This window comes from Quercus lobata, chromosome 4 (genome assembly GCF_001633185.2).
Source record: "Quercus lobata isolate SW786 chromosome 4, ValleyOak3.0 Primary Assembly, whole genome shotgun sequence".
NCBI classification, from domain to species: domain Eukaryota; kingdom Viridiplantae; phylum Streptophyta; class Magnoliopsida; order Fagales; family Fagaceae; genus Quercus; species Quercus lobata.
Genome location: NC_044907.1, coordinates 77,444,459 through 77,497,967, shown reverse-complemented (window position 1 = coordinate 77,497,967; position 53,509 = coordinate 77,444,459). Strand labels below are relative to the sequence as shown.

Below are 53,509 nucleotides of genomic sequence, written 5' to 3'. Positions count from 1 at the left end.
AAGGAAGGGACGGCTATTCTACGACCTAGGAGAGGAGGAAGAGAAATATTGATGTTGCCCTATTTTAAAATGGATTGATGAATTAATCTTTTGCATTTACAAGGTAGAACAATTGGTGGTGGACCTGGTGGTTAACTTTGTTTAAATATTGATGTTGCCAATGGATTGATGAATTAATCTGGAATAAAAAGTCTTCTAAAAAAATTTCCCATATAATATTTTATATTTGAGTCAAGACTGAATATTGTTATGGATAAGAGCATGTTTTAAAAAACTCTAGTGCAATCCTGCATAATGGAACCCGACGTGAGCAAGCATTCACGCCAAGAATCACTGCATCAAGCATGGAGAAAGCCCAGAAGCGCACGGTACACATTCAAAGTCACCTTCCAATTAAGAAATCATATGTTAGTGTTATGCAAATACACACAAACAAAAAGTCTCTCACTTTGCTGATACAACAGTAGCAGCATAGAGTTTCCTTGCTCTCCTGCCTAGGGCCCATGGCAAACACCATGGACCTCTGGCTTCCATAGCACCAAAGCCCACTGACTGTAAGCTGGAATCGTACAAGATGCTTAGAGACTTCATTTCCTTAATGAATGCCAGTGAAGAGCTGCCATTAGATAAATCACCTATTCTCCTACATCATACATGGGATTATTAGTCTCAAAGACCTGCAATATATAAACAAAATTAACTATATAGATGTAAATACTCACAAGTCTGTCAAAGAAGTTAAATTGGAAAATGACGATGGTATAGGGCCTTCAAAAGAGTTTCCTTGAAGCCTCCTACAAATACATTTAGGGGTAGCTGGTAGTAAACTATGGAGATATACACTTGCTGTTGAAAATAAACTTGAGTACTACATTTTTTATCCTATTTTAACAGTGTTCAACAGACTGTACTGAAAGCCTAGTTTGTACTGTGATCAAGAAAAAATAAAGAGAAATTTTCTAATAATATCATCTTACAAGGTTTGAAGTTTTGACCAATTCCCTATGAAGCTAGGTATCCGGCCAGTGAGCCCAGTGTTTGATCCCAACCTGTGACAAATAGAAATATTTGCTCAAAAGGAAACAAGATAGCGGATTTTATTTTTATTTTTTGTCAATACATTTAATTTATCTTACATTACATTCAGGTTCTTTAGGTTAGCAAATGTTGGTGGGATCTCACCACTGACTCCAGAACTATCAGTTTACCTGTCAAGGTGAAAACTAAATAAAAATAAAAAATAAAAATATCTGTTTTTTTTCCTTAGAGAATTCAGCCAGGTGCACTCATATGAACCTAAAATGTAGGGTCATATATGTTGGCAGCCCATCAAAATAAATGTAACACCAAGGTTTACTGCAATATGCTATTCTGGACCAAGTGAAAAAGAGTGGCCTTCCACGTTTCACCATCACCTTCATATTGTTGTACACCTGCAAAAGGAGGATGTGGAATTTATTGGTTACGCTTGGAAGACATAGAATGGAGCCAAAGTTGCAGCTAAATAGCATGGTAAGATTCAAAACCAAATTTAGTTTGATGCAATACCATGTGAATATCTACTTCATTGGTATCAGAGCCATAGGGTTCTTTCCCGTTAATTATAACCCCATAGAATTCGGTTAGACAGAAGTTTATGTTTGCCCTTGATGGTATCTCTTTGGCTATTTTTTGGCAGCAACATTTTTCCATTGGGAACCAACCATGACAAGGATTCCAATGGGACTAGCCTTGCTTGATTTGGATGTGTGCGCGAAAAGATATGACAATTTTTCTATTCAGAACAAGTAATAAATTTTTTGTGAAATTTTTGGAACAGTATAGAATGTTTTAGCAAATTTAAGGCCTAAAGATGGGCTTTTTGAAAAACTAAAATTAATTTTGATTTTAATGTTTTAAATTTGTGAGCTCCTGCTAGTTGATATCTCTCATTTTTTATGAATTATTGATTCAGGATATTTGATCCACCATAGCAGGAAAAAAATGAAAAAATCAAATGAAAGAACCCTTTCATTTTTCAAAGTTTCGGAGGGGAAAGACTTTTCCATTCTTCTTGTATAGACCATAGCCTTACTTAGCCGAAAGCATTTAAACTCTAAAGCATCTATTCAAATTTCTATGTGGCGTCTGAACTCTGCTTTTAGTTTAATCTACTAAAACACTATCATAACAAAAAGATATGGACCTTATGTTGATACTAAAATTGAGTCTTACAGTGATATTCACATATTTAACTCACTTGTTTATGCCTAGTATTTTCAATTTTCAATAATACAGCTTTGTCTAAACACATCCTTAATCACAAATGTCGAGTAATACCTTAATAATTATTTTATATGGGTTTTTTATCTCACTTTCATTCTAAAACCCACCCCCTAACCACACTTTTTGTGGGTAAATTTCAAGGTTTGTTGATATGTTTTTTGTTGGAAATAGTAGAATTATGGTTAAATTTATTATTATGACATTCATATCTTGTTCATGTAGTAAACAAAAAATTGCTTTTCAGCACTTTGGGATTTAAGGGACTAAAGCTCTCTGAATTCACTATTTTCTTTTTTTGCCACTCAAAGAAATGATTCTTTTGTACAACACATAATATTTAAAAGTTATTTCTTAATATATCCAAAGCCTACATGACCAGGCTACCTAATGCAGTCTATCAGTTTTCATATCACTACACTATTTTATTGTTTATGACTAAAAATTTATAAATTATTCCATATATTTAATTTATTACATATTTGATATTCATTTTTCATAAGAGTAATGTTATAATTACAAACAATTTTACAAACTATTGATATTGTCAGTTTTTTATTAGTTTTAATTTATGTGAAGCTCTTTCTTGGAGACTTGAATTCCAGCCCTTACCCTCCACACCTCACAAGTACTTATACTTATGGAATGACCATCGTACCAAGGGTGTGCGGTGATATTAGTGTGAATAGTTGAAATTTAAAGTTACAAAAAGCAATTTTAAATTCCAACCATTAAATATGAGAAATAAGTAAAAGTAAAAAAAATTAAAAAAAAAAAAAAATTTGTTAAGAGTGATTGGGAGTCAAGGTTTTCGGTGTTGTTAGACTTATTGGAATAGGAATTTTGCAAATGAGTACAAATGGTATATACCTTCTATATGGCCATAAGTTTACTTACAATATCAAGAGTAAAATGAATCTATGATATCACACAAATTTAGAGTCCTAAATTGGATCTCTATCTCTCAGTATTCAACTATTGTCCGTTGAAAGTCCTATTCCATTCCTCTTCCTCCTGATTTGCCACATTAAACACAATGGAACTATATTCCATATACCTTATTTCTGAAAGAGTTGGACATTTGTAATTGAAACACTCCTCTCACTCTTTTAGGCATCACACCAGTTTATTTACCAAAAACCACAATACAAAATTATATCACTCCATCACAAATGGAATATTCATAAGCAGGTGAACAACATAAACACCATTTTGGTTGCAAATATTACACTAATTTACAATAAACAATACCTTATTTAGAATAAAGCATAACGCATTTTGGCAGTCTTGGAGAATTGAATCTTAAATTTCTATTCCCACATTAGCGCCTTAGCCAACTATTTAGGGTCCGTTTGGATACAGCTGAAAACTGAAAACTGAAACTGAAAATTGAAAAACACTGTAGCGAAATAATTTTTAAATGTGTGAATAGTATCGTGGGACCCATTTTTAATGAAAAAGTTGCTGAAAAGTGAAATTTGTGGGTCCGTGAACAGTACACGATGTGCTGTGATTGGTCAAAAAAAAGAAAGTCGTTGGTTTTTTTGGCTGTGTTATCTGAACAGTTGCATGATAATGAAAAAAAAAAAAAAAAAAAAAAAAAAAAAAAAAAAAACGCAGACGCTGGATTGGGCGAAAACGCCCAATCCAAACGCACTCTTAACCCATGCAATTTTTTTGGGAACCTTGATTTGAAATACAATGTGCCAGATAATTAAATTATACACTTTTTGGTGATTCTCAACAAATTGTAAAACCAAGTTTTGAATGGTGTAACTAAAGTTTCTAAACTGCTTGGTTTTCTTTTATAAAAGGAGGAACTAGTTCTTGATTTGTTGCATTATCAATTAGTCAAATTGAACTAAATTCTTAATATTTTGAAACACCCAAAGTGGTTTACATTCTAGTCTAGTGAAACTGAATAAAGACCCTATCTAGTTCAATTTTGAGTTTATTTGTTTTTAAGGATTGATTTAAAACTAACAAAACTATATATCCTCCATTTACAATACATCCCCTAAGCTTAATCGTGACTCTAGGTTATTATTTTCTAGTCTTTGCAGAGTAAATTAAAGCATTGATTAACCATTAAAAATTGAAAAGATAGCTTCATCACAGAGAGTGTAGCTCTATGCTGTTTCTCAGGTTGACTAACATGTACATAGCTTGGAAATTTAATTGCCGCAGTGAGAGCTTTAAATTCCATCTTTCAAGAATGGAAGATATCACCAATTCCAGGTCAATGGAATATAAGTGGGGAGCCATGTACTAGTGCTGCAATTGACAACACCAGCTTTATAAACATGGATTACAATCCCTTTATCAAATGTGAATGTTCATACAAAAATGGCACCGTATGCCATATCCTTGAACTGTAAGTTTTTGCTCAATGCAATTCGTGTGCTTACACTTGTCTCTGGGGTTTTTAATGTAAATATGCTCATTGTATTGAAAATAATAGTGCTCTCCATTTTCACCTTTTCATATTTCTCTGAGTTGTCAATACAAAAATAGCCTTAAAAGTGCTCTCAATGATGCAAATTGATGCACCATTAAGACAGACCTTGTTTTGGTCTTTTACCTTGACGGAATGATCTCTTTCTTACTAGCTATGGAAACCAACAAACCAACATTACTTTAGCTAGTCCTCCTTTCAATACACACACACACATTTTTACTTATGTTGATGTAATTATTGCAATAATTTGGGAAATTTTATAGGTTAAGAGTTATTATACAAAGATAATAAGTGAAAAAAAAAAAAAAAAAGATATAAATATTACTTTTTCTTTTTAGAAAATAGATCCATTCGAGCAGTTTGAATCTAAAAGTAACTCAAAATAAACATAAAAAGGGGTGAGGCTATATCAATATTTATGGGTGGCATCTCATCATAATTTTTCTCACATATATATATACACACACACACTGTAGTTGGGAAAAATATATTAGAGTGGGTGAAATATAAATAAAAAATTGCCCTTATCTCCTCCCATCACACTAAGTTTTCTATCATGTCTTGCCATTCCGCATGGCAATGTTTGGTGGTTGTAGTTGTTACATAGAGCAAATGTTATGCTCTATGTAACATTGGTGAGGTGTCCCTATTCTTGACTCTTCTAGAAGATATCATTGGTGAGGTGTCCCTGCTAGATATCACCATTAGAATATTCCTTGTGATATTTGTAAATTTTTCTCTTATATATATGGAATGGATTGGCTAAGATACAAAAATAAAAGATCCTCCTTTTCTTTTTGCTCTCTTCTTCTTTTTATTTACAGTATTAACAGTGATAATATATTTAAGAATAATCACTTCACACAGTGTGCATGCCCACTCCTTTCTTTGGGCTGTGCCAGGTGCAGGGATTAAACCATAAGAGCAAATCTAACTCAGATTCAACTTGCAGACCTATGCTAATGCTCGGAGGTCTTTAGAGTTGGTAGTGATTCACAATTTAGCTTAGGTAGTCCTTTAACTAGTTATACTGTTAGGCCTTGTTCTTCCTGAACTAGATTCTAGGCTTTCAGGTTTGCTGGTTATGATCTTTCTCTTTACAATGCTTGCTTAATATATCAAGGATTGTTGTGATATTACCATTTTACACCTTTGTGTAGTTCACTAGTATCAATGGAGATGTACTATGAGGTTGGACTCAAATTTTAAGATTTTCTTGATACAAGTGTGTATTAATTTTCTTGAAATATGTTTTTAATTCCTTGTTTCAACTTGGTTAGCATTTGTAAAGTACCTTTGGCAATTTATTATGTCCACTGACTCCATTTTCGATTATTTTGGTTCCAAAGGATTCCTTTTCCCTAGTAATTGGCATGCAGACTCTGAATGTATGTGGTTACAGAGGTTAAATTAATAGAGTTGTAAAGGACTAAGAAATGAGGAGATGTGGATTTTTAAACCGAGAGGATTCAAGAGCTTGAATTTAGCATGTTTGATTCAGTGTTGTGCACTGTTGTCCTTGTAATTTTCCTAGTTATAGGGATTTATTTTCATCTTTGGATAAAGTAAGATTTGGCTGGACCATAGCTAAATTTTGTCTTTCATGTTCAGTGAATTACTTTGTTTTTGATGCTAATGTAAGTACCACATGTTGGCAATTTTTTTTTCTACAGTGGAGCTCCATACAAACCACTCTCTCTTTCTTGTTATTTTTTTTTAAAATTTCTTTTGTTAAATTATTGTCTTTTATCTAACTTGCCAATTATAGTCTTGAGTTTTTCAACCTCATCAATGTCAAGGTGGTCTTTGATGTGTAGAAGCTTAAATTGAAAATGAAGAAAGTCCAAATTAGAATTATAATCTTCTTCTACATTTTCTTTTTAATTCATTAGTTTCTTCAAAACCAACGACTTTCTTGTTTTTGACCAAAATTTAGTATAATGCCAAAGTTCAAAACCTTCATTTAGAATTACTTGAAAATCATGCATATTTGAATCATTAAAACCTTTTGTCTCATGATTCTTGGTGTTTGAATTTTCATGACAGGAAGGTTTATGAATTGGACGTTGTTGGTGTACTGCCAGATGAGCTATGGACTTTGACTTTCCTCACCAATCTGTATGGTTTCTTATTTGTATTTTGGTGTTCTTGAGCTGAACTGTATAATGGTGCACAATATCAACCCATTGAAATATTTGCTACTCCTATTTTTTGGAAAGTATATATACATGTTGCCCTTTGCTTTATGTGCTATTATGGAAATTGGGTTTCCTTTATTTTTTACAGGGATCTGCGCCAAAATTTCTTAACTGGTCCCATCCCTGCATCCATTGGCAACCTAACTGGCTTGCAATACCTGTAGGCCCATCTAAACTTTGATTTCAAAGTTCCTATTCAAAGTACATATCTATTTTCAGCCATACATATTTATTTCTATTTCTGGTGTTATTTATAACTTCTTCTTTTTTTTTTACTAGGAGCTTTGGCATTAACGCATTATCAGGAAAGCTTCCAAAGGAACTTGGGAAGCTTACTAATCTATTATCGCTGTAAGTTGTTTTCATCAGTAACTCTGTTACATGTCTAAACTGGCAATTTGATGTTTTTGTAGTACAACAATGGTGATAGCACCTTTTTATTTTTTATTTTTTTTTTCTCTAGTTCTGCTTAGTTGTGTTGTTATCTTCTTTAATTTGGAAAATCTTTAATGCTATTGGCAATTTCGTATTCCCGCAATGACATCCTTCAATCTTGGTCACTTAGTTTGACAATATTTATTACTCTTGAATGAAACATGCGAGCCATACTATGATTGGGTATCAAAGTAAACGATTTGTGTGAAGAATCATATTTGACACATACCATGTTTTCTAATTGCCATTGCTAGGTTTTGTTGAGTTCTTGTCACCTTCTACCTGGTTCATGTACTGAAAATTAATAATCTGAACCTAAGAGAATGTAATTCTTCAAATAATATTATTGATTTACTTGCCAATTTTGTAGGGCATTCGGGTTTAACAACTTTTCTGGTCCTCTGCCATCTGAGCTTGGGAATTTAACCAAATTGCAACAATTGTAAGCTGTAAAACATTGTTGACTTTCTATTCAATTATTAGTGTGAACTTCTGTATCTTGATAGACTGCATTTGGTAGCCTGGATATGTAGGCTTTGGATATATTCTAAAATAACTTTTAAATACAGTGTGTTGTACAAAATAATCATTTCTTTGAGAGCAAAAAAAGAAAAAGAAAAGAAAAGAGAGCTTTAGTCCCTTAAATCCCAAGGTGCTGAAAAGCAATTTTTTGTTTAGTACATGAACAAGATTATGAATGTCATAATAATCATTTAACCATAATTCTACTATAGGCCAACAAAAAACATATCAACAAACCCCTCATTTACCCACAAAAAGTGTATGTTGGGGTGGGTTTTAGAAAAAAATAAAAAACCCTATAAGGTATATAACTTTTAAGTTGATTAAGGATATGTATCACAAAGCTGTAACTAATGTGAAAACAAGTGGAGGCATCACAAGTGAGTTTCCTATGATACTATCACTGTAAGTTTGCATCAAGTATCAACATAAGGTCCATATCTTTTTGTTGATGATAGTGTTTTAGTAGATTAAACTAAAAGCAGAGTTCATGTCAAGTTAGAAATTTGAATAGATGCTTTAGAGTTTAAATGCTTTCGGCTAAGTAAGGCTATGACTGAAACAATATACATGGAATGTCAATTTATTAAAGGTGTAAATAAAGATGAAAGGGTTGCATGATTTGATTTTCAAGAGATACCAAAGAGCAAGAGCTTTTGATATCCTGAATCAATAATTCATAAAAAATGAGAGATATCAAGGAGCAGGAGCTCACAATTTTTAAAACATTAAAATCAAAATTAATTTTTTTTTCAAAAAGCCCCAATTATGCCTTAAATTTGCTAAAACATTCTATACTGTTCCAAAAATTTCACAAAAAATTTATTAGACCATCTGAATAGAAAAATTGTCATATCTTTTCGCGCACACATCCAAATCAAGCAAGGCTAGTCCCATTGGAATCCTTGTCATGTCAAGAGTCTAATGGAAAAATGTTGCTGCCAAAAAATAGCCAAAGAGATACCATCAAGGGCAAACATAAACTTCTGTCTAAGTCTGTTGTGAAAACATGGTGGAAAAGACCTCTTAAAGCCATCTATGGGGTTATAATTAACGGGAAAGAACCCTATGGCTCTGATACCAATGAAGTAGATATTCACATGGTATTGCATCAAACTAAATTTGGTTTTGAATCTTACCATGCTATTTAGCTGAAACCCAATGAGATAGTATGAACTTTGGCTCCATTCTATGTCTTCCAAGCGTAACCAATAAATTCCACATCCTCCTTTTGCTTGTTAGTGTGTATGTACAACAATATGAAATCCCAAGGCAGTTGTTTGATGGAACCCTAGAACAAGCAGAGCACTCTAGAGAGAAGGGAAAAGTAGGCTAGGGGTTTTTTCCTGTGGGTGGCTGGCTATGACTGAGGAAGGCCACTCTTTTTCACTTGGTCCAGAATAGCATATTGCAGTAAACCTTGGTGTTACATTTATTTTGATGGGCTGCCAACATATATGACCCTACATTTTAGGTTCATATGAGTGCACCTGCCTTATTGTTTTTTACACTCATCAATCATGATTGATGATTATTGCAGTTTTAATTCTCTAAGGAATGAGTATCATATTGCAACAGATATTTTCATTTTTTATTTTTATAGTAGTTTTCACCTTGACAGGTATGCTGATAGTTCTGGAGTCAGTGGTGAGATCCCACCAACATTTGCTAACATAAAGAACCTGAATGTAATGTAAGATAAATTAAATGTATTGACAAAAAATAAAAATAAAATCCGCTATCTTGTTTCCTTTTGAGCAAATATTTCTATTTGTCACAGGTTGGGATCAAACACTGGGCTCACTGGCCGGATACCTAGCTTCATAGGGAATTGGTCAAAACTTCAAACCTTGTAAGATGATATTATTAGAAAATTTCTCTTTATTTTTTCTTGATCACAGTACAAACTAGGCTTTCAGTATAGTCTGTTGAACACTGTTAAAATAGGATAAAAAATGTAGTACTCAAGTTTATTTTCAACAGCAAGTGTATATCTCCATAGTTTACTATCAGCTACCCCTAAATGTATTTGTAGGAGGCTTCAAGGAAACTCTTTTGAAGGCCCTATACCATCATCATTTTCCAATTTAACTTCTTTGACAGACTTGTGAGTATTTACATCTATATAGTTAATTTTGTTTATATATTGCAGGTCTTTGAGACTAATAATCCCATGTATGATGTAGGAGAATAGGTGATTTATCTAATGGCAGCTCTTCACTGGCATTCATTAAGGAAATGAAGTCTAAGCATCTTGTACGATTCCAGCTTACAGTCCAATGTTTTTAGTATTTAAATGTTGTGGGGTGTCTTGTATTCTGAAAAATTTCTTTCAAAGGGGCCTTAGCTGGAAGCCAGAGGTCCATGGTGTTTGCCATGGGCCCTAGGCTGGAGAGCAAGGAAACTCCATGCTGCTACTGTTGTATCAGAAAGTGAGAGACTTTTTGTTTGTGTGTATTTGCATAACACTAACATATAATTTCTTAATTTCCTTTAATTTTTCTTGCTTTAACTGAATCACATGTCCTGCAGGATTCTAAGGAATAACAATATTTCTGACTCAATTCCAGTTACCATTGGAGAATACCAATCCTTATGGCAGCTGTAAGTTGTACCTGTTGATGGATGATTCTTTGGGTAAAGTAGGGGGTAGCAATGTGCTAAGTAGAATATGTGTGTCTTCGTAGCACTCAAACCTGGAATTGGTCTTCTGGTTAATGGGTTAAACAACCTCAACCTGAAATGAACACATCTATGTGGATTATTTATACTAGAATCTGTAAAGTAAATCTAAATGAAATGATATAGTTTCTTGGTTACTTGCTTTCGATTTTCTAGGAAAGAAACTTGGTATAGCATGTATTTTTCTATAATTGAGTTTTGGGATCACTTCATTGTAAATCCAAATTTGGTTCTTTTTTTTTTCCTAGACCCCGCAAAAGTGGGGAGCTTTGTGTGCTAGGTACAACCCCCCCCCACCCCTCTCCCCCCTTTTTTTCTTCTCTTTTAAAGATTTTCCCTTTCTTGGGTCTGGTATACTGAGTGTGAGTTTAATTTCCTTAAAGATTTTTTGGGTTTTCAAAATTTGTTGTTACTTTCTATCATCTGTTATTTAGACAACCATGTGATTTTAGTTTCTTTGTCTTTCCTTGTCTAAGGGATTTGAGCTTCAACAACATAACTGGACAGATTCCAGACTCGCTTTTCAGCATGAATTCACTCTCTCACCTGTAAAGTACTAACTGTACTAACTGCTTAATTATATTATATTGCACCTGACATGTATGTCTAGTGAATCATGTGTATTGTTGCCTCATGCTTAGGTTTCTTGGAAACAATAAATTAAATGGTACCCTACCAGCATCAAAAAGTCCGACTCTTCAAAATATGTAAGTACAATTGATAATGTGTACCTCGCATCATTCTTTTGAATCTTTGGTTTGTTTGTATCTGTTTAAAAATAAAATTTGAAATTCCGTCTTTCGCTTGTACATATATCTGCTTTCTGGTGTTTGAAATAATAACCTGCTCTATGCAGAATGCATACAATTGTTTGAGGAAACTTATAATGAAACTCCCAGGCATTTGAAAGCTCTTAACTTGAATGCCCCCAAATGGATTTTGCATCCATGATCTCTTTTGTATTAATCAAGGGGGAAGTTGAATCCCCACTGCTTCCTTGAAAGAGAGATGTCCTTAACATAATTTCTTAATCACCATCATGCTATGCTCATAGGATAAATAATTTTATGAAATTGTCAGTATAATCCAATGGTATGACTTAGTCTAAAGAATCTTCCTATTCATGATTCCATAGAAGCTTTTAATTCGTCTTTTATAGTCATGAATCGTATTTTAATTCTATAAGTTTATTTAACAATTTCAATTTAGTTATCAAATTTCGGATATTGCAATTGTCATAGTTACTCCCTGTCCTATTCTTTTTGTTTATCTTTATAAACAGAACTTTTTAAGCAAACAAGTTTTTACTTCAGGTCTAAAAACAAAATCATAAGTTTCCAAAATTATTTTAGAAAGTTTTTCAATTTTTTTAGGGGAGACAACCTTTTAAGTTTTAAGGGAAATTTTGCAAAGTTATCAAAGGATGAAAAGGAGTACATTTATCATGAAAGATGACTTATAAACTAGGATGCATAGACACGGACATAGATATAGGTACGATACGGCGACACGAGCAATTTTTGAAAAATTATAACATGATATGGTAGATTGGACACAGTTACAACATAGGTATGACATAGATACGACATGGGTACGACACCCAAATGAAGTGTCCATGCATCCTAGCTTATAAATGTAGACGTTTACCAAAATTATTTGCGTATAATAATATTCTCTCTTTTGTCTTATATTTATTTTTCGTAAGTGATCCTCGTTAAAACTCAAACCACACACCCCAAAAGTAAATTAAAGGGGGAAATTGAAATAGAATAAGGATGTGGTTTTCAAGTTAGAAATTGCAAGGTAAAATTGAAAATTTGTTTAACAGAGATCTTTAACCTCCAAAGTGGCGTTTCTCAATTAGTTTTAGAAACGTGGATTGAAGTTTATTTGGGAGTTGCTTTTCCTTGAATTTGTTGGTACACACCCTTCATCTTAATCTTGAAGCTTTTCTATTGGTCTATTTGAATTGTTTGCCTTGCAAAAATATAGATATCAATGAAGATTGTAACATTAGCTTGTGTTGCTTCATCGGGGAAATATGAAGAAATGAAGGATTTTAGATTTGAATTAGTGCATTGTCTAGCTTATAATCAAAAGATTAGATGGATGGGTCAACTAATATCTTATACTAACGATGGTGTTTATGTTAATTTACTGCAATATGGACTCATCATTCTTGCAATTTGCTTGCAGAGATTTGTCCTACAATTATTTAGTTGGGAGCTTTCCTTCTTGGATCAACGAAAAAAATCTTCAACTGTATGTTTTCTATTATTTGTTCCTTTGTTTTCTAGGTATATTTAGTAATTTTCTAGTTTACACATGGTTGATATTCAATGTACTTTCTGAACTTAATGACCTTCTACCTCTAGATCAACATTTTTTCTTTTCTTTTTAAATCGTGTAAAAACTTTCATTTCCTATATGGTTCTGTATTGCATGTATGCCTAACCATTAGAAACTAACATTGAGCTGTCATGGGATACAATATGCAGCAATTTAGTTGTCAACAACTTCACTATCGGAAATTCAAACAGCAGGTGATTCTCTTGATGTTATTTTTCACTTGTATAGCATGAGCATTCCATAATCAATAGTTACTCACATTTGAGTTACGATGTTATTGTCTTGTTGTACGTGACCATCATTATTATTGTCTTCTTGTACTCTGGCCATTGACGCCTTGACAATCATGTACAGTAATGTTACTATAAGAAATATTCTTGATTCCTTCAACATGCTATTGTGTCCCTCAGATATTTAGAAATAATTATATGAAAACATAATTTTTCTTTTCATTTTATATTGTTAGAACCATAATGTTTTTCCAACTTTAAATTAATAAAAATTAGTTGATGTCTGATATGTAAATTTGTATATGACATAATTATGTGGTGGCCAAATGAGGGCCAAACTACCCTTCTGGACCTCCAATAATTGGGGTAACTTTAATTTCTTCAACTATTAATTTTGTTGATTTTGTTCCTCAACTTTGAAAATTGAGTCACTTTTATCCTTAGTCAAGTCAATTTCTAAGGATAAAATTAACTTGATTTTCAAAGTTGAGGGACCTTGATTTGGAAAGTTGAAGGACAAAATTGGCACAATTAAAAATGTACACAGACTAAATTGAAACTGTGGCAAATGTATAAGGACCAAATTTTTAGTTTGGTCTTAAACAAGTGCTACTCTTATTTCCTTTTGGGCACAATCTCTACTTTCAAAAAGTCAAATAATCTTCATCTTTCCATATTATCTCTACCTACTCAGTAAAACAACTAAGACACTCATTAAAAGTTTTGCCACGTTTTGACATGTTAGTAGATCATTGTAGTAATTCTCATTCATAAAAAAGTGTTTTCATCTCAAACTAAGGCACTCATTTTGGGACAATGAGTAATAAATATAAATAACTATATAAGTCCGTATTTTTCTTAAAATTAGATCTTATTGTGAATGCAGACAATTATAATGGATTTATATGAATGGAAATAGAAAAAAGTAGAACAACCACCACAGAGGAAACATGATTTATGTGGTTCAGCCTTTTGCCCATATTCAGTGTTGTTGTTGATGAGAAAGTTTAACTTAAAAATGAGGGAGATTACAATGGTAGTACACTTGTAACCCAAACCCCAAATACACCAAAAACTCTCACACTGGTGTTAGCACTTCAAAAGCCTAGAGAAAAGTAAGACACTTTGCCGAATATATGGCATAAACAAAAATAGTTTCCAAATCCTTTACAAAGTCATTGATGTGGAAATTCTAATTCAACAAGATAATCTTATATGGGTATTCCTTTTTTCTTCATTTGAAGGGTGTAGAGTCATTGCTCTATGTATATACAGTGTGATGGTATATAGTAATGATCTGATGGGGGTCTTTTTTTCTAATCATGCCTAGCTATGAACCCTCTCTTTTCATGGTAGCCACTATCCCTTCATCTTCAACTAAGTGTGACTCCATGTTCTGAAATTCGTAGTCACCAAATAGTGAGGGAGAGATAGAGGGAGTGAAGGAATCAATAGGATACCTTAATTATCCTCAAAACAATTTATTTTGTGCTGTCAATGACTATCAAATGATAACTCAATCCCTCTTGTTGTGGGAACATCCATGTGAAGAGCATGCTTGCATATTTAACATGGTACATTTCTTGTTACAGGAGTAAATTAATCCCAATGGTGACATGCACATCAATTAGAAAGTGCCGCTTAATTCACTAGTGGTTGATGTGAAACAATATTTATTTCTTTTCTTAAGTGTAATTCTTTTCTGCTTTCAGTGGTTTGCCTTCAGGTTTGAACTGTCTTCAGCGGAACTTCCCTTGCAATCAAGGGTCTGGAAGTGGAATCTGTAAGCACAATTGAGAGCTTATCTTTCTCTTAAGAATTTTATATTGGAATACATGAGTAGGTGTGAGGTCAATGAAGGAGAACAATCTTCTCAAGGACTATAAATTTTCAAGAACATTGTTAAACTTAATATTATCGACCGAACTTGTTCCTGATTTATTTTATTATCTTGGTATATATGATCAGGAACTAATCCTTGCATAGGCATTGATAGTCATGAAAAATTAATGATATTTTCCAGTGGCCAAGTCTAGCACTTATTGTAAAAATCATCATTGTAGCACTTTGTCGATAATCATGATATAGTGTTGCTGAAAATACAAGGTTCTAAAATGCTATTGGTGCTAATAATTGATTCTCCACTTTATGTATGTTGATTTCTATTCTATTTTAGACAATGGAGGAGCCATAAAATTTTGGTTGGGGGGGCCAGACTATTGGTATTGATAAACTGATCAAGATAAAATCAAAAAAATATAATACACAATTATTAGTACAAGTATATACGTGTATGCAAAAAAATATATATGTATATATATATATATATATATATAATACTAGATTAAGTTTTAACTCATAATCATAAACATACTGTAAACTTTTAACTTTGATAATATGTGTGTGGGTGTTATAAAAAATTGATTTTTTTTTTCTTTGGGTCCGCACCCGCCACCGCGGGGGGGGGGGGGGGAGGTGGTGTATGGCCTGTTGGGCCCCCAAGGGACAAGATGTTTCTGCCACTGGTTTTAGAATGAAGAAAAAACGAAGTGAAGAACAGGCTACTTCATTTCTTTTTTCCCCATGAGAATTAAAGAAAACAAAGGGAAAGGTTTTACAATGGGAACATGGAGAGCACAAAAGAAATAAAAAAAAAAAAAAAGGTGGTGGGGGGAGAGGGGAATCGTGGGATTTAAATCTTTTAGCACTTGGCTCATAAAGCAAATTTTATACTATGGTCCAAGACTAATGTATAGCTCGGGATGGATGAAAGCCATGCAGTGTACTTAAATTGAATGTGCTATGTAATCCAAGTGATTAGCTGTTAACTACTTTTTGGATTTTGTGCTATGTAACCAATTGGTAAGCTATTTTATTCTATAGAAGGAAAACTCTGGCGTGATTTCACAGAATTTGCTCCACCCCTTCTCAGATTTTATGATCCATAAAACAAAAAAATGCTAGTAAATAACCTTCTACAATTGACCCTAAACTGAATAACATCCTATCAGTCATTATTGGGACTGCTAAAACCCAAGAGACCCTTAAAAATAAAAGTTACGATAAAATAATTTTGATCAACCTCTCTGTATCTCATCCTACAACCCTTCTGTAGACTCCAATTCATTATATTGTCTTTTTGAATTACAAATCTCCATTCAAATGAGTCTAATCCAGACCTTCATCTTGAAAGTAGGAGATATGCTGTTGATAATCAAATGTTGTGTGGCTACAATCTACATGCTCATTATTTTATAAGTTTACTTCAATTACTTAAATTGAGGCCCATACATCCTCTTATATGATAGAGGCATTGGCTGGTGGAGTGGTTAACTTCTTCTTGAATATACGTGTGGAGAAAATGAATTCCCATGTTATCGAACTCTATAATAGTCAGATACATGAGTTCCTCTTGCGTGCAAGATTTATGGGATATTAATTTAAGTGGAATGTTTGAGTATGAGAGAATTTTAATTTTTCATTTGTTGCGATGGAAAAGTTATATCTGCTATGAGTGAAAGTGAATCCATCACAACCAAGTGACCAGCTACAATCCAATTTTTAGATTCTGTCTCTGTAAAATAGGTTCCTAGATTGCATTGGAGATTTAAAATTCAAGCTCATGCAAGTCCTGACTATATCTGTAACATGCATACAAGCAAATCAGGACATATGCAAGTCCTGACTATTTTGTTTATTAAAATAGCTTTTCTGAAAACATATTGATAAGTGATGTTATATTGTAATGCAGATTATAATTTTTCAATCAAATGTGGTGGTCCGCAGATCACTTCTTCTGGGATTGTGTATGATAGCAATAACGAGACACTTGGTCCAGCTACATATTATGTGACTGACACAAAGAGGTGGGCAGTTAGCAATGTTGGTTCTTTTCTTGAGAGCAACAATCCTCAGTATGAAAGTTCTACATCTTCTCACATTACAAATACTTCAGATGTAAGGCTGTTCCAGACATCACGAAATTCTGCTTCTTCATTAAGATACTATGGCTTGGGGCTGGAGAATGGCAATTACACTGTGATTCTCCAGTTTTCAGAGACAGCTTTCCAAGGTTCATTTAGGTGGAACACTCTCGGGATACGCCTCTTTGATATTTATATCCAGGTCTCTCTTATATAGTTGAATTGTTTTAGAAAATCTGTATTTAGTGCACATTTTAAACTGATATCTTTTGGACACAAACTCCTTGTTACCTATTAGTTGAGTATGACTTTTTTATATTTTATCAAATATTTTATATATATATATAGTTGAGTATGACCTTTTTATATTTTATCAAATATTTTATATATATATATATTTATGAGCACTAAAGTATGACAATAATCAAATGCCTCAACTTGGAATCATAATGATTTGGCTAATTCATTGTTTCTAGGATAACTTTAAAATGTGATTTATATTGAGTTAACTCCTGAAGTTGTTAGTAAATCTAGAAATCAGTAACAGTCACAGTGTTCTTATGCATTCTCAAAAGTTTAGTCCAGTACAGCAGGGCCCTGTGCAATTTCTTAAAAGCATTTTCCCAATTCATTTTCTTAACAGAAACAATTCCGATGAGTAAAATATTTCCATATCAGGAATGTGTCTATAATCAGGATAAATTATTACGATTGAGTGCAACAAAATACATCCCCTATGTTCCTTAAAAATTATCTGACTTCTGCGTTTCATTTTTTTCCAGGGGAATCTTGTTTCGAAGGATTTCAACATACAAAAGGAGGCAGGTGGCGTCACATTTAGAGCTGTCCAGAAGGGATTTAAGGCTCAGGTATCTGAAAACTATATTGAAATCCATCTTTTTTGGGCTGGGAAGGGGACTTGCTGCCTACCTTCTCGAGGTACTTATGGACCTACTATTTCAGCTATCAGTGTAACTCCAGGTAATAGAATTTGAAATTATTAAGATGTTCCATGGGAAATTTTATTACTAATGTTGGGATTCAACTTTCTTCAATTCTGCATAGAGAACTGGATGTCCAGTTCCCTCTACAATATGCTGCAATGTCAAAGAGGGCGGGCATGTTGGATGTTGTGGCATCCTCCTAATCTGCGAAACAACTGTCACACAAGACAATTGTCATTTGAGCTTCTAGACCTCTGGTAGCATAGATGTCTATTATCACATTAAAAGATCATCATTTGTAAAAGGTGGCTTTCCACATTAAAAATAGGGACTCAGAATGTCTCCTTTGCAAGCATTCTATCTCATGAAAATAGTGGCTCTTCCACTTTATTGAATTCATGCTTTGAAAATTCCACCGTCATATTACATGTTCTTTTTGTTCTTAACATACATGCCAATTTTCATGTCAATCGATTGTTATTTACCATTTGATGTATGAACTCATCTTTTATTCATTATTCTAAACAAAAAAAAAAACTTAAATTTAAACAATTGATTGATGACATGGCTATTAACCTTTGACCATCTTGAAATTTTGCAAATATGTAAAATATATGAAGATAATGTAATCCAACGGTAAATTTGTTCAAATCAGGTGTAACTTGAATCCAATCCTATATATATTGGAATGTAGTCTATATATTATTTGAAGTTGTGATTTAAACCCTTTGAGAGTATATTTGTAATGTGCATAATAATATTTTGTGTATAATAATACCAGTGTTAGGGTTAATCAAATTAACCCAACACAGTATTTTTCTCCAAAGGTCAACATGTCATCAAAGCACACTTTCCAAAACTCGCATCAACAACCTTCAAAAAACTTGTAAGAATGAAAGAAACTTGGTATTCCTCAGTTGTGCATCATATTTTTCTCCATACTATTATTTATCAAGAAAAAGAGAATGAAAGAAATTTTCTTTTATTAGAGCTCAATAAAACTGCTGAGTTGGGGCAACTTTTGCTATAAGCCTATAAGTCATTTTGAACACTTCACCTTTTAATTTCCAAAGATCTTATGTGGTGTAGCATGGTAAAGAGAGCTGCATATCCAGTTCTTGTGAAAATTGAGAAGATCCTAGTACCTGATTTTCCAGCTTACTAGTTCCATCTTATGAAATACTGACATTTCATACCTACTGTCAGTAACAGCCTTCCAAGCAGAAAGAAGAATAGGACTGGTCTGATTGTGGGGATAATTGTTGGTGCACTTGTAAGCTTTCTTACCATTTTTGCAGTATTGTGCTTTTTTCGCAGGAAAAATGGAGCTCACACCAAGGAAGATGAAGGTAAACTGAAACTCTGTTGCATAACGATGAGAATTGTCTGGCTTCTTGACTGTGTGGCATTCTGAAGATTCAAAACTAGTGTGTTTCCTGTGTAAATCAGTTTCTTTAATGTTGGGGATGGAATTTGGATGCTGCATCTTATTATAGTTTTATGTCCAACAAGAATGAGATATAAAAGCATTTCCAGTGAGAACTATTTTGTATGTGAATGTGCCTAACAATATATAAGTATGTATCTATGTATTTGTGCGTGTGTGCATGTGTGTGTGTATATATATACATGCACACATATACAAAAACTAGAGAAGAAATTGATTTCCACCCCTAAAACACATGTATTTTTAAACTTCAGTAAGGTCTTGCAACCCATTTTATAATATTCAGCTAAACAGATTCTAGACAAAACACATTTTGGTGGTGTTTTACAAAAACAGATTTCTTATTAAAACAAGTTAATAATTAAAAGGTATTGCAACATTTTTGCAAGAATAAGCAGTCTGATCTTGTTTGTTATCTGGTTTCAAGAGGTATTTATGTTTAAGAACCATATAAGCAAATTGATCATAACCTGAGTTCATGTTGAATATGTAGATTTCCTTGGGATAGATGCTAGACCATACACTTTCAGTTACAGCGAACTAAGGGCTGCTACAGATGACTTTAGTCCTTCTAATAAGCTTGGAGAAGGGGGATTTGGACCTGTGTATAAGGTTAGTTATTGTTTTCAAGAATCAAGCTAACATCGAATAGAAATATAGTAGGTTAGACCTTGTTATATCTTGATGAATACCTTAAAAAGGCAAGGAAAAAAAATATGGAATCTACCTGAAATCAAGAAACTCCTCAGAGAAGTTTCTTATTCTAATATAACAAAACTTGTATAGTACAATGTATATCTATAGGAAAGCTTCTTTGAAAAAGAAATTACAAAAACAACATTAAATTTCTTATGACTATGTTGATCAATTAAATTAACATAATTAAATAAGTTAAAATGATATAACTAAATTTGGGGATGAAAAAAAGGTAAAAAGACTGAAATTGTGGACTGCAAACTATTCACATATATATCTAACAATCCTACTTCTTGACAGATTTCATATAAACTTGTTCTGCCCAGTAGCCTATGTCTTTGCCACAAACTTAAGTATCTTGAAATGGCCTACCAATAACCAATCACAGCTTGCAATATCACCTTCCCCTCTCTCTCTCTCTCTCTCTCTCTCTCTCTCTCTCTCTCGCTTACAATAAGTTGGAGGCTGGGGGGATTCGAACACAGGGTTCATCCCCCACTGGGCAGTGCACCAAGCCACGAGGCTGTTGGTTTGTTTGGCCAAATATTGGGCTATGTTTTTCCAAGTCACTGCATTATAATAATCTGTTATTTTATTTTCTTAGTTGCTATAAAAAGCCATTTGATGGACGAATGAAATCCATTTGTATGCCCCATGGCTGAAATTCAGTTGAAAGGTCTATAATGATCTATGCAGGTGCTAAATGCTAATAGATAAAAGGTGATTGAAACCCACAAACTGATCATCTTACCAAAACTCTCTTAAGAACATTTCAACTTGATATCTGTAATTCAATTTCATGGTTCAAAAGCTTGAGAACTTGATAGAAAAATGACATTGGCTCATTAAGATCCAAGCTGTCAAAATGCTGTCACCGCTAATTTTATTTACAGTGAAAGATACAAATTGAATACGACATGACCGTAGAATTGTTCATTTAGAGCTTATTGTTTGCCTTCAAATTGTTTACTCTACAGGGAACTCTTATTGATGGCAGAGTAATTGCTGTGAAGCAGCTTTCAGTAGCATCTCAGCAAGGAAACACCCAATTTGTAACTGAGATTGCTACTATATCTTCTGTACAACACCGTAATCTTGTGAAACTTTATGGATGCTGTACGGAAGGAGATAAACGACTTCTTGTTTATGAGTATCTAGAAAATGGGAGTCTTGATCAAGCATTATTTGGTAAGAGCATAAGATTTTGTTGTACTTTATATCCATTTTTCTAGTAAGTACAACACTGCAGATTTTATAACAAACGGTTTGCATGAGGCAGAACAAAGCAGTTTGAATATCGATTGGCCAACTCATTTTGATATATGCATGGGAATTGCAAGAGGTATAGCTTATCTTCACGAGGAGTCAAGGCTTCGAATTGTACATAGAGATGTGAAGGCCAGTAATATTTTGCTCGACTCAGAATTTATCCCCAAAATTTCAGATTTTGGTTTAGCCAAACTTTATGATGATAAAAAGACACATTTAAGCACCCGTGTTGCAGGGACATAGTAAGATTACTCGATGATTTTTATTCTACTTTTTGCTTCAGATATATATGTAATACCTCATCTATTAATTATTGTTTTAGTGGGTATCTTGCGCCGGAGTATGCAATGCGTGGGCACCTTACAGAAAAGGTTGATGTGTTTTCCTTTGGTGTTGTGGCTTTAGAGATTGTAAGTGGCAGGCCTAATGCTGACTCAAGCTTGGAAGAAGAGAAGCTATATCTTCTTGACTGGGTAAGAAGAATATTATTGTAATCTTTATTAGTCTTCTTTTTTTATTTTTTTATTGGTAAACATTGACCCATTTAGAAGTTCCAAATCATCCCGACTCTAGCATTCACATTAGACTTATGATAGTTTAATTCAGTCTCACCCAAGTTTATTTTGGTTATAAAAAAAAAACAATGAAGGGCCTTTGAAACAAAGGTAGCAACAAGGGATTCTTCATGTCCATAAGAAATAGTATCAACTTTATTTTTGTTTTCCATAGAAACTACAATGATTTCTGTTACTCACATGATAGGGTATGAAACAAATACGTTCCAATGGTAATCTAAAGCTCTTTAAGATTTCCAAGATATGACTTCCATATTTTGTTTGTCCTTTGGTTTGTATTTTTATATTCATGATGACCCCAACTTTTTTCATTTACACTATTTTTCTTTCTCATTAACATGTGAATCCTGATGTAATTCCAAAATCCATCTGCCATGTTTTCTCAAAAAAGAGAGCTCTTTTTTATTCTTTTTTCTTTTTTTTTTTTTTAAGTCAAAAAAGAGAGCTTGGTCAAGTAGAATGGAGTAGTTTTGTTAAGCAGCCCCTATATTGATGTTATGTTACATATATAAAGGCTAGATCGAGACTGTATTACAAATATTTAGGTGTATGGTGTTCCCCATTTATTATACTTACCATATACACACTGTCAAAGTATATTTATATCTCAATTGAAATGAATACAGTACATAGAAAATTCACACTCTTACATGGTATTAGAGTCCTTGTAACCAACCCATCTTCTGCTCCCATTCTTTTTGTTCAATTTTTTTTTTTTTTTTTTTGAGTCGAGGTTCTGCCTTCTCCATTGCTGCTGGCTTCTAATTATGATGAGACATTTATCCCTGGGGTTTAACCTACCACAATTCGGATTTTTCTAAACTTTATTTTCTCTTCTAATTGATCTCTTCGGAAGCTAGACATTAAGAATGTGTTTCTGCATGGATTTCTTGCGGAAATTATCTTCATGACTTAGCCTCCAGGCTGTTCCATCCTAAACTTCCTCACCATGTTGGTCAGCTTTGCAAGGAGATCTAATGCCCCCAAATAGGCCCTTCATGCCTGGTTTCCACAGTTCAATTCCTTTATCCTTCAGTTTGGCTTCCAGACGAGTCAAGCTGATCACTCCATGTTTGTGTACCGCCACTCCTCACAGATGTTGATGATCTTGTTCTAAGAGGCAATACACCATCACTGCTTGCCTCTATTTCTACACTTGGCACCTCTTGGCACCAAGTTTGAGATAGAGGACCTTGATCCCTATCATTACTTTCTGGGTCTTGAGATAACCCCTTATGCACTGGCTCCATCAAATCTCAAACTTGATATACTATTGATATCTAATGTTGCAGTTCTGTGGTTGATGCAAACCCTGCAGCACTCCCTTGAGCACCAAGTCATAGCTCTTTGCTTTAAAGGATGATCCTCGTTTTGATCCTACTGAATGTTGTTAGCAAGGGCCACTCCACCCCGAGAGTTATCTTTAACAAACTGCCTTCCTTAAGTGGCATTCCTAGTCATATAATTTCTATTATGTGCTGAAACTTGTGATAAATGTATTCATAATTTGTACATATCAAAGTGAATATTTCTCTGATGCCACTCCAGTGAAATAGACCTTAAGAGTTTCTCTTGTCAAAAGTATTCCACTAACGATTGTCACTTTCCTGCTTCTTAGGCTTGGCACCTACACGAAAACGAACGTGATATCGAACTGGTGGACTCGAAATTATCTGAGTATAGTGAGGAAGAAGTGAAACGAATGATTGGAGTAGGTCTATTGTGCAGTCAGGCATCACCAATGCTAAGGCCATCAATGTCACGTGTGGTGGCAATGCTTTCAGGAGATGCTGAAGTGAGCGCTATAACTTCGAGGCCGGGATACTTGAGTGATTGGAAATTCGATTACAAAACCAGCTTTGAGTGACGTTAAAACCGACAGAACTGATACTAGCCTATACAACATTGCAACAAGCACAAGCATGTTTGGTGATTCACAACCTTCACCAGTGCTTGCAACTGTACCTATGCTTCATGATGCTGTTGGAGAATAGACCACAATTGGTTCTTGCTTTATTTTCTTCTTTCTTTCCTATGTTTCCTAGTTCTTTTTCTTTTTGATGATAAACATAAAAAATAAAAAATAAAAAAATTTCTCATATTCTTTTACTCCGGATCTTGTATGTCATATCATATGGAGATCCAGTTGCTTGTATATTACAAATTTTCCTTTCTTCCTGTTTTTGTTCAATTTTGAAGTTATTTTGAATAGAGTCAAGGCAATATCAGTCCCCAATAAATTCCCGGGGTGACTGAATTCTTGGAATCTATAACAAAATGTAGTAACAATGAATGTGTAGAATGAATTGTGTAGTCCTTGTCCCCTAACAAACAAAAGCACCTCGATAGTATAACAAGGTCATGGGACTTGCCTCTTGGAGCAAGTCAATAGAACAATTGTTGAAAGCTACATCATCATAGGACTTGGGTATGTGCACACAAGTCTGTGTCCATTAAACCTGTTTTCTAAATCAACAGGTTGAACGTTTTAATGAGTTTGAATCAGCATTTGTCACCCTGTCCAAAAAAAATGTGTAGTTTGTTTGTACCATGCAAGTAAAGTGATTTAATAGACAATGAACGGTGTTAGATATATTATGGCTCAAGTGACCCAAACCAATATAGGCTCATGTACTTGTAGAACAAACATATTGACCTTATGAGCCTACAAATGGATTGGGCCACTTGAGCTATAATATATCTAATACACTCTCAAACTAAATGTGAAAGCTTGAGTTTGAAAGGTTTTGAATGTATAGCTTGGTGTGGCACCTATGCTGCTTGATTGACATGACAGCATCTGATTGGCATAACAGAATTGCCGAGGCAGATTGGATCTTGTGTCAATATCTTGCATAGAATTATGCCACTAAAAGGAATAAAAGGAGAAGCTATATGTGAGCATACTGTAACATTGTTTATTTTAGTTTTTGTTTTTTTTTTTTGGTTAACCCACCCGTGTATGAAGGAACCAAAGAACTATTTCGAACCCCTCTATCAGTAAACCCATTAAGCCATGAAGTCTTAAGTATGGGTCATGTGCTAGCTTAAGGTATGCCATCAAGTAGTCCAATTCATGGAGCCCATCAAAATATGTGTTTACACCTAATTGTTGGTGACGCAGCTCAGGTTGACAATCAGTGGCCCATAAGGGTACTACTTCCGTGATATGGGTTTGCTACGGTCTTGACCATGGTCACCCTTGACAGTAGCTGGCCAATCTTGATGATGGCGTGATCTTCTCTGGCTATGTTTCACTGACAGCCATGGTAAGATCCCACAACCACCGTAAAAATCCTAGTGTGATGAGGAAGACGGAGAGGCTGGTGTTGATCTGCGGCACTGCTGTTGATTAAGTGGGTTTGTTGATGAATGCTAAACCAAATCAAATTTTGGCTTTGACACCCTGTGAAAATTGTTGTGTGAAAATTTTGGCTACATATTGTTATGTAGAATTACTCTTATAGTACGTGTTACGACGAATAATAAACCTAACGTGGGTTTTATATATTAGAGAATATATAACTAACCTTAGGTTAACTATAAACTAACATAAGGTTAATATGCTTGTTTTACAAGTACATGGGCCTACAATTGGTGTAGAGCACTGGGCCATAATATATTTAACAAAAGGAATATAATTGAGATATAATTCTTTATTTACCGATTACCATATCTGAGGTTTCCTAAGTAAATTTAAATATATTACTTAGTTGAATTCAACTGCCATTAAAATAGCCTCCAAGCCAATTTCCCTAGGCATCTCTAAAAATGCCTCCACTTATACGTGGGTTACCAAAGGATGAGCCATCTTAATTTAGTTTCACCCTTCCATAGATAGAAGTTTCTTTGCTTAATGAATTAAATTCCCCCTTAAAACTCCATCTCCGGACCTTCCCATTTAGAATGATTTGAACTATTAGTAAACTTTTTTTTTTGATGAACCAGAAGTTTTTATTAACACAGAAAAAAAAATAGCAACTATACATAAGGAGTATGAGCCTCGGCTTCAATCACTGACACAAACAAAGAGGTCCCAATCCCACATCAAAAGAACCAAAAGAGTTGTTCAACAAAGACCACTTAGCTAAGACGAGCAGCAACATTGTTTCTTTCTTTTTGCATGACCTTGGTTTTTCATAATATAAAGCATTGGCATGGTTTTCTTTCTCAAAAAAAAAAAAGCTAAGACGTGTAGCAAAATTTGCTTCTCTACCCACATAGCGTATACAACATTGCGAGATTTGAGAATTTTAGGCTAACACATCAAGACAGATGGACCTGATTCTCCAATGGACATCCATGTTAGGAAGTAACAATGCATCAATATAGGCCTTTGAGTCACTCAGTGCAGATGGAATCAACGTCTAGGTTTAAAGTTTAATGCCAAATTGATGGCCCAATTTATAGCTTCAGCCTCTGCTTGGAAAGGGATAGTGGTATTCACTCTTTTCGAACAAGCAAACACCACTTCCCCTCTCTAATCTATGGCTACAGCTGCAATAGATGAACTCTCAAGATTGCAAGCCACATCTACATTGATCTTGATAGAGTTCCTATCCAGTTTAGCCCAAACTGAATGAGCCCAATTTCTTGATGGCTACATTTGATAGTCCAAGAGTTTTCTAAATTCTTCAACAGAACTGGAAACTTTTAGCATAATATCATCCCACTTTGAAGTAACTCCCTCAAATTGCATTCAGTTTCTTAGTTTCCAAACCATATCACAAACCACTGCACCATAAAGCAAAAAATCTGCCATATTGTTTGGGTTCAACCCAAATATATCTGGAGGGAAGATTAAAGTTTGGATGAATTAGGAAGAAGAAGAGAAACCCAAATCATCAAACCTGAACCCCCACTAGCCGCTAAACCAAACGGCTCTTGTTAGAGGGCACAAAACAAATAGATGAAGGCTAGTCTCTTCTTCCATTCCACATAATGGGCAGGTAGTGTCCTTGATGCTTATAAATCTGGCCAGCAAGGGTTTAGTTGTGAGGCATGAATAGGGTGTGAGGCCAAGAGAGGAAAAGGGATAGTAACTAACTTGTGCTCGCATTGATGCAGAAATATATACAACGCAATTGTCCTCCCCAGCAAATTGGGACTTACGAGTTATGAGCCACGATGAGTATGCGTCTAAATATTGGAGTTAACACCAATCAAATAGCATAGCTCATGTAACATTTATATTATTTTACTGAGTTTGTTAGAAATAAAGTCTAATTAGAATGTGTAAAATTTGGGGAATGAAACGGTTACTTGGGATGTGTAAAGAATAAAATGTATTAAGTCTATCGGGGGATGTATATCCATAAGTGTATTCATTATTACAACTTTATTCGATAAACTCTACAAGAATTATAATGTCCTATATATATGTGGGATTACTTTATTATTATTGTACACATCTTAGAGAGATAAAAAGAATTGTAGATGACCACTTGAATATAAGAATTTATCAATATATATTTCTTGTTTCTTTTAATTTGTTTTATATATATTTCATCATTTCACAATACATTATCAGCACGAGCTTCTACCCAATTTTGAAAAGGAAGTTGTCCTCCCATTGTTCTTCAAACATCAAAGATTATTTGTGTAGTTCTCTCAACTCACTGTAAGTTTTCTTTTTAAGGAATTAGTAATTATTCTATTTGTTTGTATTTACGTTTTATGCCCATAATTTTAGTGATTTTTAATTGATTAAAAATTTTATGAGATTCATGTTATTCTATTGTTATATATTGTTATGAGATGCACGTTATGAGATTCACATTTAATTGATTAAAAATATTTTGTTAAAAATGGTTTGTGATAAAGCAACTTAATAATAGTTATATGTACCGTGTATGGATCAACTTTGAATATATATGTCTATGTAGCATTCTTTCATTAGCATTTTGTATGATAAAATATTTGTTTATTTAATTACTTACGTAATTATATATTTGATATGTATGTCAAACCTTACAAAGCTTGAATTTGTTGTCCTTGACATCTTAGGCAATCATTTCTTATCATGGATCCTTGATACTAAGATTCATCCAGAAGCAATGAATCTTGATGAGATCTATGTTGATGTAATAAATCCTGAATATATTATTATGGATGGCAATAGAGTATCCCAGAAAGATCGTTCAAAAGCAATAGTTTTTATTTGTTATTATTTACATAAAAACTGAGTACTTTACAATAAAAGACCACTTAGGAGAATCACAAGTTCTAGAAGAACTTGATCATCCTAAAAGCTCAGTATGACTAAAGTTGTAATAAACTAAAGGTGCAAGTGAATTAATTTGGCACTTTAAAATTAGCGCACAATTAAAATTATATAATAGAAGACACATATATCATGTTTCGAATGTGCTCCTGCAGTAGCAATATTGAATGCATATGTTCATAAAGTGTTATGAATTAATGTTTAATTTTCTAATGGCTAAACAAAATAATGAGCTGTTGCTGAAAACCATCGAAGGGTCATGAAAACAAGTGTTATAGGTGTGGTAAGGTCATTGGTCATGTACTTGTAGACTCCTAAACATTTGGTAGATTTGTACTAAGCCTTCATAAAAGAAAAGGGAAAGGGAATTGGAACAAACTTTGCTAATCATAATGATCCTGAAGATCCTATGAATTATGTTGATTTTTCCAAATGGAGTGGATATGATTCATCTTGATGTCTCTGATTTCTTTGAGGATGTTGATGGAAAATTTGATAATTTGATTGGTGATGGAAATGTCCATACCAATTAATTATTTTCTTTTATTATATTATCGTATTCTAATAAGTATGATTGGTGATGGAAATGTCCATACCAATTAATTATTTTTCTTTCATTATATTATGGCATTGAAATAAGTATTTTTATTTTGATATGTTTTATTTATATTTAAAGTAATAAAGTTTAATTTATATTTTGCATATGTGAAGATGCATGGGTCATACTAGTAAAATCAATTCCAAGATGAATAAAGAAGATTTTTGTTTAGTAAACAATGCAACAATTCATACGATCCTTAAAGATAAAAAATATTTTAAAATTTTAAAATTATGCAAAGCCAACATCAATACCATATCAGGTTCATCAAACTTAATTGAAGGCTCTGGAAGAGCGATTATTATGTTGCCAAAGGGCACAAAACTTTGTATCGATGATGCTTTGTATTCTTCTAAATCAAGCAGAAATTTACTCAGCTTTAAGGACATACGTTATAATGGTTATCATATTGAAACTAATAACGAAGGCAGTGAAGAATTTCTTTATGTTACTTCAATAGTATCGGGCCAGAAGCTCATATTAGAAAAACTATTTATTTTCTCTTCTGGATTATATTATACTACAATGAGAACAGTTGAAATAAATGTTGCAATACACTAGAAGTGTTTGGACCCAAAGGTTTTTATGTTTTTTCATGATCGTCTCGGACATTCAGGATCAATAATGATGCGTCCAATTATTGAAAACTCTCACGGATATCCCTTAAAGAACCAGAAGATTCTTTTATCTAGTGGTTATCCATGTAGTGCATGTTCTCAAGGTAAATTAATTACCAAACCATCACATTCAAAGATTGTTGTTGAGTGTCCATCTTTCTTAGAAAGAATTTAGGGTGATATATGTGGACCAATACACCCACCTTGTGGTCCATTCAAGTATTTTATGGTTTTAATTGATGCATCAACCAGATTGTCACATGTATGTTTACTTTCTACTAGAAACGTTGCATTTGCTAGGCTTCTTACCCAAATAATTAGGTTGCGAGCACAATTTCCTGATTATCCAATTAGGAAAATTTGTTTAGATAATACTGATAAATTCACATCTCAAGCTTTTAATGACTATTGCATGTCAATTGGAATTGATGTTGAGCATCTTGTTACCCATACACATACTTAAAATGGTTTAGCCGAATAACTTATCAAGAGACTTCAAATTATTGCTTTATCTTTGCTTATGAAATCAAAATTACCAGTTTCTGCTTGAGGTCATGCTACATTACATGTTGCATCATTAGTTCGCATTAGGCCAACTGCTTATCATAAATTCTCACCATTGCAACTTGTACTTGGCCAACAACCAAATATTTTTCACTTGCGCACATTTGGTTGTGCTATATATGTACCTATTGCACCCCTACAACGCACTAAGATGGGTCTTCAACGTAGACTTAAAATTTATACGGGTTTTGATTCCCCATCTATCATTAGATATCTTGAACCTTTAACTAGTGATGTTTTTAAGGCACGTTTTGAGGATTGTCATTTTAATGAAACAATCTTCCCACCATTAGGGGGAGAAAAATCGTTGCTTGAAGCACGACGTGAGATTACTTAGAATGTTTTGACGTTATCTCATCTTGATCCTCGTAAAAATCAATGTGAACTGGAAGTTCAAATGATTATTAATTTGCAAGGAATTGCAAATCAATTACCGGATGTATTCACCGACAATAAGAAAAAAGTGAAATCTCACATTCTAGCTGCTAATACTCCAACACGGATTGAAATCCCTGTAGGACAATCAGTTAATACAGTAGCAAATGAATCAAAGCCACACCTGAAGCGTGGAAGACCTATTGGTGTTAAAGATAAAATTTCCCAGAAGAGAAAAGTACAAGAAAAATAAGTTGCAGCCCATAAAGAGGCTATACCCATGAAACAGGTTACAGAAATAATTGATCTATCTAAAACTTATGAACAAAAATTTCCTGAAAATAAACCTCTTGAAGAGTTATCCCCTAAAGAAAATCAGGTACCTGAAAACAACGAGATCTTGATACATTATGTACATACAGGAGAAATATGGGATAGAAATAAAATCATTGTCAACAACATATTTTCATATAAAGTTGCTCTTGATATTACCAGAAGTAATAATAATGAATATGAACCACAAACTGTTGATGAATGTCAACGTAGAAATGATTGGCCAATGTGGAAAGAGACGATTCAAGTAGAATTAAATTCACTAAGTAAACGTGAAGTTTTTAGACCTGCAGTCCGAACACCTAAAGGTGTAATGCCTATTGGATACAAATGGGTATTTATATGTAAACGAAATGAGAAAAATGAAATTATAAGGTACAAAACGCAACTTGTAGCTCAAGGTTTCTCGCAGAGACCTGGTATTGATTTTGAAGAAACATATGCTCCTGTAATGGACGCAATTACATTCAGATTTTTAATTAGCTTGGTAACAAAAGAAAATTTGGATATGCGATTAATGGATGTTGTTACAGCATATCTGTACGGATCATTAGATAATGATATCTACATGAAAATTCCTGAAGGATATAAAATGTCTGAAACATATAATCCTACATCTCGAAGTATGTATTCTATCAAGCTACAAAGATCCTTATATGGGTTAAACCAATCCGAACGCATGTGGTATAATCGCCTCAGTGAATATCTTTTGAAAGAAGGATTTGAGAATAATTCAATTTGTCCATGTGCTTTTATCAAAAAATCAAAATCCGGATTTGCTATTGTTACAATATATGTTGATAATTTAAATCTTCTAGGGACTCCAGAAGAGTTAACAAAAACAGCAAAGTGTTTAAAGAATGAATTTGAGATGAAAGATCTTGGTAAGACAAAATTTTGTCTTGACTTGCAGATTGAACATCTTCCAAATGGAATTCTTGTTCATCAATTGACGTACACAGAAAAAGTCCTGAAACAATTTTACATGGATAAAACTCATCCTTTGAGCACTCCAATGTTGGGTCGGTCACTTGATGTCAAGAAAGATCCATTTCGACCACAAGAAAATGATGAAGAAACTCTTGGTCCTGAAGTACCATATCTTAGTGCAATTGGTGCTTTGATGTATCTTGCAAATTACACACGACCTGATATAGCATTTGCAGTTAACTTACTAGCAAAGTATAGTTATGCACCAACTTAAAGACATTGGAATGGAATTAAGTGCATTTTACGTTATCTTCGTGGGACTATTGATTTCGGATTATTTTATCCAAATGGATCAAAACCACAGTTAGTTGGATATGCTGATGCAGGTTACCTTTCTGATCCATACAAAGGCCAATCACAAACAGGACATTTATTTACTTATGGAAATACCGCTATTTCATGGAGATCTGTTAAGCAAACAATTTCTGCTACTTCCTCAAATCATGCAGAGATTATCGCAATTCATGAAGCGAGTCATGAATGTGTTTGGTTGAGATCAGTAATTCAACATATTTGTGATAACTGTGGATTATCATCAATCATAAAAAGTCCAATGATTTTATACGAAGATAATGCTGCCTGTATCACTCAAATTAGGGGAGGATATATCAAGGGTGATAGAAACAAGCATATTGCACCAAAATTCTTTTATACACATGAGCTCCAGAAGAGTGGCGATATTGATGTCAAGCATATGTGATCATGTGATAATTTGGCTGATATGTTCACTAAGCCATTACCAACTGCGACTTTTAAGAAGATGGTGCACAACATTGGCATGCATCGACTTAAGGATATTTTTACCATGAACAATGGAAATTCTATGTACTCATGAGGGGGAGTAAATTTTCTAAAGGATGTGTGCTGATTGTACTCTTTTTCCTTCACTAAGGTTTTTTCCCACTGGGTTTTCTTTTGCAAGGTTTTAATGAGGCAATCCTAAGGCACTAGAAGTTATACAAGAATATTGTACTCTTTTTCCCTAGCCAAAATATTTTTCCCACAAGGTTTTTATTTGGCAAGGTTTTAATAAGGCATATTCTTAGAAAGTGGTCATCCAAGGGGGAGTGTTAGAAATAAAGTTTGATTGGAATGTGTAAACTTTGGGGAATGAAAAGGTTACTTGGGATGTGTAAAGGGTGAAATGTATTAAGCCTATAGGGGAGATGTATATCCATAAGTGTTCTCATTATTACAACCTTATCCCATAAACTCTACAAGCATTCTAAGGTCTTATATATTTGTGGGACTATTTTACTGTTATTTTACACATCTTAGAGAGATAAAAAGAATTGTGGATGACCACTTGAATATAAGAGTTTATCAATATATATTTCTTCTTTCTTTTAATTTGTTTTATATATATTTCATCATTTCACAATAGAGTTAAGTTTAAGAAATGATACAAAGCTTTTTAAGGATCTAATTATTTATCCAAATGCAACATTAGGTAATTATAGGAAGAAATTTTTTGAGGTGGCTCAAAGATGGGGTTAAGAATTTTGAATCTAGGACCCATGAATTTCATGAGCCCTTGAGAATTGTTAGACCAACCCCTTTGAATTAATTCAAAATACTTAATAATTCAAATTAGAGGATCAAATTGTACTTTGAATGTTGAAGTAAACATTTTTTAGCAAATTGAATTTCTACTTCCATTGATTCTACATGTATCCTCAATAACAATATAAATAAATAAAACAAAAACAAAAAGCTTTTTCGCCTACTTCTCTATAGTACTTTTAACGAATAAGCAAATTATCAAAGTTCATCCAAAAGCACCAATAGTTAAGCTTGAAGCTACATCACAAATTGACTTTATGGGCAAATTGTTTAATGAATCAATAAGACCATGTTAGAATACAAGCCCAATAGGCTTAAGCCGTGCTTTAATTGTACTATACTCTTTTTAATTGTATGTCATTAATAATTTAATATGTCTAATGCAGTCACTATTATAGTTTTGCACACATCTTAATACATGAACCTCTAGTTTTCACATGGTATCATTATGAAAGCCTAAGCTGTAGAGAAAATATCCTCCCTCCAAAATATTGCCCCAGCTAGTAGTAACATCATGACACTAATTTTGTTGCTAATAAGAACACAAGTGGATTGTGCGCCAATTCAAATCTAGGGCTATCCACAGATAGGGTCAGATTGGGTTTGTGCACAACCGGCATCCAACTCGACCTGATCGGGTGGAGCAGATCTCAACCTGCCACCAATCGGAGTGGTTGATTGGATCGAGCAGATCCAACCTTCAATGGATGACAATCGGTTCAGTCAAAGTTGTAGATCTTTGGTTTCATATTAATAAATTCTCTATCTTCTATCTCAAAAGAATTATACGTAGCTAAATTATTGCGGGCTTGATAGACAATAGCTAGAAATCTTCGTACATGGGTTCAACACATGACAACCACACTATGTCAAATCTATTCACCCCTATATTTTTCACATTCAGTTATTGGGGCATAAAGAACTGGCCCATTGTTTAGTTCAAAAAAAAAAAACTTGGTCAAAGCAGCCCATCTCTTTGGTTTTAATAGTTTTTTTTTTTTTTTTTTGGTGTGTGTGTGTGTTGAGAAACTTGGTCTTAATAGGATGATATATATTAGGGTGCTATTAACGGGTGCTGTACAACACCCGTTAATGTGATAAAATTTAAAATAAATTATTCACATTTTTTTAGGGATATGGAAAAAACTGAATATGTATTAAATGTGTATCAGTTTAGATGGAAAAAGTCAAATCATTTTGTGATAAAACACAGCTGAAAAATAAAACTTTGCCAATTTCCTATGAAGGTGGGATTTTTGATTGATCATAAATGAACCAGAGCTGGTTCATTAACAGGTGCTGGCCGACACCTGTTAACAAAGTCCTATATATTATGGGCTTAAAACGAAACCTTTCATCTTATTCAAGTTGTCTCAAATCTCAATGCCTCGAATTATACATTCTATGTCTAATCTATGTATATGTTTTTAGATAGGGATAAACATTGGTTATAGGGAAAAATTAATGGACATTGATTTAAGATATATTTTTAGAAACTTTTTAATGGAAAAAGAAAAAAATAATTAATTTTTTTACAACTTTTTGTATTTTCTATAAAAAAAATTTTAAGAAAATATTTCCTATAAAAATTATGTCAAAATTTTCCTAAAATTATTTACTAACAAAAGCCTTAAGGCACCCATTAACATAACCCTTGGATATACGTATCATTGAAAAAAAAAAAAAATCAGCTAGAAAGATCAAGTCAACAGTTGCCTCATTGATTGCAACACCAACAATTAATTCAAAGTTCAATTTCGTTCTAGTAATTGTTTAATTTTTCCTACATGACTATATTAAGTGTGGTATGAGATTTTTTTGCACTGCACGAAAAGATCAGTTTGCCCAATTCATAATTCTAGCTAACTGCTTTTTCATAATCATCATCAAGAAAACAAAGAACTTTTCGTGTTTCATATCATAATACTAGGGTTTTATTGAAACCACACAAAAAATTTCAGAAAGTTTTGTAAGACACCACAAAAACCTCAAAATTGCCAAATTTCACAACTTGGTAAATAGATTATAAGCGCAAAATATAGAAACTAGAAAGCAAACATAATCAACACAACAACATTTAGAACAAATCAGTTAATCATCAACACAACAATTTAACCAATCCTAAACCACCACAATTGTAGAAATCAAAAATCAAAAATAAAAAAAAAAATAAAAAACTTGGAAATCTAAAACATGGCATCTGAGGTTGGCATCGTAGAAAGGGGTGGAGATGTGGAGCACTAACCTTCTAGAACCAACAACAAAAAATAAAATATAAATAAATAAATAAATTTGTCAATTGGAACAAAATATTTTGGTATCAAGATACTCCGACTTACTTAGGAGTTATTGCTAATTATAAGGACTGAAATTGGATTGGACCCAATATAGGATTGGGTTTAAGCCCAAGAAGCCCAAACAATAAATTTATAGAATGTGGATGAAAGAACTAGATCTACTCCAGAAGAAAAACGATAAAATTTGCTAATTTAAGGCTACTAAACACAAGTAAGATAAGAAAGTCTGTCCTCGGAATGGCCTGAGAAGCTTATATTATATTGTCTTGTTTTTTTAACAGTTTTACAAGAGTTCACAGTCTTATCGAACAAGTTGCTTGGTTTCTTTTTCGATCCCTTTTTTTGGTACATCTTCTCATGCTATATACTACAATCTTGGTATCATCCCTACCACACATGTGTAGGTTAGATTCGAGAACTCCTTCCTGTCCCATCCAACCCCTCCCAAAACCATCAACTAGTAACTGTAAGGCTACTTGACCACTGCTCAGGCATCACCTCCACATTAATGCGGCTAGAGAGTTGGTTGGGAGTCATTTAATGCGGAGGTAGCAGCTTTTTGAAGATGTTTGTTGCCCTTCTCCTTTCTTACCCCTTGTCCAACGTCCAACCCTTAGTTGCGAAGTAACTTCGAAGAAGGTCCATGATGATATGGCACTCTTACTGACCTCAAACTCTTGTTGCCGAGATGGCTTTTCTCTCTGGACATTCGTTGGACTTATCTCTTAATATCTCTATTCTTATCTTTACTCCGTTCCCCCTTATAATCTTATTTGGACATCCTCGGATGGTCTAATGTCCTCGAATTGGGCCATAGGCCCAATTAGTACAGCCTTAACAGTACCTCTTGATTAAATAGCCCCTCAAAATCTTGCTTTTCGACTTTTTGGAAGGAAATGATGATTTTGACGTCCTCGGCCCATCTTGTTTATGGTCCTATTCTGTATTCCTGACCTCCTATATGTCTTTTTACCTGCTCAAGGCACGCTCCTGACGCTAAGGCACGCTCCTGACGCTTCAGCATCCAAAGCGTGCCGTCATTAAATTTTGGCAGCGCCCTCGTCCCCTACGTTCAATGGTAGGATGTAAATCGTACAGCGAAAGATTTTTCTCGTTTTACGAGCGGAAACTTTCCTGCTTGTAACTTCTGCGCCACTATAAATAGCTTTTCAAATCAATTCTTTTTCTTCCTTTCAATAATCACACAGTCCTAGAGCTCATACATTGAACCTGTCTCTCTCTTTCATCTCCCTGTGCGTCTACAAATACTAGAAACTTGTCCGAGGACCCTTTTTCAAACCTGTAAGTCTTCTTAAACCCTTTTAGCTTTCATTTTAAACTTGTTAATTTTTCTTCGAAGCCTCTTAGAAAAATGGGTAAGTTCAAATGTTTGGTCGAGTCCAAGGAGGGTATGGAAAGTTTTAGGGTTAAGTATAGGATCCCACCAACAGTAGGCATGAGGTACGCTGCCCAGGGGGAGTGGGTCGGTGCTAGGAAAACAGGAGAGATGGTCATTCCCATGATTGCCTTCATAGAGGGAGGGATGACCATTCCCATGGGTACCATTACTAGGAATTACCTTAGGTTTTTTAGGTTATCTCCCACACCCCAAATATGTTTAGGGTCTTGGGGAGTATAGAAGCTTTAAACTAGAGAATGAACCTAAACCTAACCCACCACGATGTGAATTGGGTATACAATCTGCACAATTTGAAGGGGCAAGGATATTACCTCAAGTCGAGGCATCCCAAAGTTAGGCTAATCCAGTGCCTTCCCACTTCAAACAAAAATTTAAAGGAGGATTTCCTAATATTTTATGGGGAATAGCATGATGGCCTACCCTATCCGACTGAGGAGGGAGAACCAAGTAGGGGTATAGCCGTAGATTTATGAATTTTGGTTTACATTTCTCTTTCGTGTCCCAACATCCTTGTTTCTAACGAAACCTTATTCTAATTCGATGATTTTATAGATAAGCGTGTTACAAAACCCAAGCACAGCTTAGTCAACAAAGAGAGCTTAGACTGGATCTTGCAAGCCGAGGTGTACGTGAACGAAGCTGACGGTCAACTCTGAGTAGCCCATTTAATCCTTGGGTACACACCCCTCTCGCTCGCATTCCAAGCTCCTAAGTACGTAATCAAAGCCCGCGACCCTCGGCTCCACCGTATCAGTGTTGCCTACCAAGGGTTCGTTGTTCCAGAGGGTGTCCCAATTCCTAAAGGTACTCCCCGTACCCAACCACTTTTTGTGGCCACCCCTTCAACAGGAGCATCCTCATCCCAACTTATTGTGGACCTAACAAACTCTTCGGATGAATTTGAAGTATTCAACTAGTCGCCATCTCCCAAGAGCGTACCAGAAGAAATGGGCATCCAGAGGAAGCCTCAGAAAAGTTTGATGGAGCTGATAGAGGATCAACTCGGGAGAGGTGCACCGGGGAAGTCTACTCAAACTAAACTTCTTCCTCCTCCTCCTAAATCTCCCCTCCCTCCTCCACAGCCATCTCTGCCCTCCAGACCCGAACTTGCTGATCCAAAGAGGAAAAGAGAGCAGAAAGGCAAAGACGTGGTGGAGGCCGGGAGATCTCGTCCAATTCGTGAAGACGAGGCTCAGCGAGCTGCAAAGCAGCAAAAAGTCAGCCACGCGTCACAACGGGGCATGGAGAGATCGGACGCTCAGCCTCAGGATTCACAGGCTTGGCTCCCAGCATCTATGCACGGCGGTGAGCCCTTGAGGGATGAAGCATCACTCAAGGACTTCAACGGGGGCATTGGGTTTCATGTTGCCTCGGCCGTGGAGGAGGCTTTGTTACTTCCAAAGGATATGTCCGAGCTACGGAGTATGAGGAAGAATGAGGTCTTTCTCAATTGTAAAAGATATTTGGGCATGGTATGATGTTAACCCCTTTTTTTTTTTACTTATAATTATTATATATAAATATATACTTCTTATTGGCTATGGTATTAACCTTTTTTCTTTTAGGCTGTCCAAGCCACTTTCAGGCTTGAGGAAATTACCAATTCGTGCTACTAGCAATTGGAAGATGAAAGAAAAAGACGGATGGCAGTTGTGCAAACACTTACCATTGCTGAAAATAGCAATGCTGAACTGAAGAAAAAGCTGACCGAGGAGGAGCATGCTCGCCGTAGTGCTAACTCAGCCTTGGATGGCGTGCAAAGGCAAGCAGAGGACCAGAGGAAACACTTGTGCGAGACCACTAATCAACTGACTGCCTCTAGGGAATAGTTGGCAGCTCTCAAGAAAAAACTGGAAGAAGCCCAAAGGCTTAAGGATCAAGCCGAAAAAGTAAAGGCTGAGGCGGAGAAAGCAAGAGTAGAGGCCGAGAAGGTGAGAGAAAAGGTTGAATAGCATGGCTACGACATCGGCGTAGCCGAGACCGAGGACACCCTACGGGCAGAGGTCCCTGCCGTATGTCGTGCCTACTGTGCTCAGACTTGGGAGGAAGCTCTCAACTGAGCTGGGGTTGAGGCTTCTTCTGAGCTGAGAAGGTCAGAGAACATCTTTTTCCCCCAAGCCATACGAGCTTCGAACCTCCCTCCCAACCAGGGGGAGGCGGTCTCTACAGTTGCTGCCATCGCCGAGGAAGCCCAGACTCAAGATCCTCTTCCTCCCAATCAACCGGAGCAGTCCAAAGAGCCTGAAGTTCCTAAAGATACCTCTTCGGACAAGGCTACAGAGGTTCCTTGGGAGCAGCTTCTCAAAGTTTTGAGCAAGATCTAGCTTCAACCACCATACCCGTTGAGGAAGTCCCTAAGGAGAAAGAGAAAGTTGTTCCTCCTGAGGCTGCTAATAAAGCCTCCAAGGGCAAGCTCCAAATAAAGTTAAAATCATAACTTTTTATTTTTACATAGGATAGTTGCTGTTAATGTAATGAAATTCCTTTTTGTTTTCTTTTCTTTTTTTTTGTTTAGGACAAGTTTTAATGAGATGTAGATTTCATCTTTCCAAATTTACATGTGTTATCACTATTTTATGTTTTATTTATGCAATTGTCACTTTGTCTGCTCTATGTTCATGCATAACCATAGGCCATAAAAGAATGAAGTTTACTGATATGAGAGAAAACATAGTTTTATATATTTCAACTGAGTATCCGAGTAAATCATGACTGCTGAATCCACAGTACTATCAAGACATGCTCTTAATTTATCAATTCTAATAAGTTTCCAACTTTGAGAAAATATTAAAATGTTTAAATAACAGGCAAGTCCAGGACACTTCAAAATGCTTCGTGTGATGCTTATGGATTTTAATTTGGCTTACAAATCTGAACATAATCCAATGCGAGGGGTATTAATTTCCATTAAATTTATGATCCGAGGTACTTGACATAACTTAATTTCTGTTTAATACTTCAATAGATGTCATAGGGTATTAATTTCCACTAAGTTTGTGGTTAGAGGTATCTGACATAACTTAGTTTCTGTTTAATACTTCAATAGATGTCATAGGGTATTAATTTCCACTATGTTTGTGGTCCGAGGAACCTGACATAACTTAGTTTCTATTTAATACTTAAATAGATGTAATAGGGTATTAATTTCCACTAAACTTGTGGTCCGAGGAACCTGACATAACTTCGTTTCTGTTTAATACTTCAATAGATTTCATAGGGTATTAATTTCCACTAAGTTTGTGGTCCGAGGAACTTGACATAACTTCGTTTCTGTTTAATACTTCAATAGATGTCATAGGGTATTAATTTCCACTAAGTTTGTGGTCCGAGGAACCTGACATAACTTAGTTTCTATTTAACACTTCAATAGATGTCATAGAGTATTAATTTCCACTAAGTTTGTGGTCCGAGGAACCTGATATAACTTAGTTTAGATGTCATAGGGTATTAATTTCCACTAAGTTTGTGGTCCGAGGAACCTGACATAACTTAGTTTCTGTTCAATACTTCAATAGATGTCATAGGGTATTAATTTCCACTAAGTTTGTGGTCCGAGAAACCTGACATAGCTTAGTTTCTGTTCAATACTTCACTAGATGTCATAGGGTATTAATTTCCACTAAATTTGTGGTCCGAGGAACCTGACATAACTTAGTTTCTGTTTAATACTTCAATAGATGAGGAAGCACATGATATATGATCAGAATAAATTAAAGGGAGACTAAACAGGATTATTTTTATTAATAATAATACCTCTTTAGATTGTTTACATTCCAAGGGTGGAGTACAGCTTTTTCATCTAAATCTTCTAAATAGTCGGCACCTATTCCTGCCACTAAAGTGATCTGATGGTCCTTCCCAATTAAGCCCCAATTTTCCTCAGGCTAGATTCTTGGTGGTTCCCAAAACTTTCCTCAGTACCAGATCTCCTACAGCCAACGGCCTCAGCTTTACATTGGTATCATAATCTTGATTGAGCTTATGCTGGTAGTAAGCCAGTTGGACCATTGCATTCTCCCTTCGCTCTTCGATCAAGTCTAGACTCTTTTCCAATAGCCTATCATTACCGCCCGGGGTAAATGCACTAGTTCTTAATGTTGGGAAACCTGTTTTCAGAGGGATTACGGCCTCGACTCCATATGTCATTGAGAAGGGGGTCTCTCCTATTGACCATCGAGGCGTTGTTCGATATGTCTAAAGGGCATGTGGTAATTCTTCCACCCATTTTCCCTTTGCCTCGTCCAACTTCTTTCTAAGTCAATTCACTATAACCTTATTGACAGCTTCAGCTTGCCCATTTCCTTAAGGATAGGCCAGAGTGGAATATCTATTCTTTATTCCCAGGTCAGAACAGTATTGCCTGAAGGCTTTGCTATCAAACTGAAGGCCATTATCCAAGATAAGGGTATGAGAAACCCCGAATCGAGTAACGATATTCTTCCAGATAAATCTTTTGACATCTACATCTCTGATATTAGCCAAAGGTTCAGCTTTAACCCACTTGGTAAAATAATCCGTGCCGACTAGCAGATACTTTTTGTTTCCTAGTACTTTAGGGAAAGGACCCATAATATCTAAACCCCATTGAGCAAAAGGCCAAGGGTTGGAAAGAGGATTAAGAACTCCTCCTGGCTGGTGGATGTTTGGAGTGAATCTCTGACACTGGTCACATTTTCTAACATATTCTTGTACTTCTTTTTGCATATTTGGCCACAATTATCCTTGAGTAATGGCCCGGTGAGATAGGGATCTTCTCCCTATGTGACTTCCACAAATTCCTTCATGTAGTTCCTCTAGGAGTGACTCTGATATCTCGGGATGTACACAAAGCAGATATGGCCCAAAAAAAGAACGTTTATACAAATTTTTATCCTCGGACAACCAAAACCGAGAAGCTTTCTTTCGTATTTTCTCAGCTTCTGGTTTCTCCTCAAGCAATATATCCCTTTCGAGGAATAGCAGTATAGGGTCCATCCAGCTCGGCCCTAAATTGACTTGATGGATCTGGAGCAAATCTTTCCTTGTTGGGGTGGGGAGGCATAAATCCTCGACAATTATCACTCGGGGCAAATTCCGTGCCGAGGAAGTGACAAGGGTAGCCAAGGAATCTGTATGGGTATTTTCACCTCTGGGGATATGTGATAAGTCAAAGGATTCAAATTTTGTTTGCATACGCCTAACTTGACCCAAATATTCTTGCATTCTTGTATCTCTGGCTTCCAGTTCCCCTTTTACCTAGCCTACGATCAGTCTTGAATCTGAGAACATTTCCACTGCCTTTCCACCCATTTTCTGGACCATAACCATTCCCATCAGCAAAGCTTCATATTCCGCTTCGTTGTTTGTAGCCAAGAATCCCAACCTCAAGGACTTTTCAATGTTGATCTTTTTAGGGGATGTCAGAACTAGCCCCACTCCTGCTCCCCGCTAGTTTATTGCTCCATCCACATATACTTTCCAGGATGAGGAGTCTTGTGTGGAGATTAGGCCAACCAATTTTTCATCCATGCCATGTTGCTTCACCTCTACTTCTTTTGGAAGTTCAGCGAACTCGGCTACTAGATCGGTGAGGACCTAGCCTTTCACAAAGGTACGAGGCATATATTTGATGTCGAAAGCTCCTAGAATCATGCCCCATTTAGCAATCCTCCCAGTATAATCTGCACTTCGAAGTATCGACTTGAGCGGTAATTGAGTTAGAACCACCACGGTGTGCGCCTGGAAATAATAGGGAAGTTTTCGTGTAGCATGCACTACTACTACTAAGATGGCATTTTTCAGTGATAAGTACCGCACCTTGGCTTCATGAAGTGACTTGCTTACGTAATAGACTGGTCTTTGGATGCCACTGTCTTCTCGTATCAGAACAAAACTTACTACATGCGAGGCCACCGCCAGGTAGGCAAACAGGACCTCGTCCACCTCGGGATTGGACATGATAGGCGGCCGAGATAGGTACTCTTTCAGCTGCTGAAATACTACAGCACATTCCTCGGTCCATTCAAATCCTTTCCATTTATGTAATAAAAGGAAAAAGGGTCTGCACCTATTAATTGACCTAGAGATAAATCGGTTCAAAGTAGCAGTGATCCCTGTCAGTTTTTGGACCTCCTTGGGGTTCCGAGGTGCTTGTAAGTCGTTGATGGCCTTAATCTGATCTGGGTTCACCTCAATTCCCCTGTGAGTCACCATGTATCTTAAGAACTTTCCGGAGCCTACACCAAATGAACACTTTGAAGCATTTAGACGTAGCTTGTGCTTTCTCAGAATTCCAAAAATGCTCGTAAGATCTCCCATATGCTCAGACACCACTTTGCTCTTTACAACCATATCATCAATATAGACTTCAATGTTCCTGCCCAATTGTGGTTCGACCATTTTGGTCATCATTCGTTGGTAAGTAGATCCCGCATTTTTCAAACCAAAAGGCATCACTTTATAGTGATAGTTTCCAATGGGAGTGACAAAAACTGTCTTTTCTTGATCGTCCAATGATAAAAGTATTTGGTGATATCCTTGGAAGGCATCCAAAAAACTCATCTGAGGATGACCGACCGTTGCATCCACCAATTGATCTATCCGAGGCATAAGGAAAGGGTCCTTGGGACAGGCTTTATTGAGATCAATGAAGTCTACACACACCCGCCATTTTTCAGTCTTCTTTTTCACCACCATCGTGTTGGCTAACCATTGAGGATAAAAAAATTCCTTGATAGCCCCTGCCTGCTTGAGCTTGGTTACTTCATTTCTGACAGTCTCGACGTGCTCTTTTGACGGACGTCGAGGTGGCTGCCTCTTCGAGGTAATGGAAGGGTTAACATTTAAATGATGACAGATGAAACTTAGGTCTATGCCCGAAGCTTCATACGCACTCCATGTGAACACATCAACATTTTCTCTGAGGAACTCAACCAATTGCTCTTTCTCCTGCAAAGGCAGTTTAGCTCCAACCTGAAAGAATTTCTCCGGATCATCACCAACGATTACCCTCTCTAGATCTTCACATTTCGCCTCGTCAGCTAGTCCATTGAAAGGTAACGCCGGGGTTTCTAATTGCTATAATCCATTATCAACGATGGCCGAGGTCTCTGCCTCAGGCCGATGTTGGATAGCCGCTACTAGGCATTGTCGGGCTGCAGTTTGATTTTCTACTATCTCCAAAACCTAGTTTCTAGATGGGTACTTCATCTTCTAGTGAAGAGTAGAGAAGACGGCCCCCAGGGTATGAAGCCAGGGTTTGCCCATAATGGCCGTGTAGGAAGAGAAAACATCTATGATGATAAAGTCCACCTCCACCACATCCATACCGGTCTGCACAGATAATCTGATCTGACCTTTTGGGATGACCATTTTACCCTCAAAACTTACCAAAGGAGAACTGTAGGCTGTTAAGTTCTCAGGTTTCAAATTTAGCGCCCTATACAAGTCAGGGTACATTATGTCAACAACGCACCTTGTTCAATCATCACCCTTTTCACATCATACCCACCAATTCTCAACGTAACCACTAGGGCATCATTATGGGGCTGTATGGTTCCAACTTTGTCCTCATCTGAAAAACCTAACACTAATGGGATGCCCATCTTGGCTCTCTTAGGCATTGAATTAGACTCCTCGGCTGGACAACAGGATACCGACATTACCCCGGAAAGACAAGATCCAGTCCTCCCCGGGGCAACAAAAATAACATTTAATGTGCCAAGGGGGAGTCTTGAAGAAGCATCTCCCCGAAGCTTCGAGCCCGTTTGGCTTACCCGACCACTAGAATGATGTAAGAGTTGCTTCAACTTCCCTTCTCGGACTAACTGGTCCAAATGGTCCCATAAATTGCTGCAATCCTCAGTTGTGTGTTCATGATCCTGATGATAGTGGCAATAAAGGTTCTGGTTGCGTCTCATAGGATCTCCTGCCATCTTGTTTGGCCATTTGAAGAACGGCTCATTCTTAATCTTCTCCAATACCTGTTGCACTGGCTCTCGAAACACAACGTTAACCACCTGGGTATTGGCGGATCCTGACTGCCTAACGAAGTCTTTCCGAGGTCGGTTATTATTGTACCAGTCCGACCTGAAATCCTTCCTCTTTTGAGGGATCACCTTAGCCTTTCATTTCCCCTGCAGTTGGTCTTCTTCTACTATTCTGTACTTGTCAATCCGATCCATCAATTGGCGTATACTAGTAATAGGTTTACCAGTTAGAGATTTCCTCAAATCATGCTCGGTTGGAAGACCAGCCTTAAAAGTGCTAATGGCCACATCATCGTACTCTCCCTCTATTTCATTAAACATCTCCCAATATCTATCTGAATAAGCCTTCAGAGTCTCACCCTCCCGCATGGACATAGACAATAAGGATTCTAAATGCCGAGGAACCCTGCTACAAGTAATAAAGCGAGCACCAAAAGCCCAGGTGAGTTTCTTAAAGGAGTCAATAGAGTTCTCCCTTAAACCATTGAACCACCTCATCGCCACCGGGCCTAAGCTAGATGGAAAGACCTTACACATCAAGGCCTTATCTTTGGAGTGAACGGCCATCCTTTGACTGAAGTGGCTAACGTGTTCTACCAGGTCTGTCCGACCATTATAAATGGTGAATGTGGGTTGATGAAATCATCGAGGAAGTCTCGCATCTTCTATGTTTCGTGTGAAGGGTGACTTAGAAACTTGACTCAACGCCTTGTTCATGGCATCATTCCCCAAGCTTTTGCAAGGCAGGCTTTTGTACCTATGTCTGTGGTTGTGCTCCTCTTCATAGGAAAAGGTCTCGCTTGGCGGAGTTTTGGATCTTCGTCTATAACTAGCACCATATGTCTCTTCAGAGGACGATTCAAAGCTGGGCGATGAACGTCTTCGCCGAGCATGATGCAACTCCCTTTTCAATTCGTCGATTTCACGTTGCATGTCTCTATCATTCTTTGCATGGGAAACATGGCTCTTCCCTCGAGATTGATTTTTACTGGTGTGAGTTGTGTGCACACTTCCCTCACGGCCTCCTCTTTGTTCAAGGCTCCTATGCGGATTGCTATGTTGAGAACCCCTTGATTCTGCTTGATGTAAATTAACATCTACCTGGTGTGGTCCTGCCTCCTCCATCATGAATGTTGTAACCGAATCTCCTTTAGACTAGATCAAGCTCTCCCTATAGACGGCATCAATTGTAAGGATTGAAATTGGATTGGACCCAATATAGGATTGGGTTTAAGCCCAAGAAGCCCAAACAATAAATTTATAGAGCGTGGATGAAAGAACTAGATTTACTCTAGAAGAAAAACGATAAAATTTGCTAATTTAGGCTACTAAACACAAGTAAGATAAGAAAGTCTATCCTCGGAATGGCCTGAGGAGCTTATATTATATTGTCTTGTTTTTTTAATAGTTTTAAAAGAGTTCACAGTCTTATTGAAAAAGTTGCTTGGTTTCTTTTTCGATCCCCTTTTTTAGTACATCTTCCCATGCTATATACTACAATCTTGGTATCATCTCTACCACACACGTGTAGGTTAAATTCGGGGAACTCCTTCCTGTCCTATCCAACCCCTTCTAGAACCATTAACTAATAGTTGTAAGGCTGCTTGACCACTGCTCAAGCATCACCTCCACATTAATGCAGCCAAAGAGTTGGTTGGGAGGCATTTAATGCGGAGGTAACAGCTTTTTGAAAATATTTGTTGCCCTTCTCCTTTCTTACCCCTTGTCCAACGTCCAACCCTTAGTTGCAATGTAACTTCGAAGAAGGTCCATAATGATATGGCACTCTTACTGACCTCGGGCTCTTGTTGTCGAGATGGATTTTCTCCTCGGACATTTGTTGAACTTATCTCTTACTATCTCTACTCTTCTCTTTACTCCGTTCCCCTTATAATCTCATCTGGACATCCTCGGATGGTCTAATGTCCTCAGATTGGCCTATAGGCCCAGTTAGTACAGCCTTAACAGTACCTCCTGATTAACTGGCCCTCACACTAATTTTAAAATATAAATAAATATGCCTAAATATTCTTCAAATAGTTTTAAACCATACCAAATTATCAATGAAAAGCCAAATAATGCTTATTCTTAATATTTTTTTTTACCTAAGATATCATATGTGAGTAGAGTAAACAAAAAACGGAAAAAAAAAAAAAAAAAAAATCTTCATGGAAAAAAAAGAGTCATATATTTGTAATGTAAAAAAAGAGTCATATATTTGTAATGTAAATGACAACGTAATGTATATGACAAAAACACGAAAAACCCAAAACGTGTCACTCAAGTACAAAAGAATAAAAATGTACTTTAAAAAAGAAAGATGCTGATTACCAAAAAAAGAAAAAAGAAAAGAAAGAAAGATGCTTTGTTGCATGTTAGTCAAAGTCATCATGCAAGTATAGGATTAAAATGGACAAATATTTAGGCCAAGATAAAAGAAGGGACGAAATTTTGTAACCATTGCAACCTTAATTGAAACATTTTTAACTTTACAACAATCATCAGATTATTACCTAGTTCTATAGTACATCAATTCCCTCATTTGTTGTACTTTTCTGGGGCTATGATGATGCTTAAGTTGTTTTCGGCCTACAATGGTTTCCCAACCTTGGGTGGGAGAGTTTAGTGGTTAGGCATCTCATCCGTTTAGTAGCTTTAGCTAGCCTAAAACGCTTGGGTTTGAGTCTTGTAGGAATATTAGTATTGGGGTTGACGGGACCATCTAGCATGGGGTCTAACTCGTTACGATGGAAAGTGACTTTGTCCCAAAATTTCATTTTTTTTTTAGCCAAAAATAAATAAATAATTAATTGAAGGTTTACCATGAATAGCTTCCATGTTTCACCATCACCTTCAACACCTGCCTATGTTTGCAAAAAAAAAAAAAATCTTTAGGGCTCTGGAATTTGGTTTCAACTGGACATAATTGGGAACCAACCAATACCTCCTTTCTTTTCTTTTCTTCCTTCTCTCTTTTTTTTTTTTTGGCTGACCAATACCTCCTTCTTGTGATGACTTACCAGACTCATTAATATCTGTTAACTCTATAAAAAGAGCCAATAGGCTTAGGAGTAGTGTTTTGGTTTAGTTAAGTTCTTGGACTTATTCTAATGCTACTAAAAAACTTTTCACACTTAGTCAAGGCATTTGGCCAATCTGTTGAGATGGATTTTTTTTCTTCTCAAGTACACCAATTTGTTTTTGTTTGTTTTATATTATATTATCTATATATAAAAAGAGCAAATGACTTGAAACTACAGTATTTTTGGTTTGTTCAATTTGCACTATTTCACCGGCCGCTTTTTTTTTTTTTTTTTTTTAAATGCATAAAGTTACAGTGGTTTTACTACATTATTTTTGGTTTGTTCAATTTGCAATGTTTCACAAAATAATAAAATATTAACACAACAAATTGGCACAATATTTTCACAATTGTTGAGGTGTTAATTTCTTATAAGTTAAAAAAAAAATATATATATATATATATATATATATCACTAACCTTATCATACACGCTTCGCGAGAGTGATAAGGCTTTTTTTTTTAGTGGTCCTATTTTGTAGCCAAAAAAAAAAACTGTGTTTTTATTTTTTTATATATAATTTTTATTTTGAAATTTTAATTTATAAGTGGATAAAGCAATTTGAAAATCAACAGGAGAGTGACTCTATTTTTTTGGCAATATTTTAGTAGGAGTTACAGTTGTATTTTTACTAAATTGTCCTTTAATTTTGTCTCAACTTAAATATAGGGGTGTAGGAGTTTTTTTGAACCAAAAAATGAGGATCTCAAACAGGAGAAGCCCCTTAAATAGTAGTATAAATATTAGAACCAACCACAAGTAAAACTAAAGTTATTGTGTAAAAAAAGTGCTACATCCACAACATTTTTTACAATATTTTCATAACAAACCATTAGTGGTAAATGGTTATTGGTTCTAATTTAAACTTACTAATGAAATTACTTTTTTGCCCATTAATAATAACCTGTAATAACCTACTACTTATAATTTGTTATGAAAATATTGTAGGCATAACATTTCTTTTGTGAAAAATTTAAGACATCTTGTTGTTGTCACAATATTTTCAAAACTACTGAGCTATCAATTCTTTACATGTAGAAATAAAATATAAAAAGAGCCAATCGGCTTAGGAATAGTGATAGGAATAGTGTTTTGGTTTAGTCAAGTTTTTGGACTCATTCTAATGCTACTAAAAAACATTTCATACTTATTCAAGGCATTTGGCCATGGTGAGATGGATTTTTTTTCTTCTCAAGTACATCAATTTGTTTTTGTTTTGTTTCATATTTTATTATCTATATATAAAAATAAAAATAAAGATTAAAAAAAAAAAAGGTGAATACCTTGAAGCTACAGTACTTTTGGTTTGTTCAACTTACACTGTTTCACTAGCCACTTTTTTTTTTTCTTTGAATGTGTAAAATTATGGTAGTTTTGCTACATTATTTTTGGTTTGTTTAATTTTCAATGTTTCACAAAATAATAAAATATTATCACAACAAATTGGCACAATAATTTTACAATTGTTGAGGTGTTAATTTCTTAATAGTCAAAATAAAATAATAAAATATCATATTGGAACCAATCACAACTAAAAATAAAGTTATTATGCAAAAAAAGTACTACATCTATAACATTTTTCACAACACCTTAATAGCAAACTATAGGTGGTAAATTGTTATTAGTTCTAATCTAAACTTGCTAATGAAATTAGTTTTTTTCCTTACCAATAACAACCTATTAATTATAATTTGTTATGAAAATTTCGTAGACCTAACATTTATTTTGTGAAAATTTTAAGACATCTTGTTGTCGTCACAATATTTTCAAAACTACTGAGCTATTAATTCTTTACAAGTCAAAATAAAATATAAAAAGAGCCAATAGGCTTAGGAATGGTGATTTGATTTAGTCAAGTTTTTGGACTCATTTTAATGCTACTAAAAAAGCTTTCATACTTATTCAAGGCATTTCGCCAATTTGGTGAGATGATTTTTTTTTCTTCTCAAGTACAACAAATAGTTTTTGTTTCATTTTATATTATATTATCTATAGACAAAAAGAGCGAATGACTTGAAGCTTAAGTATTTTTTGGTTTGTTCAACTTGTATTATTTCACCAGCCACTTTTTTTTTTTATTTTTTTATTTGAATGCGTAAAGTTACAGTAGTTTTGCTACATTATTTTTGGTTTGTTCAATTTGCAATGTTTCACAAAATAATAAAATATTAACACAACAAATTGACACAATATTTTCACAATTGCTGAGGTGTTAATTTCTTATAGATTAATTTCTTATAGGTGTTAATTTCTTGTTGTTGTCACAATATTTTCAAAACTGCTAAACTATCAATTCTTTACATGTCGAAATAAAATATAAAAAGAGCTAGCCGGCTTAGGAATAGTGTTTTGGTTTAGTCAAGTTTTTGGACTCATTCTAATGCTACTAAAAAACATTTCATACTTATTCAAGGCATTTGGCCATGGTGAGATGGATTTTTTTTCTTCTCAAAGTACACCAATTTGTTTTTGTTTTGTTTCATATTTTATTATCTATATATAAAAAAAAAATAAAGATTAAAAAAAAAAAAAAAGCGAATACCTTGAAGCTACAGTACTTTTGGTTTGTTCAACTTACACTGTTTCATTAGCCACTTTTTTTTTTTTTTTTTGAATGCGTAAAATTATGGTAGTTTTACTACATTATTTTTGGTTTGTTTAATTTTCAATGTTTCACAAAATAATAAAATATTATCACAACAAATTGGTACAATAATTTTACAATTGTTGAGGTGTTAATTTCTTAATAGTCAAAATAAAATAATAAAATATCATATTGGAACCAATCACAACTAAAAATAAAGTTATTATGCAAAAAAAGTACTACATCCATAACATTTTTCACAACACCTTCATAGCAAACTATATGTGGTAAATTGTTATTAGTTCTAATCTAAACTTGCTAATGAAATTAGTTTTTTTCCTCACTAATAACAACCTATTACTTATAATTTGATATGAAAATTTCGTAGACCTAACATTTCTTTTGTGAAAATTTTAAGACATCTTGTTGTCGTCACAATATTTTCAAAACTACTGAACTATCAATTTTTTACAAGTCAAAATAAAATATAAAAAGAGCCAATAGGCTTAGGAATGGCGATTTGATTTAGTCAAGTTTTTGGACTCATTCTAATGCTACTAAAAAAGCTTTCATTCTTATTCAAGGCATTTCACCAATCTGGTGAGATGGTTTTTTTTTCTTCTCAAGTACAACAAATAGTTTTTGTTTCGTTTTATATTATATTATCTATATACAAAAAGAACGAATGATTTGAAGCTTAAGTATTTTTTGGTTTGTTCAACTTGTACTATTTCACCAGCCACTTTTTATTTTATTTTATTTGAATGTGTAAAGTTACAGTAGTTTTGCTACATTATTTTTGGTTTGTTCAATTTGCAATGTTTCACAAAATAATAAAATATTAACACAACAAATTGACACAATATTTTCACGATTGTTGAGGTGTTAATTTCTTATAGGTGCTAATTTCTTGTTGTTGTCACAATATTTTCAAAACTGCTGAGCTATCAATTCTTTACATGTCAAAATAAAATATAAAAAGAGCCAGTCGGCTTAGGAATAGTGTTTTGGTTTAGTCAAGTTTTTGGACTCATTCTAATGCTACTAAAAAAACATTTCATACTTATTCAAGGCATTTGGCCATGGTGAGATGGATTTTTTTTTCTTCTCGAGTACACCAATTTGTTTTTGTTTTGTTTCATATTTTATTATCTATATAGAAAAATAAAAATAAAGATTTTAAAAAAAAAAAAGGCGAATACCTTGAAGCTACAGTACTTTTGGTTTGTTCAACTTACACTGTTTCACTAGCCACTTTTTTTTTTTTTTTTTTTTTTTTGAATGCGTAAAATTCTGGTAGTTTTGCTACATTATTTTTGGTTTGTTTAATTTTCAATGTTTCACAAAATAATAAAATATTATCACAACAAATTGGCACAATAATTTTACAATTGTTGAGGTGTTAATTTCTTAATAGTCAAAATAAAATATCATATTGGAACCAATCACAACTAAAAATAAAGTTATTATGCAAAAAAAGTACTACATTCATAACATTTTTCACAACACCTTCATAGCAAACTATAGGTAGTAAATTGTTATTGGTTCTAATCTAAACTTGCTAATGAAATTAGTTTTTTTGCTCACCAATAACAACTTGTTACTTATAATTTGTTATGAAAATTTCATAGACCTAACATTTCTTTTGTGAAAATTTTAAGACATCTTGTTGTCGTCACAATATTTTCAAAATTGCTGAGCTATCAATTCTTTACAAGTCAAAATAAAATATAAAAAGAGTCAATAGGCTTAGGAATGGTGATTTGATTTAGTCAAGTTTTTGGACTCATTCTAATGCTACTAAAAAACCTTTCATGCTTATTAAAGGCATTTCGCCAATCTGGTGAGATGGTATTTTTTTCTTCTCAAGTACAACAAATAGTTTTTTTTTTTTTTCGTTTTATATTATATTATCTATATACAAAAAGAGCGAATGACTTGAAGCTCAAGTATTTTTTGGTTTGTTCAACTTGTATTATTTCACCAGCCACTTTTTTTGTATTAGAATGCGTAAAGTTACAGTACTAGTTTTGCTACATTATTTTTGGTTTGTTCAATTTGCAATGTTTCACAAAATAATAAAATATTAACACAATAAATTGACATAATATTTTCACAATTGTTGAGGTGTTAACACAAAATAATAAAATATTAACAAAAATAAATAAATAATGAATGAAGAAATAATATTTAAATGAGATAGAGAATTTGTTGGAAAGTGTATTTGAAAAAGTAGGTAATTAAAAGGTAAAAGTCACTGTTCATTTTTCAAACAGTACAAAAAATTTTCCTAATCTGTTGGAGATGGTACTTAAAGATACAGTATTTAACTTTTATCCTTTTAAAGTTACATTATTTTTTACAATTATTTGATGTTGCTGACTAAAATTGAATATTTCATATTTGTCAGTGTCGCTGTCACTTTCATTATGGTTAAGAGCATTCCCATTAAGGGTTTTAAATGCTAAAAGATGCTTTCTTTTAGCATTTTTGACCCAAAAGCTTGCTCCATCAAGAGTGGTAAAAGCTATAATTTTTGGCATTGATGAACAGTGCGGTCTCATATTTGAGACCGCACTGTTCACCAATTGTAAAATTTATATTAATTTTTTATTCAAGTGGGACCCACTTTCTTTTCTTCTTTGTCTTTGTCTTTCTCATTTCCCGTTTCTTCCCTCTCATCATTTCTCTGCTCTCTCTCTCCCTCTGCTCGACGCCTCCCTCTTTGACGAAACCTAGGTCAGAGTATCAAGCCAAGCCGATTTTTTTTTTATTCACTCAATGCTCTCTCTTTGCTCTATCTTTCTCTTTCCTCTCTCACTTATTTCTTCTCTCTTCTCTCTTTGTGCTTCACCAATGTGGTTTGTCGATGAGTGGGCTTCGCTGATGATTGTGCTTCGGTGATT

The 53,509-nt window shown here is 34.8% G+C and overlaps 2 protein-coding genes and 1 pseudogene across 3 annotated transcripts; 1 reads left to right on the top strand and 2 right to left on the bottom strand.

Annotated features, from left to right (window-relative positions):
* Positions 1–444: 444 nt before the first annotated feature.
* Positions 445–1,148, bottom strand: LOC115985852 (probable LRR receptor-like serine/threonine-protein kinase At1g56140). Its single transcript, XM_031108752.1, has 4 exons — positions 1,137–1,148; positions 978–1,049; positions 723–794; positions 445–643 (listed from the first exon to the last, which is right to left on the bottom strand). Coding segments are annotated over exons 1-4 (345 nt in total). The 5' UTR covers positions 1,139–1,148.
* Positions 1,149–1,482: 334 nt separating this feature from the next.
* LOC115985851 lies at positions 1,483–24,168 on the top strand (annotated as a pseudogene). Its single transcript, XR_004090597.1, has 25 exons — positions 1,483–1,512; positions 4,428–4,636; positions 6,767–6,838; positions 7,007–7,078; positions 7,198–7,269; positions 7,724–7,795; positions 9,497–9,568; positions 9,656–9,727; positions 9,911–9,982; positions 10,062–10,156; positions 10,214–10,307; positions 10,408–10,479; positions 11,034–11,105; positions 11,199–11,264; positions 12,754–12,819; positions 13,056–13,100; positions 14,849–14,919; positions 16,888–17,261; positions 17,842–18,040; positions 19,191–19,352; positions 19,944–20,062; positions 21,124–21,334; positions 21,426–21,657; positions 21,738–21,888; positions 23,609–24,168. The product of XR_004090597.1 is annotated as a probable LRR receptor-like serine/threonine-protein kinase At1g56130 (transcript).
* Positions 24,169–44,161: 19,993 nt separating this feature from the next.
* LOC115985850 lies at positions 44,162–44,610 on the bottom strand. Its single transcript, XM_031108751.1, has 2 exons — positions 44,424–44,610; positions 44,162–44,355 (listed from the first exon to the last, which is right to left on the bottom strand). Exons 1-2 carry the CDS (start codon positions 44,608–44,610, stop codon positions 44,162–44,164), a joined length of 381 nt encoding a protein of 126 aa, XP_030964611.1.
* Between the last annotated feature and the right edge of the window lie 8,899 nt (positions 44,611–53,509).

Bases quoted from the DNA above. Each gene is read 5' to 3' on its own strand.
- LOC115985850 (XM_031108751.1), bottom strand. From the start codon at position 44,610: ATGTCGGTATCCTGTTGTCCAGCCGAGGAGTCTAATTCAATGCCTAAG. The intron at 44,356-44,423 runs GTGCGTTGTTGA...AGAACTTAACAG, and splicing joins AAGGGTGATGATTGAACAAG to CCTACAGTTCTCCTTTGGTA.
- LOC115985852 (XM_031108752.1), bottom strand. The intron at 795-977 runs GTAAGATGATAT...ATGTATTTGTAG, and splicing joins TGGTCAAAACTTCAAACCTT to GAGGCTTCAAGGAAACTCTT. The intron at 644-722 runs GTGAGTATTTAC...TGTATGATGTAG, and splicing joins TTAACTTCTTTGACAGACTT to GAGAATAGGTGATTTATCTA.